The 72089-nt window shown below is 42.1% G+C and overlaps 1 protein-coding gene and 1 long non-coding RNA gene across 2 annotated transcripts; both read left to right on the top strand.

Moving 5' to 3' along the window:
- Positions 1–21067: 21067 nt before the first annotated feature.
- Positions 21068–36396, top strand: LOC134285160 (uncharacterized). Its single transcript, XM_062845352.1, has 2 exons — positions 21068–21339; positions 29492–36396. The coding sequence occupies exon 2, from the start codon at positions 32242–32244 to the stop codon at positions 36394–36396; it is 4155 nt and encodes a 1384-aa protein (XP_062701336.1). The 5' UTR covers positions 21068–21339; positions 29492–32241.
- A 9730-nt stretch (positions 36397–46126) lies between these two features.
- LOC134285161 (uncharacterized) lies at positions 46127–48493 on the top strand. The gene is made up of 3 exons (XR_009996183.1): positions 46127–47007; positions 47069–47131; positions 47192–48493. It is a non-coding gene; the product is annotated as an uncharacterized LOC134285161 (long non-coding RNA).
- Positions 48494–72089: the final 23596 nt, after the last annotated feature.

Raw genomic sequence — 72089 nt, 5'->3', positions numbered from 1 at the left:
AAATCGTCCCTGAGTTCAACTGGTACGCGCCTGAGACTCCCTGGAGCGCCACTGAGACCTCCTAGAGGCCCCTGGAATTCCCGGACGAGCTATTGAAACTCTGTTAAACTCCCCTGAGCTTTCCCGGTACTCTCTGGAACCCCCTTGAAACGCCCCTGAGATCTCCTGGTAAAGGAATCGCTGATTTAGTTTAGAAAAGCTATGTTCTTCTTCTTCTTCTTCTTTGTGGCTCTACGTTCCCACTGGAACTTGGCCTGCCTCTCTTCAACTTAGTGTTCTTTGAGCATTTCCACAGTTATTAATTGAAGGGCTTTCTTTGCCTGCCATTGCATGAATTTGTATATTGTGAGGCAAGCACAATGATACGCTATGCCCAGGGTGTCGAGAAAATTTCCCCGACCGGGACGAGAATCGAACTCGCCGTCTCCGGATTGGCGATCCATAGCCTTAATCACTAGCCTAACTGGAGACCCAGAAAAGCTATGTATGAGAAATAAATTCGAAATGTGTTTTGATTGCTTGCTCTAGCATAAATTCCACTTAAACCCTTTGCGCTACCCCTAAATATCAACCGAAATCGCTCATTTTTGGACGGCACATTTATTTTGACCAAAATCATATCCCGGAGTGATTTTGCAAAATAAGCCCCAACCTACTCACTGAAGGAATCAATGAGATAGCTGCCTGGGGCTAACAGGCATCTTCAGTGTGTGAATGTTGGTGATCTACTATTGATAGGTGACAATAGTGCCTGCTGCGTCAGATTGCAGGTAAATGTGGTGAAGGGGAGGGAAGTGATTATTGCAATTGCTTGTTGCCAAAAGGTGGAACGTCTTCTGTGCCTGCACAAGGTCATGCGGATGTCGGAGCGTTGTTGGAAATGTTTATTTTTGACATACGGGTTCACGCATTGGTGCGCTGATGCCAAGTATAAAGTTGTCAGTTGTATGAGGATTGCTATAAAGCGGCACAGTTCGCTTGATTGCATAACTTGTAGGCGTTATATGATAGATTTACACTGTGCTGTGAAAGTTAAAAGGAAGGGAAACGAATTTTCCAATCCGTTTCTGGTTTTATCCATGGCTAGAAACGAATATACATGATATGTATGTGTAGATAAAAAAGAGAAAGTAGCTTCAAAAATTTAAAAGAAGGAGGAAAGGGACGAGCCAGGGATTGAATCCAGGACTTTCTGCATATGATTCAGAAGCGGTAGTCACTAGACTACCAAGACCGTTCCCTTTTTTGATTTGAGCTCAGTTCCGATTTTGGAATCAAAAAATTAAAATATGTTAGCCATGACAATGATTAAATATATGTGAATTGTTATTGAAGCAAAAAAAAACGCGAGTAAACTCAACTTCTGTTTGTCTGTGATAGTTTTCGTTATCACTCTGTGTTTGAATCCGATAGTGGTTTATCACTTCTTCAGAAAAAAAAATGATTTAATCCTCCACAACGAATAATATCGATTTTAATTATTCATGCTGGTTTCGATCTTTCCGACCGTGTTTTACAGGACGAGTAACGCAGTCGCCCATCCCCACAGACTTCAGAGTTTCGGAAATTGACCTTTATCAAACCACTGATGCAAATTTGGTCCAGAAAAGAAGCGAACACGAATGCACACAGCATCAGCTCGCCAGTATCCAAGTTCCATCTTGAATAATGAATCATAATTTACATTAATGGCATGCATAAGTTAAAAGCTCGGTGACCTCTTTTTCGGTTGAACGCTCGGCCGGAGAAGTTAATCCGAACCGAACCGAACCGAATGTATTTTCGGCTCAGGGTCACTCCGGGCTGGGCTGGGCTGGGCGGCCAGTCGTGGGATTATCGGTTAATTTGGTGTTTTCCGCACCGTTGCTAATTAACCACTTTGACAATCGGAGGGAGGGTTGTTCGACTGACTGCAGGTCGTGGCTAGGGGAAATAATTGGGCAAAACCATGCGCACCAGATATAAGCCGGATTATCGCTCTGTGAGTGGGACCACAGATTCCCGGGAAGCGTGGATGGGCTTAAATTTTTCTACGTATGCTTCTTAATTGCTTTCATCGGAGACGGACCCAATAAATTGGGGGGATAAGTACGCTGGTGGCACAAAAGTTTACTGGCAAGTGTACCTATCACATTTGTGCAGATGTATTCGACTCTAATACGAAAATTTTCATGGTCAGTCAGCTTTTAATTAACGTGAACAATATCGTTTCAGATTGATCAAACATGCTTGTCTCGATATCAGACACGTTTCTCACCAGACCGTAAAATTCGCAAAGAGCGACAGTTATTTTTAGTTACTCCAACCACGTACCGGATATTCGACGATATGGTTTTCATCAAAAGAACCATTCTCTCCCTTTTACACAAAGCTGACGTGGGTTTCCACGCCAGAAACAGCCAGTCACCAGATTAGTTCGACAAAGGCGTAAATTGTCGAAAAAACGAGGCGAACTGTTTTCGACACATGTTCCATGTGATTGGATAAAATATTCCGAAAGGAAATTTTGTTTATCATTCCCAATGCAAGGAAAAAGTAAATATTCGTGATCTTCCCAGTCCTAGTTGTTGACGTCTTCAGTGGGTAAGCGTTTCCAAGCCGAAAGAAGGGTAGCTTTCATCTTTCTGCTTTTTGTCGTTGAGATTTGAGCTCCCAAAAAAAACAACCAACAATCGTTTTCTCTCGGGTTATTTTTTGCAAATTTTCCCCATGAAAACACACGACACAACCATGGGAACCATACAACAATATACCTGGCCGGCAGCCATGGACCAGGACCATTCACCCATGTGCCACGGACATCAACCGGGGCCACCAACCCGTACAATAATAAGTAATGGAGAAGGATCGATCACAGCGGCCAATCAATAAGTATAGGGGATTGCAGACATTAGTTGGTCGTTGGAACCAACTTTATTCTGGTTTGCACATCTGCAATAAATGAAGATATTAAGATGGTACTGTTTCTGATTCGTTTGGACCTCCTGCTTAAAATCCCTGGTTTGTCCCTGACCTCCTACTTTGTATCTTTCGATCTACTTTCTCCTTCTTCTCTAGATATAAAACTCATGTATATACATGATGAATATACATGAATAGTATTCATTGAATACTAGGGGGATTCACTTAACAGCGTAAACTGATTAAACTGATTAAACGTCGTGATCACCAAGGCAATCTTCGATGTTTCATTAGCAAAGTGATGAAACATTTCAAATAAGCAGAAAATCATGGCTTACGCAGCAATTTAATCTGTTTAGTGAGTACCCCTACTGAATTAAACTGCTGTGCCGTTCACAGGAAACACACAAGTTCTACCAGAAGCTCAACGCGTCCCGCAAATGCTACGTGCCGCAAGCCGAAATCTACAGGGATAAGGACGGGAGCCTCCTGACGGACAAACGTGAGGTCATCGAAAGGTGGAAGCAGCACTTCGACGAGCACCTGAATGGCGAAGAGAATGTAGGCACGGAAGACCAAGGCAGCGGAGGAATTGACTATGTTGGTGCAGCAGAGGACGGGAACGAACCAACTCCCACGCTGAGGGAAGTTAAGGATGCCATCCACCAGCTCAAAAACAACATCCCTCCTTCGGATGGGATTAGATGAATATCTAACACATACACTGTTGTGCACATTTGACGTCGGAAGGAGAAAGTGGTGAAGTATGGTAGTAAATAGGTTTTGGGGTGAATGCATTGGGCATGTCAATAAATAACGTAGATTCTACGAGGGGGGAAGGGGGTCTGAGTTTGCCAAAATACAGTTTACGCAGTTTATGGACAGCGCCTTTGTGAAATTTGTTTGGCGCTCACGAATTTTCGTCTCGCTTGAGTTTCGACCTGATATTCCGGGTACAAGACTTCATCGTCGACCGGCAGGCAAATTCACATGCACGTCTGATTCATATAATATATAAAACTTTACTCGAGTGCCAGGGAAGGACTCTAAGCTTAACTGTGCACTATGGTCCTCCGGAAAGTAGGGGGTTGGTGTCAGGCCCTACGAGCCAGCCGTAAAAAACCATTGTAACGGAAAAACAGCAACAGAATAATACGAACCGAGACCAACGGCAACGACCCCAGCGAACAAAAAGGACTTGCGATTGGAAACTCGGTACGTGGAACTGCCGATCTCTCAACTTCATTGGGAGCACCCGCATACTCGCCGATCTACTGAAGGACCGCGGGTTCGGCATCGTAGCGCTGCAGGAGGTGTGTTGGACAGGATCCATGGTGCGATCGTTTAGAGGTAATCATACCATCTACCAGAGCTGCGGCAACACACGCGAGCTGGGAACAGCTTTCATCGTGATGGGTAATATGCAGAGGCGCGTGATCGGTTGGTGGCCGATCGACGAAAGAATGTGCAGATTGAGGATCAAGGCCCGATTCTTCAACTTCAGCACAATAAACGTGCACAGCCCACACTCCAGAAGTACTGATGAGAAGTACTGATGATGACAAGGACGCATTTTACGCGCAGCTCGAACGCGAGTACGACCGCTGCCCAAGCCACGACGTCAAGATCATCATAGGAGATTTGAACGCTCAGGTAGGCCAGGAGGAGGAATTCAGAGCGACGATTGGTAAGTTCAGCGCCCACCAGCAGACGAACGAAAACGGCCTACGACTCATTGATTTCGCCGCCTCCAAAAATATGGCCATCACCTGGAGATCACCACAGCAGACGGACGGCACTTCTCCGACATTATCGACGTCAGGACCTATCGTGGCGCCAACATCGACTCCGACCACTATCTGGTGATGGTCAAGCTGCGCCCAAAACTCTCCGTCATCAACAATGTACGATACCGGCGACCCCCACGGTACAACCTAGAGCGACTGAAGCAACCGGATGTCGCCTCAGCATACGCGCAGAATCTCGAAGCCGCGTTGCCAGACGAGGGCGAGCTCGATGAGGCCCCTCTAGAGGACTGCTGGAGTACAGTGAAAGCAGCCATCAACGACGCAGCCGAGAGCCCCATCGGGTACGTGGAACGGAATCGACGGAACGAATGGTTCGACGAAGAGTGCAGAACGGTTTTGGAGGAGAAGAATGCAGCGAGGGCGGTAATGCTGCAGCAAGGGACTCGACAGAACGTGGAACGTTACAAACAGAAGCGGAAACAGCAGACCCGCCTCTTTCGGGAGAAAAAGCGCCGCCTGGAAGAAGCGGAGTGTGAAGAAATGGAACTGCTGTGCCGTTCCCAAGAAACACGGAAGTTCTATCAGAAGCTCAACGCATCCCGCAACGGCTTCGTGCCACGAGCCGAAATATGCAGGGATAAAGACGGAGGCCTCTTGACGGACGGACGTGAGGTGATCGAAAGGTGGAAGCAGCACTTCGATCAGCACCTGAACGGCGTGGAGAACGTAGGCACGGGAGCCCACGGCAATGGAAGGAACGACGACGCCAGTGCAGCGGAGGACGGAAATGAACCAACTCCCACGCTGAGGGAAGTTAAGGATGCCATTCACCAGCTCAAAAGCAACAAAGCAGCTGGTAAGAATGGTATCGCAGCTGAACTCATCAAGATGGGCCCAGAAAAGTTGGCCACCTGTCTGCATCGGCTGATAGTCAGGATCTGGGAAACCGAACAGCTACCGGAGGAGTGGAAGGAAGGGGTAATCTGCCCCATACACAAGAAAGGCGACCATTTGGAATGTGAGAACTTCAGGGCGATCACTATTTTGAATGCTGCCTAAAAAGTGCTACCCCAGATCATCTTCCGTCGTCTGTCACCTAAAACAAATGAGTTCGTGGGAAGTTATCAAGCCGGCTTCATCGACGGCCGGTCGACAACGGACCAGATCTTTACCGTACGGCAAATCCTCCAGAAATGCCGTGAATACCGGGTCCCAACGCATTACCTGTTCATCGACTTCAAAGCGGCATACGACAGTATCGACCGCGCAGAGCTATGGAGAATCATGGACGAAAACGGCTTTCCTGGGAAGCTGACTAGACTGATTAAAGCAACGATGGACGGTGTGCAAAACTGCGTAAGGGTTTCGAGTGAACTATCCAGTTCATTCGTATCTCGCCGGGGACTGCGACAAAGTGACGGACTCTCCTGTCTACTCTTCAACATCGTGCTGGAAGGTGTGATGCGACGAGCCGGGCTCAACAGCCGGGGAACGATTTTCACAAAATCCGGTCAATTTGTGTGCTTTGCGGACGACATGGACATTATTGCTAGAACATTTGGATCGATGTTAGAACTGTTCACCCGCCTGAAACGCGAAGCAGCAAAGGTCGGACTGGTGGTGAATGCTTCAAAAACAAAGTACATGCTGGTAGGCGGAACCGAAAACGACCGGATCCGTCTGGGTAGTAATGTTACGATAGACGGGGATACTTTCGATGTGGTGGAGGAATTCGTCTACCTCGGATCCTTACTGACGGCTGACAACAACGTGAGCCGTGAAATTCGGAGGCGCATCATCAGCGGAAGTCGGGCCTACTACGGGCTCCAGAAGAAACTGCGGCCGAAAAAGATTCACCCACGAACCAAATGCACCATGTACAAAACGCTAATAAGACCGGTAATCCTCCATGGGCACGAGACATGGACCATGCTCGAGGAGGACCTGCAAGCACTCGGAGTTTTCGAGCGACACGTGCTAAGAACGATCTTCGGCGGTGTGCAGGAGAACGGTGTGTGGCGGAGAAGGATGAACCACGAGCTCGCTGCACTTTACGGCGAACCCAGCATCCAGAAGGTGGCCAAAGCCGGAAGGATACGGTGGGCAGGGCATGTTGCAAGAATGCCGGACAACAACCCTGCAAAGCTGGTGTTTGCAACGGATCCGATTGGCACAAGAAGGCGTGGAGCGCAGAGAGCACGATGAGCGGACCAGGTGGAGCGGCACTTGGCGAGCATTGGGCGCGACCGAGGATGGAGAGCGGCAGCCACAAACCGAGTATTGTGGCGTACTGTTGTTGATTATGTCTTGTCTTAATGATGTTGAACAAATAAATGTATGTATGTATAAAACTTTACTTCTTATACTCCCTATTTGAGTGGTAGGGGCTGTCCATAAACCACGTGGTCATGAGGGGGGGGGGGGGGGGGTTTCAGCCAATGACCATTTTGTATGGACAAATAAAAAAATTTGTATGGACTAATAACCACGCGGGGGGGGGGTTGAAAAGTCCCAAAAAAATGACCACGTGGTTAATGGACAGCCCCTGGGGCTGTCCATAAACCACGTGGTCATGGGTGGGGGGGGGGAGGGTTCGGCCAATGACCATTTTGTATGGACGAATAAAAAAAATTGTATGAACTAATGACCACGCGGGGGGGGGGGGGGGTTGAGAAGTCACAAAAAAATTACCACGTGGTTTATGGACAGCCCCTAAAATGTAATGAGTTTTATTGACGCTTACAAATTCCAAGATGATTGTAGCAATTTGTTTACCATGACAAAGCCCATAACACATCTTCCCTTCCCGTTTCCAAACTCCTCGTATCCAAATTTCTCGTAGTAACGCAGAGAATTCCTCGGTTATTGGCCTAAGCGAGAATCACGTTATTACTTCCTTCCCTATCCTAAATTGATCTGCAATCGGACGCGGCCGGCGCTGGTATTCCTTATTGAAAAGTATTGGGATCACTGGCGTAGCCCCAGGGGGGGGGGGTGGAGGGGGGGTTGGGGGGAGGGGGGTTTAGGGTTAAACCCACCCCCACCCAGAGCCAACATTTTTGGAACAATTTTTCAGTATAAAGCGCTTTGCGACAAAAAAAATTTTCGGCTGTGCCGCTATTTGCAAACTACGAAGACAATTGCTCATTACTGTATCCACAATGAAGGTGACAAATCAAAAAAAGGTATCATTGACCGTTGAAAACCCCTCCCAGAGACAATTTCTTGCTACGCCACTGATTGGAATACCAGGATTTACACACTGAGGATGCTGCTAAAACTTTTACCAAGAGGTTTTATTTCGGATATTCCCATCAAAACTTCGTTTGAATTTCAAACAGAGCTTCATCCATAATTTTCTGCAGATTTGTCCGGAGGTTTGTCTATGAAAGCCTGTTAAGATTTGTCCAGTAGTTCCTCAGGAATCCATTAGAAGTTCCAGGAAAATTCCTTCAGGATTTCTCCAGGAATTCCTCTAGGAATTCTTCTATAAGCTTCTCGGGAATTCTTTCAGTTGTTCATGAAAAATTCCTCCGGGAGTTCCTTGCGAATTTCTCAAGGAGTATACTGAGATTTTTAAGGAGTTTCTCTGGAATTCCTCCTGGAGATCCTCGCAAATTCTTCCAGTAATTGCTCGAGAATTCCTGTATTACTTTCATGAGAATTCTTATCGGGAATTCCTCACGGGTTTACTCGGGAATTTCTCCAGGAGGTCCTCGGAATTTCCTCGGAGTTCCTCGGGAATTTCTCCAGGAGTCTTTCGTGAATTTCTCTACGGGTTTTGCCGATTTTTTTTTTCCAAACTACTTCGGAAATCTGGCGTGGGGAATCTTCGGAGTGCGGGAGTCCTGATTGTTAAGGAAAATACGGTGTACAAAAAGGTTTATTGCGGGGAACTTACATGCCGGTTGCTCAATGGATTGTCGGAGTGGCCGCCGAACAGGTGGCGAGCCAAAGAAGGTTGCGGCACTGGTGGCGAACGACGGATAATCTTGGTGGCCGCCGGGCACGAGGCGGGCTGGAGACGACGGCGGGGCTTGATTAGGGTGCCGCACTGTCGGGGTGGCCTTCGGGCACGTGGCGGGCCGGGGAATACGACGATGGGGCTTGATTCGGGCGGCTCGTAGTTGGTCGGAGAAGGTACCGAAACTTGATTCTGCCGACTGGTTGTCGTGGAGACCGCCAGGCACGTGGCGGGCCGGAGAATGTTATGGAGCTTGATTCTACAGGTGGATTGCCGCCGGGCACGTGGCGAGCTGGAGAAGACCACGGCACTTGATTCCGATGGCAAATAGTCACTGTGGTCGCTTGGCACGTGGGGGGGGGGCGAACACGGCGGCGTTACTGGCTTCAGGTGACGTGAAGAATAACCGCCTTGCTGACGGTGACCGACTTGGTCACTACTTTCAATGGACCCCAGTAGCGGGTCGGAGGTGATCCTGCCAGGTGGCTCAGTGGCGATCGGAAACGATCCCTCGGGAAGAACAAGTAGCGTGTCGGTGGTTATCAGGCTCCACTTTGCAACAGCGGTGGCCGGTCGGTAGGTGGTCGGTAAACGGGCTTCCGTTGTGGTTACCGGTGTCCGCTATGGGCGATTCGGCTGGGGGTGTTGGCTATTCCCAGAAATATTGGCCCAGGAGTCTGGACCTTTAGCACTCCCAGAAAAACACGATCTCAAACTTGGGCACGCCTTAGCACGCAAAAATCGTAGCAGAACTCCTTCGTGTCAACGTATATCTTCGGAGCCCCAGAACATACTGCCTCTCGAGTCACTCGGGCTTCTCGACACCCACTCCCGAACGGTCACCCAGGAAAAGCTTGCGTTTCCCCATTTCCTTCTGAGATGGGAGCTCCAATTCGCCTCCACACTCGCTGTGGCTGCTCATCTGTCAGTAGAGCGTTATGGTTTTTTTCCACGCCCTCCCGCATGATTTGAAACCACCGTTGGCAAATCTAATTTTACAAAGGTGTTCCCTACTAGTCTCGCACTCAAAGCAAACAAAATGTTACCTGACGGTAACAAGGTCCTCCAATTTTTTTTCCAAGTGTTCTTCGAGAATCATCTAAACGATTTCCTCGATAATTCTTCCAGAAGTTTCTCGAAAATCTCTGCAGGAGATTCTCGAGTATACTTCCAGGAGTTATTCGGGAATTCCTGAAGGAGTTCTTTGGAAATTCTTCCAGAAGTAGCTAGAGAATTTATCTCGTATTTCATTGAGAATTCTTCAGTAGTTTAACAGAAATGTGACGGGCTTGGAAGTCCAGTGGCTACTGCTACTGGATTCGTATGCAGAAGGTCATGGGTTCAATCCCTGGCCCGTCCCTTTCATCCTACTTTGTATCTTTCTATCCACTTTCTCTATCTCTCTTCTCTACATATACAACTCATATGTTCATATGTTCATAGCCATCGCTGGAACCAGAAACGAATTGCAAAAGTTCGATTCCTTTCTTTCCAACTACCACAGCGTTGTATATAACGCCTTCAAGTTATGCAACCAAAGCAAACTGTGCCGCTGGTTCTTTATAGTAATCACCACACAATCTATCACCTTACGAACAACCCCAATCCATGGATCGCATCACCGACCCTACGGTGACTCCCAGATCTCTCATCCTTTCCGTCTAACAAATACCTCAGTCCGTGCTGGTTGTGGGGATCGTTGATGATCGAATGGATGTTCCTATGAATACCTACAGGGAATCCTCGGGAATTCCCAGGAAACAGGTAACTGGGGAACCAAGAGGACTTCCTAAGGAACTGGCGAAAAAAAAAACTCGAGGAACTCCGAATGAATTTTCGTGAAATTCTTGGAAGGATTTTCGAGAAAGACTTAGCTCGTGGAGAAATTCCCGAAAGACCCTTGGAGGAATTCCTGAAGGTATTCTCGAGAAACTCTTGAAGGAATTCCTGGAGGGATTCCCGATGACTTCTGGAAGAATTCCTTACGAACTCTAGAACTGGAGGAATTCCCGAGAATCTCCTGAAGGATTTCCCGAGGTACTTCAGGAAGACTTCCCGAGGAAAAACTGGAGGAATTTCCGAGAATTTCCTGGAAGAATTCCTGAGGAACTCCTGGAAGAGTTCTTGAGGATCTACTGGAGGAATGCCCGATGAAGTCCCAGAGGAATTTCTTACAAACGCCTGTAGGAATTATCGAGGAAGTCCTAGCAGAATTTCCGATGAATTTCAGGCAGAATTCCCGAGAAACTGTTGGCAGAATATCCGAGAAAATCCTAATGAAATTATCGGGGAACTACTGAAGAAATTCTCAGGAAACACCTGGAAGAATTCGTTATAAACTTCGGGAGAATTTCCTGAGGAACTCCCGGAAGATTTCTCGGAGTAATTAACACGGAATTCGCGAGGAACTACAGAAGGTATTACCGAGGAACTGCTGGAGGAACTCCCTAATAACTCCTAAAGTATTTCCAACAAAATCTTTAAGGAGTTCTTGAAGGGATCCCCAATGAATTCCTGCTGGAATTCCAGATGAATTCCTGGAGGAATTCCCGAATATCTCCTGAAGGAATTCTCCAGAAACTCTTGGAGAAATTCCCACGATTCCCTGGGAGCTCCAAGATAAACTCTCGTGTTCTTCTGTTTAAATTGCCTAGATACTCGTGCAGGTATTTCCAAAGAACTGATGGAGGAATTCACGAAGATCTCATGAAGAAATTCCCGAAGATCTCCTGGAAGAATTTTTGTGGATTCCTCGAGGATAAAAGGATGATCAAAGGATTCCTTACTCCGGAATTCCTGAAATAAATGTCATGGAAATTCTGAAGCGAATTTTCGGATAATTTACTTATGTAGTTATTCCCCGTCGAATCATGAAGAAATTCCAAGGGAAATCCGGGAGTCATTCTACCACAATTGTTTCAGGAATGCTTCTAAAGGAAGCCCCATGGTATTCGTAGAAAAGGCATGGAGAGATTCCCGGGATACTGCTGGAGAAATTTCCGTGTAGCTCATAAAGGAATCTTTGAAACTCCTGAAGCAATTCCTGGGGCACTTCTGGAGGAATGCCTGAGGTGACCATATGGAGTTTGCGAACATTTTTCCCGTGGCTATGCGGCAATGTTTCAAGCGAAGGATGAAGAAGGATCCGGAGTGGCAATTAAGTGTACAGTATCAGATCAGCGAAGTGACGCAGAAGGAAAGGAGATCTACTGACCCTCGCAGGATGTGGTATTTGCCTTTAGGCGTCGTGAGAAATCCGAAGAAGCCGGGCAAAATAAGGTTCGTTTCGGACGCTGCAGGGAAAGTAGATGGCATTCCTTTCAACTCCATGCTCCTCAAGAGACCAAACTTGCTGATACCTCTTGCTTTGGTGCTCTGCAGATTTCATGAACAGCTGGTAGCTGTTTGCTGGGGCCTAAAGCAAATGTTCTACTAGTTCTGAATTCGCCAAAAAGATGTGCACAGCCAACGGTTCCTCTACAGGGAACATCCAACGAAACCTGACTGGACATTTGTGATGGATGTCGGTACGATTTGGGCTACATGCTCCCCCTGTCAGGCCAAATACATTAAAAATTTAAAGACAGCATAAGCGATCGAAGAGAAGCAATAAGTCGACGGTTACCTTGACAGTTTCGACACAGAAGAGGCAACGTCAATGTCGCACTTGAAGTGAAGGAAGTACACGCTCGTGGAGGTGTCTGTATCCAGAATTGGCACCAGAGGTTTGCTTTAGGTGTCTGGAACCAGGACACAAGTCGTGGGACTGCAAAGGCCCTGACAGGCGCAAACTGTGTAGGCGATGCGGCGCTGAAGGTCATATGGCCCAAAGCTGCACGAGTCCACCCATCTGTATGATCTGTATCGGGAAATCTGTGAACATACATCTGACGGGTGGTCCATGGTGCCCGGCCTTCAAGAAAGTCGCAGTGAACAAATCACAGTGCAGGTAACGCAGCTGAACCTGAACCACTGTGACACGGCTCAGCTTCTGCTTTGTCAGACGGTTTCTGAGTAGGGCCATCATACAGGACCCATACCGAGTACCCGCCAGCAACGGAAATTGGGTCGCGGATGGGTCCAGAAAGATGGTGGCGATATGGACGACGGGTAAATACCGCGTCCAGGAGTTGGTGTCTACTACCTGAGAGGGCCTCGTGATCGCCAAAGTAAACGAGAGGTATTCTTCTACAGCTGTTGGTCAATCGAGCCGTTCAAGCAGATGCTGGACGTGGTTGACAGGGCCAAGGCCGGTGGTAATAGCGGGTGACTTCAATGCCTGGGCCGTGGAATAGGGAAGCCGTTTCACGAACCAGCTAAGTTAGATCCTGCTAGAGACACTAGCCATACTACATGTCAACCTGGCTAATGTCGGTTCCAAAAGTACCTTTAGTTGGAACGGTGCGGAGTCGATTATTGACGTTACTTTTTGTAGTCCTGGCCTCACAAGTGGCTCAAACTGGAGGGTAGACGATGGCTACACTCACAGCGATCACCTTGCTGTTTGCTACAGTATCGACTACAACAACAGCAGGCAAAGGGTATAGGAAGGCGCGGCTAGGTCAAGGCCAAGCCGTTGCAGGAGGAAGACATCATACTTCGATGAAGGGGTATTTAGGGAAGAATGGCTATTTCAGATGCGGTACAAGAAGTGGTCCAAGGGTTCGGAGTCGGCTTCGTAGGTCATGCCGGTGCCCTGCGGTCGAAATCGACCCTTACATTGATTAAGTGGCCGTAGAAAAAACGTCCCGGTAGCTTTGCTATCGTGGCGTCGCGGCGGTCTATTGGGTTGGATCCGAGCCCGCGGTTGGAAGAGGGTCCTCGGCAAGGCCGCATGTCGGCACGTCCTTCTGTGTGCTGGCTGATGAGGCCTTACATGCGGGAAGGTCAAATTCTGCTGTGCAGTGGTAAGAACCACTCGGGAAACTGGCTAAGTGCCAGTGTGCTACCTTGGTGGACTCTCCAAAGCAAGTTATCGATGTTCGTTGCAGCAGGATACACAGCTAACCTTGAGGGTGCGATAGACAATAGCCCCTCTCTGAACCAATAATCCCTTCTTGGTGGTTCCGATGAGACGTAGGGTTTGGTGATCATGGGAAAGTTGTCTAGTGGGTCGAGGAAACAGTAGTCCTGGCTTTCACTTTTTTAATTTTGTTTTTGGGAGAAAACGGTACTTAATCCCACACTACCTGGGCCTTCTGTCCGGGTGTCCGTTGAGCAGATTATCCCCCCATGGTTTAGAAGAGAGAAAAAAGGTAAACACAAGTGATGAGCTTTTTCGGATTGCCTTTAAAAGTCATAACGGAACACCGCACGTGTAACTGTTGACAACCTGACCTTATAATCGGTGTCAAGCGTTTACGACAGGCACAAGCCTTCCATTGCTGACGACCGCCCTGCAGCTAGTCTAGCTGCCTTTTAAATCGAACGAAGACACCAAATGATTCAGCGGTTTTGTTCATGTTTTGTCCCGTGGCTGATCGGTCCGTCGTCGGTTCGTCCACCACCGACAGCGGCATTGTGTGTTTTTTCAATGGATCCCAAGTGTGGTTTTCCACCGCATAGAGAGTAAGCATGAAACACACATCCAGCAACCCCCGAACCGGGATGACGGTGAATGGATAGACCAGACCAGACCAGCAGCCAACAGTAGTGTAAGAAAGACCTATTTGTGCAGAAGAATGTGCAACTCATTGTGAGTTGGTACATGGAGCGGAAGCTGGACGACACGGGCCGACCAAGAACGTCCGTCCGTCCGTCCATCCGCCCGATGTTATAAAAAGGCGCGCGCAAAAGGGATGAAATCGTTCCACGGAACATCCCAATGCTGGAACTGGTGCGCAGTGGTGGTGGGAATGTCGGTTGTTGCGGAGGGAAAAACTTACCTCACTCAAACGTTGTCATCTGGAAAGAAGTGGGAAAAAGGCAAATATTAGAAAATTGACGGAAAAAAGTATATTGAGATTTGCTGTTGTGATTTTTCTGATTTTCCCGGAAGAGTGCTGTTGACTGGCGTTTTGGGACTAATTGACCAATGAAATGATGATTTAGATGTTCTTTTCCATACCGAGTAGGAGATTTTGTCTGTGTGAGGATTGCTGTATGATTAAAGGTCATCCCGACGTTTTTGCCAGCAAGAGAATATGGCTTACTAATATTTTTCTATGCTCCTACCACCTGAAATTTTCTGCTTACTATAACCAGTGTAAGTATTTTAAAGTTCCATCAAGCATTCCAAACAGTTGAATCTCCTACGATACTTTACAGCCCACTTTACGCCCACCGCAGCTTAAACCGCTTCAGCAATATGGACCCGCTTGAGGATAGTAACAGAAATTCGAGAACAACGTTCCCATCCCCTTGGTCAGCGGATCCCTTTTGTTCCCCCGGATAGATCGTGATAAGAATTCTACCGAATTTTCGGCTGCATATTAAATGCCAATACAACCAGCTGAGTTATTATAATCAAGATAGTTGCCTTCTGGGGAAAGCCATAAAGCAACAAGTGAACGTCGTTGTGGACTGGACCTCCCCGAGCGAAGAGCTTTCCCTATTGTTCGATTGTATCCCAGTGCAAAGCGAGGGCGTTCATTACTTATCTTGATTCAATTATTTTTAGCGAAACCAGCTATTCGCACTGGTTGGAATGAAACAATTGTTCATTCCCGTTAGAGCTTACTAATTTTCCATTGAATTAATTTACAGCTTTTGCCTGGTTGGCCACAAACCATTTGATTGAACCACCTCGCTACAAAAACCAAACCGCTTGGTGTTATAATGATAATTGTAAATAATTCTGGCAAACAATAGGACTACCCGGAAACTCACGGCGTCCAATCGCATTGCGGCGGAGCAACAGAAAGTGCGTCATAATATGCGCGCTGCTGCTGCCGATGAATTTTAATCTCATAATTAATTCAACCTCTGTGGTGGAAACCGTGAAATCGTCAGCAACGCACAGTGCAGTGCTAATTTCGAGAATTTTAATGTTGGTACCACTTTTCATCGGCGTGATGTCGCACAATATGGATCAAGGGAAAGCCAGTATACGATGTTTTTTGAATTTAATTCAAGGACGGTGATGTATCGTATGTTATCGTATGATGTATCGTTGTATTTTTTTCTGCGCATTGTAAAGGAGATAAATTTTTCAAAGGCTGAATGTTACATGCAAGTTGGGCCTCCAGGAGAAATTTCGAAGTAAATCACGTAGTAAATCCTGAATCTTAAGGAATCCCTGAAGAAACCCCAGTGTGCTCCAGAAGGAATCCCTAAAGGACCTCATGCGAAAATCCCTGCAAAATATTTCGGGAGGAATTGATTGGAAGAATCCCAGAAGAAGTTCCTGAGTAAATCTCCGAAATAAAATAAACTCATGGAGGAATCACTGCAGAAACTTCAGGAGAAATCACAAGGAACTTCTAGAGGAATCGCTGATCACATGTACCATTTTTTAATCAAATAGTCTAGAAGATAAGACCCTCTTCTAGACTATTTGATTAAAAAATCACAAATGAATCACTATAAAACCAAAACAAATTGTCCCGTAGGAGTCCCTGGAGAAGTTTCTGGAAAAGTCTCGAAACAAATGACAGGAGAAATCTTTCCAGCAAATCCAAGAGAATTTTCTGTAAAGGTATTTCCGTTGGAATCAAAGCAGAAAAATCCACAGATATTCATGAGTTAACTCCAGAAGAAACCTCTGATAAATTTCCAAAAGAAATCTCGGAAAGAAATTCCGAATGAATTCCTGAGGAAATTGCTGGTGAGTTTCGTAGAGAAATTTCGGGAGGAATCCCTGGAAGAGATCACACAGGAATCCCAGAAGGCGTTTCTAAAGGAGTTCTTAAAGGAGTTTCTGGACAAATCAGTCCAGCAATTCCAGAAGAAAACTTCCAACCGAACACCAAAGAAAATTCCCGACGGATTTTCTATAGGGATTCCTGAAAGATGTTGATGATAAATTCCTGGAGAAATCCATGAAAAACTTCATGGATGAATCAATGAACAAACTCCTAGATAATCCTCTGAATGAGTTCCAGGAGAAATACCTTAAGAAAATATAGGATCAAAGCTCAAGGAGCTTCAGGAGAAATCCCTCAAGGAATTTCAGTAGGAAATCTTGAAGGTATTCCTTAAGAAATTCCTGGAGGACTTCCTGGAAAAAATCCATGAAGAGTTCCTGAAGAAATTTTTGGAGAAATTCCTGAAGAAGCTCCAGGACAAAAATCCTGAAGCATTTGCTGGAGAAACTTTCAAGAGAAATCTCTGAAGCTGGAGAAATATGTAAAGGAATTCCTGGAAACATCTTCCCAGCAATTTAACAAGACATTCCAGGAGAAATCTCCGAAGAATTTCTGAAATAATCCCAGAAGGAGTCCCTGAAGGAATTCCTAGAAAAATCTCTGTGGTAACTTGAGGAGCAATAACTCGAAAAACTCCAGAAAAAAAAACTCTAAAGGATTCCAAGTATAAATTCCTGATGGAATCTCTGAAAAAAAAATCCTGGGGTAATCCTTGAAGTGCTTCCTGGTGCATTCTTGAAAAAACTCCAGGAAAACACCCTAAAAGAATACGTGGCGGAGTCCCTAAAAAATGAAGGTATTCAAATCATAAAAGAATTCAAAAAAGAAATATCTGAGGGAGTTCCTTGAAAAAATCCACAAGAAGTTTCTGGAGATATCCCTGAAGGAGGTCCTGGAGAAATAATTGAAGGAGTTGCTAGAGAAACCCTTGGTGTAATTTTAGACGAAAACCATGAAAGAGCTCCTGAAGAAATCTGTCCAACAATCCCAGCAGAAATTTCTCGAAGAATTCTTAGAAAACTCGCTGAAAATTCCTGAGAGAGTTCCTATTGAAAGCACCGAAGGAGCTCCTGGAGGAATCCCTGAAGGAATTCCTTGAGAAATCTCCCAAAAAATCGCTAAAAGAACTCGAAAAAGAATTCCTCAAAGAATTCCGCGAAACGTATCTGAAGGAATTCCTGGAGAAATTCCTAGAGGAATCCCTGAAGCAACTGCTGGAGGAATCTCTGATGAACTTCTTAGAGATCGCAGATTAAATTCTTGAAGGAACTGCTGGAGAAATCTTGGAAGAAAATCCTTAGAGATATCTTCTAGGAATTCTTGAAAGAATTCAGGAAAAAGTACTGGAGGAATCTCTAAAGCATCTCCTACAGGAATCTCTGAATGAACTCAAGAAGAAACATCTGACGAAACTTCTTTATGAATGTCCACAGAAAGTCTCTGAATGAATTCCTGGAAGAATTGCTCTAGAAACTTCTCGAGGAATCCCTGAGAAACTTCTAGAATAAACCGCTGATGGAACTCAAGAGGGAATTGTTAAACAAATTTTCTCGGAGAATTTCTGAATGAACACCAGGCTAAACCTCTGATGGAGCTTTCAAAAGAAATGTTGTTGGAGCTCATGAATGAATCCCTGAAGAAACCCTAGTGAACTTGAAGAAATTCCTGAAGGAGATCCTGAATAAATCCATGAGGGAGTTTCCAGAGAAATCAATGAGGAAGTTCTTGTTGAAATCCCTGAAGGAATTTCAGGAGAAATCACTAAAAGAGTAGCAGGAGGAACAGGAATACTTGAAAGAATTTCCAGAGATTTTTTTAGTTATTTCAAGAGAAGTCGCTTAAGAAATTCCAGGAGGAGTCCCGGAGAATCTCCGAAAGAGTTCTAGGGAAAATATCTGAAGGAGTTCCTGGAGTGCTTGGAGATTTCTTTTTGAGAAATAACAGAAACAATTTCTTCAAGAAACCTAGAAGCATTTTTTGGCGGAATCTCATTAGGAAATCTTGAATAGGTTTTGTATTGAATTCCATAGGGAATCCCAGAAGGAATTCTTGAAGGAATTCTTGTAGGAATATTATTCCTGGAGGAATCCTAGGAAAAAATCCTGTAGAATTTTCATGAGAAGATTATGTAGATACTTCAAATAAAATTTCTGAAGAATTCCCGGAGGGATTTTTGGAGGAATATCAGAAAGAAATTCCTGGAGTAATTCAGGAAGTAATTGCAAGAAGAATAACATCAAATTTAATGGAGGAGTTGCAGTAACATTTCTGAAAGAATCTCAGAAGAGAATCCAAGAGGAAGAAGAAATTTCTAGTGAAATTGGAGAAGAAATTCTGGAAGAATTCCAGAAAGAACTCTGAAGCCATTGCTAGACGCATCTCAGAAGAAACTCTTAAAGCATTCCCCGAAGAAATTCCTGGAAGAACCTCATAACGAAAACCTGAAGAAGAAGGATTTTTGGATAAATCCCTGAAGGAACCAATGCAAACATTATTGGAAGAATGGACAATAATGGTCGAAATCCACGTTTTAGCAGGGAATAAAAATCCCTATCTCTGTTATCGTTAGGCGTTTGGTGTCTCCGTTTGCATTTGTTTGCTGCATCCTTTCCAGAAAAAAATAATAAGGGTGGTTGTCGTAATTCAAATCTGGAATAGAACTTTTCAATTTAGAGTCATATGCGATCGAGTTCTTCAGCAAAGTTGTTGGCAATGCTATTGCGAGCTACTTTGCCGAGGACACCGTTTATCTAGCTCTTAGTTTGACCGTAGTAGGTCAATTTTATGTTTTGACTTATGGTATCCCTCCAAAAATGGTTATTTCACAATAACTTTTTATTTGATTTTTTTTTCGAAGATGTGAGCTTCGGAAGTTGGAGTTGGTATTTAAAAGGTCACATATAATGCCAAACTTGGAGCAAAACTTACGAGAACGTTATTTCAAATTAAAATAAATCGACTACTAAAATCCGCTTAAAAAAATCGAAAAACTTCATTTAACTCATACAATTTTAAAGATAGAGTCAAACTGTCTTCGGAAAAATGTAGGTTTTTACCATACCTACAAGTTTCCCATACAGAAGTTTTTTTTGTAAATCGTAAAACAAAAGCTAGAAATACATAATTTCAATAGAAAGGATTCCTAAATTAAGATCAAAACAAAGTTTGGATAAGATCCTTGGAAGAAACCCAGAAGGATTTCTAGAGGAATTTCTGGAGGAAATCCAGAAAAACTCTTGAGGATTCCATGAAGGAATACCCGAAAAAATCATGTTATAGTCGCTGATACTCTCCTTTTTCTTAGTACCCTAAAATCAGCGATCTTAAGTAATTACCGAGATCATAATTTTTTTTTTTATTTTATTTCACCATCTTCAGCTTATAGCTGTACAGACTGAACAACCTTAAGTTAATTGCCTTATACTATTTTTAAAACTATCTCTACTCTGGTTAAAGTCAAACGTAAAATCTAAACTATTCAGAAGTGTGAAACACTTTTCCATCGGATTATTCTGCCCATATCCAGTGCGATGAAATGCAGTCCAGAACAACGTACGATGTCGTAACCTACGCACCGGAGCCAAAAAGTTCGCCTGTTGCAGGAGGTCCGGGCAGTCAACACGACTACTGAGAATGTCAAAAGCAAACATCCTTCGCAGATATTCTCGCCGCTGTCGCAATGTTTCCAGTCGTATCAGTTGGCAACGGTGTTCATACGGCGGCAATCTTAGCTGATCGTTCCACGGCAATCTTCGGAGTGCAAAACGTACAAAGCAGCGTTGCACTCTTTCTATTCTAGCTACATGTGTTTCGTGATGTGGAGCCCAGATTTGTACGGCGTACTCAAGAATACTACGGACCAACGAACAGTACAAGACCTTCAACGCGTATATATCTCGGAACTCGTTTGCGTTTCGGCGAATGAATCCCAAAACGGCGAAAGCCTTAGCAGTGGTCTTGGTAATGTGTTCCGCGAAGTTCAGTTTGTTGTCGATTGTTACTCCCAAGTCGTTGATTGATGTTACGCGGTCGAGTGTAATGCCATTTACTTTATATGCGAAACTCCGTGGTGTATGACTTTTACAAAAGCTGATCACCTTGCACTTCATCGCATTCATTGTCATTCCATTAGAAACGCACCAGTCCTCTACCGCTTCGATATCTTGCTGTAAAGCAGCACAGTCAACCAAAGAGCTGATGATTCGATAAATTTTCAGATCGTCAGCATACATAAGATTGAATGATGTCAATCGGTGACACAAATCGTTGACGAAAAGTATAAAAATCAGAGGCCCAAGATGGCTACCTTGGGGGACTCCAGATGGCGTGTTGAAAAGACTAGACGAAGCCGGGTTCAACTTCACGTAAGCGGATCTATCTTTCAGATACGAGCGTAGCCATCTGATTAGCCAATTCGGAAATCCCAATCGCTCAAGTTTACACAACGCCAAATCGTGCGGTACTTTGTCGAACGCCTTGGACAAATCCACGTATATACTGTGAACCAACCATAGCCTAATTGATTAATTAATCATTCATTATTCATTAGTTATTTGCTTTCATTAACTGATCAATAACTACTATGGGGGAAAAAAAAAAAAAATAAAAAAAAAAAAAAAAAAAATTGTAATTATATATAAGGTTTAAAATTTGAATAAAATGTTGAGTTGTAGTTTTAACAGGGAAGGTTTTAGTCGTCTTCTTAGTCGGATGACAAATTCGCCTTGACCACTCGGGACAACACGTGCATGTGGTGACAGCGCAAAAGCGCTAAACAAGTGCAGGCACGCCGTTTGTGATTGGAAAGTGAAAAAGAATAAAAACCTATTGAAGTATCTAAGACCCAGCTGGTTACTACAGAAGAAATCGTGTAAGTGTTGCGCAGAAAACTATTAGGCGAAGCGCGAAGAAAATAGTGCAAGTACGCCGTGAAAAAGTGAAAAAAAAGAGGCCCAACTACTAAAAAACTATTAGGTACCAGAATAAAGAAACGGTGCGAATCTTTCAGTTGAGTGGAAGAAAACGTGGCAACCGGCAAAATGGAAAATATTACAACAAGCTGCAATACTGTAAGTACAAACCTTTTTCTCTCTCTTCTTTTGACATGGGATTTTAATAAATTATGCAGTAAGCATGATTTAAAATGAAAACCATTTTTATATCAATTATGTGGTGAAAATTAGTGAAGTGTGGTGAGTGATGGAACGGTCTACCTAATAATCAACATTCAGGGGCATTATTTTATAGCAAATTCTAGTACACATGAATACCCATTGATATGCAAATATTACGATTCTCCTTCACCTTCTCCGTATCGTAACATCCCAGCTGGAACAGAGCCAGCCTCTCAATGAGCATTTCCACAGTTATTTTACTGAACATTTTCGTCGCTAATGACCATTTTACATTTGAATAACAATGTGTGGCAGGCACGAAGACTCTCTATGCTTAAAAGCAATCAAGTAAAATTCTATTACGAAGGGACCCTTGGCAATTTGTTGTAATCCTGTATTTCTGATATACGTTTAAAAAGAGTATATTAAATTGATTTGTTATTAAAAAAAAAAAAAAAAAATACATAACTCCATGTTAAAAAAAAAGTACAATTTTTCACAAAAGATCATCATGAAAAGTCACTAAAACAGGGCCTTCATCTTCTCACACAAAAACTTTGTTTCAAAAAAAAAAATCAAAATAACACTTGGTTCCATTCAATTTGGCAATGTACAATGTAAGGTTCTCAATGTAACAATGTATGTTCTCAAATAAAGAAAAAACAACATTGCTTACCTTATTTTATTCCTCTATGCAGGACTGCAGGTGGTTAAACTCCTACATTAAAGGCATCAACCTAAAACAAACAATCAATTATAATTCAAATAAATTTTATGTATAGAATGATACTTCTCTTTACGTGGGTGGCTACTCCACCACGTCGCATATCATTCACACACTACTAACACTAGATGGTACTGCCGGACAGAAAGCACAGCACACATCATTTTGCTGAAAGGGCAGTTTGGACGCCGCTCGCTCGCGATTGAAAGTTATCGGAACGGTGGAGAGAAGGCAATAAAATTAAAGCAGGGTTTCAAAATGTGCGAATAATGGCAATTCTACACAATACAAAATGTATAGCTGAATATGTTTTTTTATAGTCAATAGTTTCTGACCAACAGTTATTTCATCTGATTTTTTTTGTTGTACCGTAAAACGGGTAACTTTGATAGTTTTTCAGCGAATTTCCTCATTATTTTTCCATGAAACCGAATTTTTCTCAGTTCAATTTAAAAAAAAAAAAACAAGTAATGGGGTATCAATTATCAATTGCAACTGGAGGATCCGATAATTTTAAATGTTTGGGTGACCAACAATTTTGCATATGAGCGAGAATCACATTTTCATTTTGGGGTGATAGTGCCCTGAAAAACACATCGAATCTAAAATATTAGTCACAGATTGAAATCTTAGGAGTATGAACATGATGGAAGAAGCAGTGTGGAACATATCAGATTTATTAAATATCAAAACATGGGTTTTTACAAAATTCTACATATGAAGGTGAGCCTTTGAAGTACTGAGTGAAAAACTCAGTGAATTCAGCCATCAAAAATCATTGTCTATTCAAGAATACATTTTTTTACGGTACTGATAATTTGAAAAAAAAAAAAAATGGCAGCGTTTTCGCAGATAACAGCCCTTCAATGTATTCCACAATTTGATGGGAATCCAGATGAATTGGATGTTTTTATTAGACAAATTGAGTTGTTTGCAGAACAGTTGGAAGGAGAAGATCATACTCCGCTTCTGAATGTGGTTTATTTGAAATTAACAGGCAAAGCGCTAAAGTTGCTTTCAAAAATTGACGCAAATACTTGGCCCGAAGTAAAACGCAATCTAGAGGATGAGTTTAAATTCGAAAAGAGTGCCGCCACTCTTATGAAGGAAATTGAAACCTTACTACAAAAGGAAAATGAATCGTTCGATGATTACAGCATCAGAGTAGAAGATTTACACAAGTGGGTAGCTAACCAGGGAAGATATGCGACGAATTCGTTACGCAAACATTTCTTAGGAGGATTACGCGATCGAAGTTTAGCTAATGCTGGAAAATCGCAAAGAGAAAAAACACTTCCAGAATTACTAACTTGGCTTAAAAAAGAGATCGATGATGGAAATGAAATCGATGAAATCTTTGCAAGAGTAACAACTTTAGAGTTGTTAGAAACGAAGAAAAATAACAAAATCAATGACAACCAAAATAATAAATTTCTACCAGTACAAAACCTCCGTTTGCGAAATAACAGGTATTCTAATGGCTATGTTCAAAGTCCGCATAATAAGATAACATACTCAAAAAACGTGATTCCAGGGGGTTCGTACATGTTGTGCGAACACCCCGCACAAATAATTATAGAGAGCGCAACCATATTAATTCTATCAATGGAAAACAGAATTTATCTCGGAATGCAAATTTTCAGAAGAATAATTTTCACGAACTACCAGAAAGCATTGTAAATGGAATTAAAAATTGTATGCCGGCTCATGAAAGATTGTACATCGAACATTCAGGCAACAATTTATTTTTACTAAATATTGCATCTGTTGCAAAGCCGAAAACAGTGATAAAATATTTACTTGATTCTGGGTCATGCTTCAACTTATTAAGATGGGATACTGCTTTTAGGATTGGAGTAGAAAACATCAACTATAATGATAAGGAGATACTTCGGGGATTTGCTAATTCCCAAACACGATCGATTGGATCAACGTTAGTTAAACTTAAAATAGGAAACTCTCATTATAATATTAAGTTTTATATTATTAAGAACTTATGTGTTCCAGGCATTATTGGAGCTGATTTTCTGAAGCAAAACACATTGTATGTTGGACCACGGTTCAAATATATTGCTTTAAGAAAAACTGATGAATGTACAAAATTATTAAATATGAATGAAAACTCCCCTCATACTATGAATACATATAATATCGATAAACGTTTAATTAAGTCAGAAAAAGAATGTCAAACCGAATCAGTTAACTACAGCAATGCTGTAAGCCAACAACATGGGAAATTAGATTTAGCACACAGGGTGCATGAAAACAATTATAATAACCGCACAAGGATGGTTACAGAAAATAGTGTTTCATTCCAGAATAAATCTCAACAAAGCATAAGAAACGCAACAAATATTTTTAAAGATACCACAATGGGAAATACGAAACATTTTCCACATAACAAGTGCAACGTCGAAGACAAAAGAGATAATGCAAACAACATTAATATAATACATGATCAGAGAACAAATTTTACTGATAAAAATTTCAATGACGACTCCGCAAATTGGGAAGCGAAAGCAGAAGGACAATCTTCAGATCATAATGTTAACAAATATCTCGTAGAAACAACGACGGATATTGATAAAGTTTTCCTCGAAGATTTGGATTCAGACCAAGACCTCAGCTTATTAGATAACAGAAGTCAACCACAAATGGAAGGTAAAAACCGTCTCACAAAATTAGTGGAAACGATTAATTTAACTCATTTAAACAGGGCTAATTTTAACGCAATGGAAGAAATTATGACAAATTACAGTGATGTCTTTTATCTGAAAGGAGATCAGCTAACGATTACAAATGCTGCAGTACATGAAATAGAGACTACAACTAATGTACCGATTAACAAACGACAGTACAGATTTCCGGAGTCCACAAAGAAACAAATTAATGCGGAAATTGAGGAAATGCACAGACAAGGGATTATAAAGCCCAGCAAAAGTCCTTGGAATGCACCGGTTTTGTGCATACCAAAGAAAGATTTAGATTCCGAAGGAAATAAAAAGTATAGAATTGTAGTAGACTTTAGAGCTTTGAATCTAGTCACTAAACCCTTCGTATATCCGATACCCCTTATCAATGACATTCTGGACAGTTTAGGGGATAGTCAATATTTCTCGACAATTGATTTGAAATCAGGTTTTTATCAAGTACCCATTAATCCGAAAGATGCTGCTAAAACAGCATTTTCAACCCCGAAAGGACATTTTGAATTCACAAGAATGCCTATGGGACTCAGAAATAGTCCATCAACTTTCCAGAAGTTAATGAACACAGTGTTGTTCGAAATTAAAGATGTAAAAGCTATCGTTTATTTGGACGATATCATTGTCTTTGGCCGTACAATTGAGGAACACAACGAAAATCTGAAAAAGGTATTGGAGGCTCTTCGTAGGCATAACTTAAAAGTTGAACCTACTAAATGCCAAATTTTGAAAACTGATTTGAAGTTTTTGGGACATGCAGTAGATAAACATGGAATTCGTCCATTAACGGACAACATAAAAGCTATTAAAAATATGCCTGTACCAAAAACAATTAAACAAGTTCGATCATTTTTAGGAACCGTAAATTTTTACGGTAAATTTATTCCAAAGATTGCGGAGATTCGAAAACCTCTTAACGATTTGTTGAGGAAAAACGTAAAATTTAATTGGACAGAAGAATGTAAACATGCATTTGAAAAATTGAAATGTTTTTTAACATCTGACTCTTTATTAGTGAGACCAAATTACAAAGATACATTTGTTCTTACGACTGATGCGAGCGAATATGCTATAGGAGCAGTTCTCTCAAATGAAAAATCAATCGACAAACCAATTGCTTATGCAAGCAGGGGATTAATTGGAGCTGAACGGAAATATCATACGATTGAAAAGGAATTACTAGCAATCGTATGGGCAGTAAATTATTTTAGGCATTACATTTACAATCAAAAGTTCATTGTATATACCGATCATAGGCCATTAATCTCTTTATGGCATCTCAAGGAGACTTCGCCAACTTTGACAAGATTAAGGTTAAAATTACAAGGTTTAGAATGCGATATTCGATACAAACAAGGGAAAGATAATGTAGTAGCTGATTTCTTATCCAGGCTTCAAACAGAAAGCGAACCCGAGGAAAATTCTAATGTTGTTGCTGTCGTGACCACACAACAAAAACGACAACAGCATGATGAAAAGCAAAGGGAGCAAGTAAATTCTAAGACTACAAATGTTGAACGATTCAATACTTCCAAAGACGTAGTAGATAAACATTCAAACCCCAGGCAAAACTCCAACTGGAATCCACAAATGGATGGACTAGATAATATTGATTTTGCTATAGATGAGCACAGGGGGCCATGCAAAACTGTTTCAAGCGATGAATTCAAGAACGCTTTAATCGATCAACTGGATATTAAAAGACTTACATTTTCAAAGAATATAATATCAGAAGAAAGTATAGATGCAACTTTTTTGATTTTGAATAGCAGGTCAGCACATAAAGAGTTAAGTGAATTCGTTGACCTACCGCATGGTTTTAAAGATCACTTGATTGGGAATGTATTTTCAATACCAAATAAAAAGTTATGGGGAATAATTTTGAATGGAAACAAAAGATCTAAAAGTGATACTAAAATTTTATTCAAAGGACTGGTAGATGCATTTACCAATTGTCCTCAATACGCGAAAGATGCGGAAAATATACAAATTATATCATTCAGAAATCTTCATAAACCCCCATATATGGATGTTTTAAGATTTATTGCAGAAAAGTTCAACAAACATTTCACATTGTATGCTCCTGAGAAGGATCGAATGTGGGTAACACCAGAGGAAAGGGAAACTGTCCTACAAGAATTTCATGACAGCCCACTAGGTGGACATGTCGGAAGCAAACGCATGCTAAAGCGCATAAATCCACTTTTCAAATGGGAGAATATGCGCAGAGATATAGAAAACTATGTCAAACAGTGTGACTCATGCCAAAAGAACAAAATTAGTGCTGCAAATAAAATTCCAATGAAGATCACGACCACGTCCACAGAACCTTTTGAAAAGATTTTTATGGATATCGTTGTATTACCCGAATCTAATAGCGGCAATAAATATGGATTGGTCATACAAGATGATTTGACTAGATATCTAACAGTAGCTGCAATGGAAAACCAGGAAAGTCAAACAGTTGCCAAAACATTTGTGAATAGTTTCATTTGCAAGTTTGGCGCACCAAAAGAACTTGTAACTGATAATGGTACAAACTTTGTTAGCCAATTGATGAAAAATGTTTGTAAAATTTTGAAAATTAAAAAGATTACGACTACTGCCTATCATCCACAAGCAAACCTTGTAGAAAGATCTAACAGAGAGTTAAAAATATATTTACGGCAATTCATTGGCGGAGATCCTCAAACATGGGATCAACTTCTTCCGCATTTTACATTTCAATATAATACTACACTCAATTCTTCTACCGGCTTTACGCCATTCGAATTGTTGTATGGCAGAGCCGCAAGAATTCCAAACTCAATCTACAGAATGAGAGATATGGAATTGACCTATTCCGATTATGCCGGCGAACTTAAATCTACCCTAAAGTACTTTCACGATAAAGCACGTGATAATTTGCTCGTATCGAAACAGAAACGCAAGGAGATTTATGATAAACAATCAAAGGAATGGCAACCAATGTGGGGTGACATGGTTCTTGTGAAAGCCAACCCTCAGGTATCAGTAGGTCGGCTCAAGAGGCACGTTCTCCTCCATTTGGGAAATTTGTGCCAGCGATCTTAAGTAATTACCGAGATCATAATTTTTTTTTTTATTTTATTTCACCATCTTCAGCTTATAGCTGTACAGACTGAACAACCTTAAGTTAATTGCCTTATACTATTTTTAAAACTATCTCTACTCTGGTTAAAGTCAAACGTAAAATCTAAACTATTCAGAAGTGTGAAACACTTTTCCATCGGATTATTCTGCCCATATCCAGTGCGATGAAATGCAGTCCAGAACAACGTACGATGTCGTAACCTACGCACCGGAGCCAAAAAGTTCGCCTGTTGCAGGAGGTCCGGGCAGTCAACACGACTACTGAGAATGTCAAAAGCAAACATCCTTCGCAGATATTCTCGCCGCTGTCGCAATGTTTCCAGTCGTATCAGTTGGCAACGGTGTTCATACGGCGGCAATCTTAGCTGATCGTTCCACGGCAATCTTCGGAGTGCAAAACGTACAAAGCAGCGTTGCACTCTTTCTATTCTAGCTACATGTGTTTCGTGATGTGGAGCCCAGATTTGTACGGCGTACTCAAGAATACTACGGACCAACGAACAGTACAAGACCTTCAACGCGTATATATCTCGGAACTCGTTTGCGTTTCGGCGAATGAATCCCAAAACGGCGAAAGCCTTAGCAGTGGTCTTGGTAATGTGTTCCGCGAAGTTCAGTTTGTTGTCGATTGTTACTCCCAAGTCGTTGATTGATGTTACGCGGTCGAGTGTAATGCCATTTACTTTATATGCGAAACTCCGTGGTGTATGACTTTTACAAAAGCTGATCACCTTGCACTTCATCGCATTCATTGTCATTCCATTAGAAACGCACCAGTCCTCTACCGCTTCGATATCTTGCTGTAAAGCAGCACAGTCAACCAAAGAGCTGATGATTCGATAAATTTTCAGATCGTCAGCATACATAAGATTGAATGATGTCAATCGGTGACACAAATCGTTGACGAAAAGTATAAAAATCAGAGGCCCAAGATGGCTACCTTGGGGGACTCCAGATGGCGTGTTGAAAAGACTAGACGAAGCCGGGTTCAACTTCACGTAAGCGGATCTATCTTTCAGATACGAGCGTAGCCATCTGATTAGCCAATTCGGAAATCCCAATCGCTCAAGTTTACACAACGCCAAATCGTGCGGTACTTTGTCGAACGCCTTGGACAAATCCACGTATATACTGTGAACCAACCATAGCCTAATTGATTAATTAATCATTCATTATTCATTAGTTATTTGCTTTCATTAACTGATCAATAACTACTATGGGGGAAAAAAAAAAAAAATAAAAAAAAAAAAAAAAAAAAATTGTAATTATATATAAGGTTTAAAATTTGAATAAAATGTTGAGTTGTAGTTTTAACAGGGAAGGTTTTAGTCGTCTTCTTAGTCGGATGACAAATTCGCCTTGACCACTCGGGACAACACGTGCATGTGGTGACAGCGCAAAAGCGCTAAACAAGTGCAGGCACGCCGTTTGTGATTGGAAAGTGAAAAAGAATAAAAACCTATTGAAGTATCTAAGACCCAGCTGGTTACTACAGAAGAAATCGTGTAAGTGTTGCGCAGAAAACTATTAGGCGAAGCGCGAAGAAAATAGTGCAAGTACGCCGTGAAAAAGTGAAAAAAAAGAGGCCCAACTACTAAAAAACTATTAGGTACCAGAATAAAGAAACGGTGCGAATCTTTCAGTTGAGTGGAAGAAAACGTGGCAACCGGCAAAATGGAAAATATTACAACAAGCTGCAATACTGTAAGTACAAACCTTTTTCTCTCTCTTCTTTTGACATGGGATTTTAATAAATTATGCAGTAAGCATGATTTAAAATGAAAACCATTTTTATATCAATTATGTGGTGAAAATTAGTGAAGTGTGGTGAGTGATGGAACGGTCTACCTAATAATCAACATTCAGGGGCATTATTTTATAGCAAATTCTAGTACACATGAATACCCATTGATATGCAAATATTACGATTCTCCTTCACCTTCTCCGTATCGTAACATCCCAGCTGGAACAGAGCCAGCCTCTCAATGAGCATTTCCACAGTTATTTTACTGAACATTTTCGTCGCTAATGACCATTTTACATTTGAATAACAATGTGTGGCAGGCACGAAGACTCTCTATGCTTAAAAGCAATCAAGTAAAATTCTATTACGAAGGGACCCTTGGCAATTTGTTGTAATCCTGTATTTCTGATATACGTTTAAAAAGAGTATATTAAATTGATTTGTTATTAAAAAAAAAAAAAAAATACATAACTCCATGTTAAAAAAAAAGTACAATTTTTCACAAAAGATCATCATGAAAAGTCACTAAAACAGGGCCTTCATCTTCTCACACAAAAACTTTGTTTCAAAAAAAAAAAATCAAAATAACACTTGGTTCCATTCAATTTGGCAATGTACAATGTAAGGTTCTCAATGTAACAATGTATGTTCTCAAATAAAGAAAAAACAACATTGCTTACCTTATTTTATTCCTCTATGCAGGACTGCAGGTGGTTAAACTCCTACATTAAAGGCATCAACCTAAAACAAACAATCAATTATAATTCAAATAAATTTTATGTATAGAATGATACTTCTCTTTACGTGGGTGGCTACTCCACCACGTCGCATATCATTCACACACTACTAACACTAGATGGTACTGCCGGACAGAAAGCACAGCACACATCATTTTGCTGAAAGGGCAGTTTGGACGCCGCTCGCTCGCGATTGAAAGTTATCGGAACGGTGGAGAGAAGGCAATAAAATTAAAGCAGGGTTTCAAAATGTGCGAATAATGGCAATTCTACACAATACAAAATGTATAGCTGAATATGTTTTTTTATAGTCAATAGTTTCTGACCAACAGTTATTTCATCTGATTTTTTTTGTTGTACCGTAAAACGGGTAACTTTGATAGTTTTTCAGCGAATTTCCTCATTATTTTTCCATGAAACCGAATTTTTCTCAGTTCAATTTAAAAAAAAAAAAAACAAGTAATGGGGTATCAATTATCAATTGCAACTGGAGGATCCGATAATTTTAAATGTTTGGGTGACCAACAATTTTGCATATGAGCGAGAATCACATTTTCATTTTGGGGTGATAGTGCCCTGAAAAACACATCGAATCTAAAATATTAGTCACAGATTGAAATCTTAGGAGTATGAACATGATGGAAGAAGCAGTGTGGAACATATCAGATTTATTAAATATCAAAACATGGGTTTTTACAAAATTCTACATATGAAGGTGAGCCTTTGAAGTACTGAGTGAAAAACTCAGTGAATTCAGCCATCAAAAATCATTGTCTATTCAAGAATACATTTTTTTACGGTACTGATAATTTGAAAAAAAAAAAAATGGCAGCGTTTTCGCAGATAACAGCCCTTCAATGTATTCCACAATTTGATGGGAATCCAGATGAATTGGATGTTTTTATTAGACAAATTGAGTTGTTTGCAGAACAGTTGGAAGGAGAAGATCATACTCCGCTTCTGAATGTGGTTTATTTGAAATTAACAGGCAAAGCGCTAAAGTTGCTTTCAAAAATTGACGCAAATACTTGGCCCGAAGTAAAACGCAATCTAGAGGATGAGTTTAAATTCGAAAAGAGTGCCGCCACTCTTATGAAGGAAATTGAAACCTTACTACAAAAGGAAAATGAATCGTTCGATGATTACAGCATCAGAGTAGAAGATTTACACAAGTGGGTAGCTAACCAGGGAAGATATGCGACGAATTCGTTACGCAAACATTTCTTAGGAGGATTACGCGATCGAAGTTTAGCTAATGCTGGAAAATCGCAAAGAGAAAAAACACTTCCAGAATTACTAACTTGGCTTAAAAAAGAGATCGATGATGGAAATGAAATCGATGAAATCTTTGCAAGAGTAACAACTTTAGAGTTGTTAGAAACGAAGAAAAATAACAAAATCAATGACAACCAAAATAATAAATTTCTACCAGTACAAAACCTCCGTTTGCGAAATAACAGGTATTCTAATGGCTATGTTCAAAGTCCGCATAATAAGATAACATACTCAAAAAACGTGATTCCAGGGGGTTCGTACATGTTGTGCGAACACCCCGCACAAATAATTATAGAGAGCGCAACCATATTAATTCTATCAATGGAAAACAGAATTTATCTCGGAATGCAAATTTTCAGAAGAATAATTTTCACGAACTACCAGAAAGCATTGTAAATGGAATTAAAAATTGTATGCCGGCTCATGAAAGATTGTACATCGAACATTCAGGCAACAATTTATTTTTACTAAATATTGCATCTGTTGCAAAGCCGAAAACAGTGATAAAATATTTACTTGATTCTGGGTCATGCTTCAACTTATTAAGATGGGATACTGCTTTTAGGATTGGAGTAGAAAACATCAACTATAATGATAAGGAGATACTTCGGGGATTTGCTAATTCCCAAACACGATCGATTGGATCAACGTTAGTTAAACTTAAAATAGGAAACTCTCATTATAATATTAAGTTTTATATTATTAAGAACTTATGTGTTCCAGGCATTATTGGAGCTGATTTTCTGAAGCAAAACACATTGTATGTTGGACCACGGTTCAAATATATTGCTTTAAGAAAAACTGATGAATGTACAAAATTATTAAATATGAATGAAAACTCCCCTCATACTATGAATACATATAATATCGATAAACGTTTAATTAAGTCAGAAAAAGAATGTCAAACCGAATCAGTTAACTACAGCAATGCTGTAAGCCAACAACATGGGAAATTAGATTTAGCACACAGGGTGCATGAAAACAATTATAATAACCGCACAAGGATGGTTACAGAAAATAGTGTTTCATTCCAGAATAAATCTCAACAAAGCATAAGAAACGCAACAAATATTTTTAAAGATACCACAATGGGAAATACGAAACATTTTCCACATAACAAGTGCAACGTCGAAGACAAAAGAGATAATGCAAACAACATTAATATAATACATGATCAGAGAACAAATTTTACTGATAAAAATTTCAATGACGACTCCGCAAATTGGGAAGCGAAAGCAGAAGGACAATCTTCAGATCATAATGTTAACAAATATCTCGTAGAAACAACGACGGATATTGATAAAGTTTTCCTCGAAGATTTGGATTCAGACCAAGACCTCAGCTTATTAGATAACAGAAGTCAACCACAAATGGAAGGTAAAAACCGTCTCACAAAATTAGTGGAAACGATTAATTTAACTCATTTAAACAGGGCTAATTTTAACGCAATGGAAGAAATTATGACAAATTACAGTGATGTCTTTTATCTGAAAGGAGATCAGCTAACGATTACAAATGCTGCAGTACATGAAATAGAGACTACAACTAATGTACCGATTAACAAACGACAGTACAGATTTCCGGAGTCCACAAAGAAACAAATTAATGCGGAAATTGAGGAAATGCACAGACAAGGGATTATAAAGCCCAGCAAAAGTCCTTGGAATGCACCGGTTTTGTGCATACCAAAGAAAGATTTAGATTCCGAAGGAAATAAAAAGTATAGAATTGTAGTAGACTTTAGAGCTTTGAATCTAGTCACTAAACCCTTCGTATATCCGATACCCCTTATCAATGACATTCTGGACAGTTTAGGGGATAGTCAATATTTCTCGACAATTGATTTGAAATCAGGTTTTTATCAAGTACCCATTAATCCGAAAGATGCTGCTAAAACAGCATTTTCAACCCCGAAAGGACATTTTGAATTCACAAGAATGCCTATGGGACTCAGAAATAGTCCATCAACTTTCCAGAAGTTAATGAACACAGTGTTGTTCGAAATTAAAGATGTAAAAGCTATCGTTTATTTGGACGATATCATTGTCTTTGGCCGTACAATTGAGGAACACAACGAAAATCTGAAAAAGGTATTGGAGGCTCTTCGTAGGCATAACTTAAAAGTTGAACCTACTAAATGCCAAATTTTGAAAACTGATTTGAAGTTTTTGGGACATGCAGTAGATAAACATGGAATTCGTCCATTAACGGACAACATAAAAGCTATTAAAAATATGCCTGTACCAAAAACAATTAAACAAGTTCGATCATTTTTAGGAACCGTAAATTTTTACGGTAAATTTATTCCAAAGATTGCGGAGATTCGAAAACCTCTTAACGATTTGTTGAGGAAAAACGTAAAATTTAATTGGACAGAAGAATGTAAACATGCATTTGAAAAATTGAAATGTTTTTTAACATCTGACTCTTTATTAGTGAGACCAAATTACAAAGATACATTTGTTCTTACGACTGATGCGAGCGAATATGCTATAGGAGCAGTTCTCTCAAATGAAAAATCAATCGACAAACCAATTGCTTATGCAAGCAGGGGATTAATTGGAGCTGAACGGAAATATCATACGATTGAAAAGGAATTACTAGCAATCGTATGGGCAGTAAATTATTTTAGGCATTACATTTACAATCAAAAGTTCATTGTATATACCGATCATAGGCCATTAATCTCTTTATGGCATCTCAAGGAGACTTCGCCAACTTTGACAAGATTAAGGTTAAAATTACAAGGTTTAGAATGCGATATTCGATACAAACAAGGGAAAGATAATGTAGTAGCTGATTTCTTATCCAGGCTTCAAACAGAAAGCGAACCCGAGGAAAATTCTAATGTTGTTGCTGTCGTGACCACACAACAAAAACGACAACAGCATGATGAAAAGCAAAGGGAGCAAGTAAATTCTAAGACTACAAATGTTGAACGATTCAATACTTCCAAAGACGTAGTAGATAAACATTCAAACCCCAGGCAAAACTCCAACTGGAATCCACAAATGGATGGACTAGATAATATTGATTTTGCTATAGATGAGCACAGGGGGCCATGCAAAACTGTTTCAAGCGATGAATTCAAGAACGCTTTAATCGATCAACTGGATATTAAAAGACTTACATTTTCAAAGAATATAATATCAGAAGAAAGTATAGATGCAACTTTTTTGATTTTGAATAGCAGGTCAGCACATAAAGAGTTAAGTGAATTCGTTGACCTACCGCATGGTTTTAAAGATCACTTGATTGGGAATGTATTTTCAATACCAAATAAAAAGTTATGGGGAATAATTTTGAATGGAAACAAAAGATCTAAAAGTGATACTAAAATTTTATTCAAAGGACTGGTAGATGCATTTACCAATTGTCCTCAATACGCGAAAGATGCGGAAAATATACAAATTATATCATTCAGAAATCTTCATAAACCCCCATATATGGATGTTTTAAGATTTATTGCAGAAAAGTTCAACAAACATTTCACATTGTATGCTCCTGAGAAGGATCGAATGTGGGTAACACCAGAGGAAAGGGAAACTGTCCTACAAGAATTTCATGACAGCCCACTAGGTGGACATGTCGGAAGCAAACGCATGCTAAAGCGCATAAATCCACTTTTCAAATGGGAGAATATGCGCAGAGATATAGAAAACTATGTCAAACAGTGTGACTCATGCCAAAAGAACAAAATTAGTGCTGCAAATAAAATTCCAATGAAGATCACGACCACGTCCACAGAACCTTTTGAAAAGATTTTTATGGATATCGTTGTATTACCCGAATCTAATAGCGGCAATAAATATGGATTGGTCATACAAGATGATTTGACTAGATATCTAACAGTAGCTGCAATGGAAAACCAGGAAAGTCAAACAGTTGCCAAAACATTTGTGAATAGTTTCATTTGCAAGTTTGGCGCACCAAAAGAACTTGTAACTGATAATGGTACAAACTTTGTTAGCCAATTGATGAAAAATGTTTGTAAAATTTTGAAAATTAAAAAGATTACGACTACTGCCTATCATCCACAAGCAAACCTTGTAGAAAGATCTAACAGAGAGTTAAAAATATATTTACGGCAATTCATTGGCGGAGATCCTCAAACATGGGATCAACTTCTTCCGCATTTTACATTTCAATATAATACTACACTCAATTCTTCTACCGGCTTTACGCCATTCGAATTGTTGTATGGCAGAGCCGCAAGAATTCCAAACTCAATCTACAGAATGAGAGATATGGAATTGACCTATTCCGATTATGCCGGCGAACTTAAATCTACCCTAAAGTACTTTCACGATAAAGCACGTGATAATTTGCTCGTATCGAAACAGAAACGCAAGGAGATTTATGATAAACAATCAAAGGAATGGCAACCAATGTGGGGTGACATGGTTCTTGTGAAAGCCAACCCTACAGGTACCGGCCAAAAATTGCAATCATTATGGAGAGGACCTTATGAAGTGGTCAGTTTTCCTAGCGAACAAACAACTATCGTTAAAAACGGAAAAAGACTAGAAAAAGTTCATAATAACAGACTTCGAAAGTATAATGACTGATGAACAGATACAACTGCATGTAAATATCTATATTTTAAAATATATCTAAATGATTAAACAAATATAAATTGTAGCGGACAGGAGATTTTGTAGATATTTTGTAAATAAGTCTGTAAATATTTAAAATAAGATAGATTGTAAGAGAATACAATCTGTCTCAGATAATTCAAATTTGTAAATATCCCTTAGCTTAGGCAAACGAAAAGCATTCATTAACAAACGCTTCCCGAGGTCGAGGCCATTTGTTTTCTGGATAAGGTGGGAAAGGGAAAGCAGCACGACTATCGGTCAAGTTATCCACATAGCGGTGTAGTCACGATTGAACACGAAGGGTTTCGGGAAATGACGTACTTCCGGGTACGTCCGAGATCATTCACTTTCCCTTATCTGAGGCTACCAAGACTCGATCATTTCGTCCGTGATAGCTCAAAGAGTTGGAAGTGTCCGCGTTTGCTTGTTAGTTTTTCGTGTGCCTAGAGTAGGTTTAATGTGATGTTAGATATAGTTAGATAGTTTAATTTCTGTGTTTCGTTCCATAGTAGGCCAAAAGTGTGCGTAGATAACTGTGTGCGATTGTTGAACGATAAGAAGCCTAAGGAAAGGTAAGAAATTGTGCTCGTAAGGTGCTCTTGGTGCCAGTGCTAAGCTCTTTGTCCCGCCAGTACGGGCATTCATCTTCAATCCGCAGATTCTCGCACCCAAACGTGACCGCTTCTCCCCAACGGACGAAAACACCCGGCGACCGTCAACCTGCCGGAAGCGGACGGATCCGTCACCAAATCGGTCCGAGAAGGCCCGGGGACCTTCAGGTGGACGAAGTCCACGAGCTGGTGCGCCAACTGACCAGCAGGGCATCAACCAAGTGCCAGAAACCGCCATCGCATAGCTACCGTCAACCGCCATTGCGATCACGCGGTGACGAGCCGATCAACGACAGCGCCTCAATCAACCAAGCCGCCGGTGAGTCAACGACCCGGCTTACAGGTCATCGACTGCTGAGGTTGAGTAAGCAGAATAGATCGGTGAGTCAACCAATTTCTTTTATTTGCGGAGTGCGGCGTCCGCTGAGGGCGCCGCGGAGGATCTTTTTTGCCAGTCAAAGACTGATGAGATGAAGTGCCATTAGAGCCAATCGACCCTTTTTGAACATCGAAATTCCTTTCGATAGCGTCTTGGGAGCCACCGTCTTTGGTTCCGTGAAAATGCGTGCGTGAGCCCGTCTTAGCCACCACTGCAGGAAGGTCGGATACTAGGAGCGCAGACATAGCCGTAGCTGAGCTTCCGATAAGTGACGTCACGGGAATAGAGCAGTAGAGCACTGAGCACAGATAGGGAGATAGAGAGGGAGTGGCTAGTAATCGCACACCAGCTAGGAGCTTGTAAATAGGGAACGAACACATCCAATGACAGGAATTCGAATTCGATCGTTGCAATAAAAATGTATGTTATCCTAGGTAGTAAGTGAATATATTCGTATCAGTTTCGTCAAACCCCAAATAAATGTGTTATTAGTTTCCATCCTAGCAATATGATTGTTTAATTGTATTTAGCATCACTGCGCGGTTTGCTGTAGTTTCGTGTCCCGTCCTCCACACGTAGAGTTTGATTGGGTTATCTTATGAGTGTCTTCCAGCTCAGTGAGGGATCTGGTGGTGAGAAGAGAGAGTTCTGCCAGTGATGAGAACTTCTCTTTAGTGGGATCGTAGGGGTTCAGGTGAGATCTCTCACCGTCGTCTCTGAGTGTCGTCGTGATTGTGCTGTTATGTTGTGGTAATAGGGATTTCCCGTTTGGCCGTTTTAGATCGTAGCCAGCTGGATCGATCCATAAATCCTTTCCAGGAAATTAAATGGACTCGCCCTTTGGGAGTCTCATCCGGGCAATTTAAAATTGGGCTCGTGGTCTCCTTTCGAGGAGTGGCGCATAAGCCACGTGTTTTATGCTGGATCGCCCAGCAACGGCTACAAATTGGCGCCCAACTAAAGGTTTTCGTAATATTTGAGTAATTTATTGAGTTTCTGATGTAAAATTATGTGAATTTGTGAATTTTGTGGTACTTATGGATAGTTTTAGGTTCATGTATTGATAGTTTTCGAATGATTTAGTGTTTCTTTCGATATTTTTGAGTCTGTGGAAAGTTCTTTGAGTGTTAAAGTAATTTGTTGTGATTATTGAGAATTTAGGAGATATTGAGCTTTGGGAAAGATTGAATTTGTGTAGTGTGACATTATATTTTGTTGTAAAACTATTACGTTGAAAATTATCGTTGAATTTAAACTTCTTTTCTCATATATTCTTTTTTTTGTATTTATAATATTTTGTTAAAATGGCTCTTAGACTCCCTTATGCGGACCATTTGATTAATGAGGAAGTGGATTATGAGTTAACGATTCGGGGAAAAGGTGAAGAGACGAATAATGATGTTGAGGCGAAATATCGGATGTTGAGGTATTTGTTTAAGGAGGATGAAAAGGAAGGAAGGGTATATGAGTCGCCGTTTACTATTGACCAGGAGTACGATATAATTTGCTCTAGGGTTGGAGAGTTGAGGAATAAGTTGGCAAATGGTTTGGATGACAGAACGTTTTCTCGGTTGAAGCATTATTATGGCAGAGTCTATAGAATAATGACTAAGGATGCTGATTCTGAGCGGATGCGGAAAGAGTTACTGCAGGATATTCGGGTGGAGTTAAACAAATTCGAAGGTAGAAAGGAACAAGAGAAGCGACCAGACCCTTTCAACTTCGAAGGGGATGGAAAGTCCAGTGGGAATGGTGCAAAACCAAAGGGACAGGTTGAGCCAAATTTGAATCAGGATTCGAGGACAGAGGCACCAGTAGAACCTAACGGACTACAGGTGCAGCCTAGCGAGAGGGAGAGAGCTTTAGAAGCGCAGGTCAAGGAGTTACAACGGAAAGTGGAGATGCTTTTGAGTCAATCTGAGGGGGCCAAAGGTGGAAACGGAGAAAGTGGTTCGGAGAATGGAAACTTGGCAGGCAGATATGGAAGTAGCGAACGATATGCGGGATCTGAAAGCAGCGGTAAATACCAGAATCGACATGGGAAAACTGAGGCGACAACAAGGCAGTCCCCAAGCAGTCATAGCTCGAGGCAAAAAGATCTAGATAGGAACGTCGCTCTCGGAAATGAAGTGAATGACAGGGACAGACAAAAGCTTGAAAGGTGCGGTTACTATCAACAAGATGATAGGAATCCAGGAATATCAGATGATCGGGTTATGCAGAGGGAGAATCGTTTTTCCCAAGGAAACGAAAGGAATGGGAGTTGGGACAGGCAGCGTAATCGGTTAGATAGTTACAGGACCCGTGATGAGCGAGCGATGCGTCGAAGCGATGGAACTTTCTTCGTCGGGAACAGACAGCTTCAGCGGGAACGGGAACAAGAACAGTATAGAATGAGAGAACCGTGGAGAGATGATATAGCACACGATACAGAAGCGGATATGGGTAGAAACGAGTATCGGGATCAGCGAAGAAGTGAGAGGATGCGTAATGAACGGTGGGGAAATCCGTACGATGGAAACCAGTCCGACAGATCGTGGAGACAGCAGCGAGGCGGGTATAGAGAGGCCGATCAGCGTCGTTCGGGAGAGAATGCAACACGACATTGGAATCGTCGACCAGACGAGTCTCCGAGACCGTTCGCTGGGGGAGAACCGCAGATGGTATTCAGCTCGGATGAATTTTCGGAAGATGAGAGAAGGTGGAACAGGAGAGAACAGGAGCCGGTGCGTAACGTTAGAAGAATCAACGAAGCTGAGATTCGGGACGCAGACCGTAGGATGGAGAAGTGGCACGTGAGCTTCAGTGGCGATGCGCGAAGCAGGTCCCTAGAGGATTTCCTGCTAAAGGTTCGTCGGCTTGCGAAAATGGATAGGATCGCCGACGACGTCCTCATGCAGAGGATACACACCATTCTGCGAGGAGAGGCGTACGACTGGTACCTGTGTTACGCTGACGAGTTCAACGATTGGAAGCAGTTTGAGGAGAGGATCCGGTACATGTATGGTAACCCAAATAAGGATCAAGGGAATCGCCAGAAGATTTACGAAAGGAAGCAGAGTCGAAATGAAACTTTTCTAAGTTTTAAAATGGAAATTGAGCGGCTTAATAAACTTCTTAGCACTCCCTTAGATCCACAGCGAATCTTTGAAGTTATTTGGGATAACATGCGGCCCCATTACCGGTCGAAATTGGCCTGTAAAACTGTTGACAGTTTGCGTAAACTGGAGTACTACGCGTATAGAATCGATGCTAACGATCCGGTTTTTAGAAATGCTCGAGAGGGACCATCTAGAGCAAATGCAGTCCATAATATTGAGGTGGATCAAAAGGAGGACGAATCATATAGCTCAGAATCTGAATCGGAAAACGTGAATGCCATAGGGGGCAAGTTCGATAGAGACAGGAAATACAGGGATCAGCGGACAGGTGGTGTTAGTGGCAGAAGTCAGGAAGCAAAGAATCGGGAATCTTCCGGTTCGTCGCAACTACCGTTGTGCTGGAACTGCAGAAAAAACGGTCATTTGTGGCGAAATTGTCCAGAAGAAAAAAGGCTGTTCTGCTATCTGTGTGGCGCGCAGGGTAAGACGGTAACAACGTGCGAAAACCACGCTGGAGATGGTAGAGCGCAGGCTAAGGAGAACTCGGGAAACTAAGTCAGGAATGCCAGGTAGGGAGCGACAGCATTCCGGTTTCGAGAGTTCCCATAGATGCAGATGTGACTCCGTTCGTAGATCCCTATCAGGACGTGTGTGAGGTGAAGATTCATACGGACATGTGCCCGCACGTGGCCGTCAAAATCTTCAATAAGGACTTCAACGCGCTGTTAGATTCAGGTGCGAGTGTAAGCGTCACGAGTTTGGCAGGTATAGCAGAGGAAAACGGCCTGACGGTGCACCAAAGTCCGATTAAGATTGTAACGGCGGATAAAACCGTGCATAGAAGTTTGGGGTATGTGAATTTACCGATGGAATTCCGCGGTATAACGAAGGTTATCCCTACATTGATTGTGCCACAGGTGGCTAGGAGCTTGATATTAGGTTACAATTTCTGGAAAACCTTCGGGATCCAACCAATGATCAAAGGAACGGATGGGTTCGAGCAGGTAGCGACGGTAGAGATCAGGCCCGACTCCAGTGCAATCGGCGGCCAGCCAGTTCTTCCGATTGAGACCTTGCCGGTAATTAAAGTAGCCGATCCAGACGAAACGTTGGATATTCCGGCTCTGGAGTTGCCAGAACCTTCGACAGCAACCCCGGAGACCGTTGAAACCGAGCATGACCTAACGCAAGAACAGAGAAAGGAGTTGGCAGCAGCTATCAAGGCGTTTCCGTGTACAACGGAGAATCGACTGGGAAGGACGTCAGTGATCCAGCACGAGATCGTTTTGAATGAGGAGGCGAAACCGAGGCGTCAGCCGCTGTATCGGTGCTCACCGGCTATACAAGCAGAGATGGACGCGGAGCTTGAGCGGTATAAGCGGATGGATGCCATTGAGGAATGCGCCAGTGAGTGGGCTAGTGCACTAGTTCCCGTTCGGAAATCAAACGGAAAACTACGTGTATGCCTAGATTCGCGCAGAATAAACGCACTCACCAAAAAGGACTCTTATCCAATGAGGAATATGGGAGAGATATTCCATCGTTTGGGTAAGGCGAAGTACTACTCGGTGGTGGATCTGAAAGATGCTTATTTTCAGATCCCTCTGAAGGAGGACTGCAGAGACTTCACGGCATTCAGGACACCCAAGGGCTTGTACCGTTTCAAGGTGTGTCCCTTTGGATTGACAAACGCACCCTTCACTATGTGTCGGCTTATGGATAAAGTCATAGGGTTCGACCTCGAACCCTATGTATTTGTATACTTAGACGACATTGTGATCGCCACAAAGTCGTTCAGTGAGCATGTCCGACTGTTACGCATCGTAGGGGAGAGGTTGGCTAAGGCAAATTTGACGATATCATTGGACAAAAGTCGGTTCTGTAGAAAGAAAGTGTCCTATCTGGGGTACTTACTCACGGATGAAGGAGTTTCGATAGACAACTCACGAATTGCTCCGATTTTAGACTACGCTCGACCGAAAAATGTTAAGGACGTGAGACGATTGTTGGGACTTGCTGGTTTCTATCAGCGTTTCATCGGAGATTACAGTCGAATAGTAGCGCCGATGTCAGATCTCCTGAAGAAATCAAAACAGAAGTTTGTCTGGACAGAGGCAGCGGAAACGGCATTTGGAGACTTGAAAGCGGCGTTGATAGCAGCTCCGATCCTTGGAAATCCAGATTTCAACCAGCCGTTCTGCATAGAGTCGGATGCGTCAGACCTTGCTGTAGGAGCCGCGCTGACCCAACAGCAAGAAGGCCAGTCTCGAGTAATCGCGTATTTTAGCAAAAAATTGAGTAGTACGCAGCGGAAGTACTCCAGCGTAGAGAAAGAGTGTCTTGGGGTGTTACTGGCGATTCAGCATTTCCGCCATTTCGTAGAGGGCACCCGTTTTCGCGTGATAACCGATGCGCGTAGTCTCTTATGGCTTTTCACGATCGGCGTAGAATCAGGCAATGCAAAACTGTTGAGGTGGGCCCTGAAGATACAGTCATACGACATTGAGCTGGAGTATAGGAAGGGCAAGAATAACATCGTGGCAGATTGCCTATCGCGATCGGTGGAGGCGTTACTGGCAATGGGAACAGACAAGGAATACCAGAAACTAGCGTCTGAGATCGAAGATAATCCCACCGATTACTGCAATTTTCGTGTGGTTGATGGAGAGATCTTACGATACTGCAAATCGGCAGATACGATCGAGGACGGTCGTTTTAGATGGAAGAAATATCCTCCGAAAGCAGATAGGGTGGAAATCGTCCGGAAAATTCACGAGGAAGCGCATTTAGGTCCAGAAAAGACGCTGGCGGCAGTACGTCAAAGGTTTTGGTGGCCGAAAATGGGAGTTCAGGTCAAGCGGCAGTGCCAAGCGTGTATGAGGTGCCAACAAAGCAAAGCGTCCAACCAGAACACAACGCCGCCAATGATGGATCAGAAGAAGGTCGTAGAGCACCCGTGGCAGTTCCTGGCCATGGATTACGTTGGCCCGCTACCATCATCGGGAAAAGGGAGATGCACCTGCTTGTTGGTAGTAACTGACCTTTTCAGCAAGTTTGTCATGGTGCAGCCATTCAGAGAAGCGACGGCTGAAACGCTGACTCAGTTCGTAGAGAATTCCATTTTTCTGCTGTTTGGAGTTCCGGAAGTGGTTTTAACCGACAACGGAACCCAGTTCACATCGAAGACGTTTGGAGACTTGCTAGATCGATACCACGTGTCGCACTGGAAGACTCCGAACTATCACCCTCAGGTGAATGACTCGGAAAGGGTGGACAGAGTAATCACCACTGCTATCCGTGCCACTATTAAGAACAACCACAAAGAGTGGGCGAACAATCTGCAGCGGATTGCGAACGCCATTCGAAACACGGTCCACAGTACGACAAAGTATTCTCCATATTTCCTTGTATTCGGAAGGAACCAAGTCTCCGATGGCAGGGAGTATCGGCAGATGCGCGATACGAATGCAGCTGACCATGCCGACCTTAAACCGGAGGAGAAGGAGAAGCTACTTCAAGAAGTGCGGGATAATCTGAAAGCTGCTTATCAGAAACATTCGTCGTATTACAACTTGAGATCCAATGCCAATTGTCCAACTTATTCGGTAGGAGAATCGGTGTTGAAGAAGAACACCATACTTTCGGACAAAGGGAAGGGCGTGTCGGCTAAGCTGGCTCCAAAGTATATACCAGCGGTTGTCAAGCGAGTAGTTGGTAGTCATTGCTACGATTTAGAGGGTTTGGATGGAAAAAGACTTGGCATTTTCCATTGCAAGTTTCTCAAGAAGCTTGCCAAGCCAAACCCTCCATAATTTGACTGGAATTGGTTTTTTAAAGCTATGTAACTGTCTTGGGCAGCAACGAAGAACCAGTGCTTTGCCTGGTCTCGCAAAAATACTTGAAGAGAGCTTTTCTTTTCCAGCTATGAACTCTTGGGTACGCCCCAAGAGTTACGATTACTCCGTTGAGCAGTGCTCCGGGTAACGAAAATACTAGTTCGCCACTGCAAAGCTTAGCGCTGATCCTTGGATCAGCTGCTGCCCCTACAAAACCATTCACTTACTAGGGGCATCCTTGGACTGTTCAACAGTCCAAGAAGAAGCTTTGTAGTGAGCTGAAGAAAGGAATTGGTTCATTCAAAGTAGATCCATCAAGTAGAAGAAGTTGTGCTATACGCGATCCCCTCGACCAGAAGTCAGAGAGAGCCCTGGAAGAATTCCCGGGCGATGATCTCGTAAACAGAAGCTCAGAGCCGTTGGGTGATGACGAGCAGTACCATTCATGGGAAGTCAAAATCGCGAGTCTGATATTGGGGATTGTCAGATGATGACCGAAAAACAAGACTCAGAAGTTTCTCATTGAAGAATACGATGTTGAGCAACCCGAGTCAATCGAGCGATAGCAACAACATCTTCTAAAACTGGCTCTAATTTGAAAGGATCAAATGTACTGCCCGAATGTGGGTAGGGTGAGATCAAACCTCAAGGTCAATTGAAAACATTCATTCATAAGACGTGGGAATTTCCCGAAATTTGTGAATAATATTAGTTTTGTAGTTCACAAAGGTAGTCTTAAAGTTAAATTAGTACTTAAAATAATTTCTTTATTTAAAAACATGTAAATAAAAGTTCGCTTAAATGTAATTAGTCTAGTAGCCGCATGTGTCCGTCCCACGTCAGTGTTCATCCGTCTCGTGTACCTAAAACCAAATACAAAGCATTAAAATCTGATAAATCGGTTATAAACAATTGGAGCAATACTTTCCTTAAACATGGCCATCCTAAAACACCTCCATTCGGCCGGCCAAGGGTCTTCAAAGCAGGTCGTCCATCGATCAGTCGTCCGGTCCTGTACGAATCCTGTGCGCCGTGCCTCCGTCAGTCATTCGTTATCGCCTCCGACGTCATCTCGATTCTCGTCGTATATGAACCTAAACCACAAATAAACAAAGAAAAAATCATTACCTACTGTTCAATACACACTTCCGTTTGTTTTTCCAATAGTTTGATCCATTTTCCGTCCGTATTTCGCTGCAAAATTACCTTAAAACTTTCACAAATTTTCGTCGCACTGCACTTTTCAATGTTTACATTTTACTTTGACGTTTCTCTGAGTAGGTGGGTGTTTCAGTATATGAGTGTCGTGAGTGTCCGAAGAGAATTTTCTCTGAGTGACGTAATAGAGTTGGTCTTGTGTATTTCTCATTTATTAATGTTTCGTGAGAGCCGGGATAGAGCATCGGCATTTGGAACATTTTTGAATGTTTGTTTGGGAGAATTGTAGGGAGAATTCACGTTTCATACACATCTATTGACGAGAGCCGGGGTGTACTCTGGTGTGTCAATACATGTTGTGTGTAGATGATTGTGGTTGTATTGCGTTTTATCATACACAGAGGCGCAAATCCAAGTAACAGGCTTGGAGGGTTTCTGTGAGATGAAACAGTTGCGGAGAATTCAGATGCGGAGCGTAGTACCAACGATGAGGATTGGTGTGCTTCGAGTCTGGATGATCCTGTTTATTGATGTTATGTGCGGTTGTATCGGAGAGAGGCAGTTAATCGACAGCAAGGTTCGATGTTTGTTTCTCTCCATGTGTACCTGTTATATGTAAGTTAACGTTCATTGAGATGTTCGAGAAACGATCTCAATGGTGTGTTGTTATGGTTGGCTTCTGCTGAGACTGTGAGGTGTCTGCAGTAATGCCGTTTTAAGATTTGTTATGGTTTGAGAATTTGTTGGTGTCTGTACTCACACTTGCTCAGAGAACGTTGAATGGCTCGTAGAAATCTTCTTTGGGATGAACCTATATTTTGTAAATATTATTTTGTAAATATTTTGTGTATGATGTATACATTTATAATTTTTGCAATATTTTTGAATTTAATATATGTTGAATAGGTTAGGAACCCGGATGAATACTAAAAAAAAATTGGAAATTAATTGAATTTATAGGGGATTAAGTAAAAAAAAAACAAAAAGAAAATGAATTTGTATATAGCAGTCACATTGCAAAATTTACCACTACGAAAATTTGGTTTAAGTCCTTAAACCAAATTTTCGTAAAATAGCCGTGGTGCAATGTAGCGGACAGGAGATTTTGTAGATATTTTGTAAATAAGTCTGTAAATATTTAAAATAAGATAGATTGTAAGAGAATACAATCTGTCTCAGATAATTCAAATTTGTAAATATCCCTTAGCTTAGGCAAACGAAAAGCATTCATTAACAAACGCTTCCCGAGGTCGAGGCCATTTGTTTTCTGGATAAGGTGGGAAAGGGAAAGCAGCACGACTATCGGTCAAGTTATCCACATAGCGGTGTAGTCACGATTGAACACGAAGGGTTTCGGGAAATGACGTACTTCCGGGTACGTCCGAGATCATTCACTTTCCCTTATCTGAGGCTACCAAGACTCGATCATTTCGTCCGTGATAGCTCAAAGAGTTGGAAGTGTCCGCGTTTGCTTGTTAGTTTTTCGTGTGCCTAGAGTAGGTTTAATGTGATGTTAGATATAGTTAGATAGTTTAATTTCTGTGTTTCGTTCCATAGTAGGCCAAAAGTGTGCGTAGATAACTGTGTGCGATTGTTGAACGATAAGAAGCCTAAGGAAAGGTAAGAAATTGTGCTCGTAAGGTGCTCTTGGTGCCAGTGCTAAGCTCTTTGTCCCGCCAGTACGGGCATTCATCTTCAATCCGCAGATTCTCGCACCCAAACGTGACCGCTTCTCCCCAACGGACGAAAACACCCGGCGACCGTCAACCTGCCGGAAGCGGACGGATCCGTCACCAAATCGGTCCGAGAAGGCCCGGGGACCTTCAGGTGGACGAAGTCCACGAGCTGGTGCGCCAACTGACCAGCAGGGCATCAACCAAGTGCCAGAAACCGCCATCGCATAGCTACCGTCAACCGCCATTGCGATCACGCGGTGACGAGCCGATCAACGACAGCGCCTCAATCAACCAAGCCGCCGGTGAGTCAACGACCCGGCTTACAGGTCATCGACTGCTGAGGTTGAGTAAGCAGAATAGATCGGTGAGTCAACCAATTTCTTTTATTTGCGGAGTGCGGCGTCCGCTGAGGGCGCCGCGGAGGATCTTTTTTGCCAGTCAAAGACTGATGAGATGAAGTGCCATTAGAGCCAATCGACCCTTTTTGAACATCGAAATTCCTTTCGATAGCGTCTTGGGAGCCACCGTCTTTGGTTCCGTGAAAATGCGTGCGTGAGCCCGTCTTAGCCACCACTGCAGGAAGGTCGGATACTAGGAGCGCAGACATAGCCGTAGCTGAGCTTCCGATAAGTGACGTCACGGGAATAGAGCAGTAGAGCACTGAGCACAGATAGGGAGATAGAGAGGGAGTGGCTAGTAATCGCACACCAGCTAGGAGCTTGTAAATAGGGAACGAACACATCCAATGACAGGAATTCGAATTCGATCGTTGCAATAAAAATGTATGTTATCCTAGGTAGTAAGTGAATATATTCGTATCAGTTTCGTCAAACCCCAAATAAATGTGTTATTAGTTTCCATCCTAGCAATATGATTGTTTAATTGTATTTAGCATCACTGCGCGGTTTGCTGTAGTTTCGTGTCCCGTCCTCCACACGTAGAGTTTGATTGGGTTATCTTATGAGTGTCTTCCAGCTCAGTGAGGGATCTGGTGGTGAGAAGAGAGAGTTCTGCCAGTGATGAGAACTTCTCTTTAGTGGGATCGTAGGGGTTCAGGTGAGATCTCTCACCGTCGTCTCTGAGTGTCGTCGTGATTGTGCTGTTATGTTGTGGTAATAGGGATTTCCCGTTTGGCCGTTTTAGATCGTAGCCAGCTGGATCGATCCATAAATCCTTTCCAGGAAATTAAATGGACTCGCCCTTTGGGAGTCTCATCCGGGCAATTTAAAATTGGGCTCGTGGTCTCCTTTCGAGGAGTGGCGCATAAGCCACGTGTTTTATGCTGGATCGCCCAGCAACGGCTACAAAATGTAAACATATATATACATAAATATCTTTTATTTTGACAGAAGTTTGGTCAAACTATACGGTTTCACATATTCTTTTTCAAGTAATTCAATATATTATCCATGAAGACTATTAACCAAATTATGTTTAATCCTATGTACATTATATAATATTCTTTAGATTATGATTAATGCTATTTTTAAGTTAATATACAATAATTACAATTAATTCAATTTAGCGTGTAAAATTAATAGTAGTGTAAATTAAGAATTAACACTTACATAACTAATTACTTTTAAGAACAAATAAGCTATGCTAGAATAAGACATAAAAAAATTTATAATAGTTTAAATATATAAATCAATACTTCGATAAGTTTTTACCTAATTAACAATTAAATATACTACAGTATGATACTATAATAGTGTTAAATAAGTAATCTACCCAAATATTTAAGCTTAATACCTAGTTAATAAAATGAGAGTTTCCTAAATAAAAAATAAAAATATATATAGAATAGAATACCTTAAGTAATATTTAACGATTTTTATATACTAGTTTAATAACATTGCAGTAAATGCATATACTTGTGTTCATATAATATTTATTAATAATTTAATTGATTATATTTCAATTAACCAAAACATTAAAAGGATAGCGCAAACCAAGGCGCAAACGCAATGAAATATAAAACGAATATTTTTTTTTTTACAAAATCTCAATTATAATCAAGCAGAGACTTTAACAATAAGACCGAGCAACGGTAATGGGAAAAATAATATACAAATGGGGAGCATAATATATTTTTGGGAACTATAATTTCTTTGGAAAGATCCAATTACAAAATATGGGATAAACACAATTGAGAGGATAAAGCTAACACAAGAGATAAAATGAAAAGAAAATTTATACAATCAATTAAACTCTAATATTTACAGGATATACTTGGAGAAATGTGGACTATGGAAGTTCATTACTTAGGACATAATGATCCTTCAGATTTTTGTTATGAACAAATACATTATACATTGAAAGTTAACAATATGACTTAAACGATTATGTGATGAATATATTTTTTTAAAACAAATTATTGAATTTCTGAGAAAACAATGAAACATGGGCCCATATACAAAATCGTATGCATATACAAAACACTATATTAACAGACACAACACACTACAAAACAATGACAATAAAATGTTCGAGTGCAGATTAGTGTTGGTAAACTTATGAAAAACTAACTTATGATGAAATATCACTCACACTCAATTAATACATAAAAATTTCATGTAGAACCACGCAAAATATTAAAAAAAAAAAAAATTGAATGAATAAATAAAAGTAAATACAAATTATTATAACAATCTTTTGAGTCTTGCCAACACTAGTGCTGAAGAGAGTATGATTGGACAAGGGGATCGCGACCCCGGAATGTATTTGTATGTATGCGAAAGAATGTATAACTCACTGACAATACACACACGACAAACTTAACAAATGAATTAGCTTTTAAATATAAAGGAAAAAAGATAAACAATAATAATTTTCAAGAACGATATTTATCTATGCAGTTCACCAATGAAATTCAAACTTGTAAGACCGATAAGGGAAGTTTGGGGAAATCGGCAGCAAAATTCAAAAACAAATACAAAATGGCATGTAAGCCCAGTGCGAAAAGGGGATACTGGCAATAACCATAAAAAGAAAATAAATGGGGTAATTCAAGCATAATACACTATGTCAATAAAAAAATACGCAGATTATTTTAATACTGTCAAAATAATAATAATAATTATAATAATAATTAAACGTTTTGAAAAACGAGTGAAAATTTGTAGTGTATTCCTTAATGGAAAATTTGAAACATAAATAATGTATTAAATACAAGATCTAAGTCTCATTACAGGATTAAATCATAGTTGGAGAATTGAGAAGCTACAGCATGGAAAGACGATTGGAAGACAGAAAATGATGAAAGCAAGAAATTGTCTTACAGGCTTAGACAATGGATATCCTACACCACCCATGAAAAAGCTGTGGAAAAGGGGGAGTATCCATCCAGATAAGCCCGATAAAACCGAAAAAGTGTAAGTATAATTCTAACGGAAAAGATGCATTTCTATTTTGGACGAGAAATATTACATTCCATTGGAATTTCATTTTTTGGAAATCGGGAATACCACTCGAAATTGAATCAAAATTTCTTTACAAATGTACATTTTGTACATATTTGAAACTCAAACATAATTTAAACGCATTTCAAAATAGTGAAACAATAATCGATAAGGGTCAATATCCCAACTAGAATGATTGAATCTTTAAGAGATTAGTAGACACATAAAATTCATTTTCACTTTCTTTTTGCGAGAGTCATAATGAATGACAATAACTACTATGGGGATGAATAATCAGGGGAAAATATTTTTACATTACAAACGCGATCAATAAAGAAAAGAAAGAGTTAGGTTTTACCGCTAAAAGTGACATAACACATACCTTGAGAGCTAGAGACATCATCATATCTTGAGTGAAGACATCATCATTCGCGACCGGCATACCGCGGGATCGGAGGCAAGCAACATATCAGTCAATTACATGATCATATAAAAGAGCAGTCTTCGGAAGGTAGAGGGTATTGGATATTCTTTGGTAGAACGAGACCATCACACACGAGAAGGTGCACATATGGAAAGCGAGTCAAAACAATATTCATTATTCAAAAAATCATATCGTCAAAAGACGTTTATTGAAGCCAAATTATGTGCTTAAAGAGAATTAAGGAAGTTCTCAAACCATAGCGGAAATTTTCTGCACTGTAGGTCATTCGATCTATCATTTTTTTTTTTGGAAAGCATTCTACGATTAAAAACCACGAACCTGTTTCACGAACGATTTTGAAACAAAAAGTTTTTTTAACAAGAAAACAATATTTGCATCAGAAAATTCAATTTTCATGACCAACTGGGAGAAGTGAACGAGAGATGAGCGGGAAATACTCAGAAGAAGGCAACACCTGGAAAGTCGCGATGGATCAGCAGGAATGGAGTAACAGTAAAACTCATTTTTCGAGTAGAGCGGAAGTACATCTTACCCAACTGAGGAACGATTGCAGCATTGATATCGCGACGAAGGAAGTCCATACCTAACACCCAACGTAAGATATTCTATCTGACTGGACAAGTTTAAGTATGTGAACGTGATAAGCAGAACTGTGATGGAAACTTGAGGAACGAGAGGATGACCAATGAGGCGAAGGCGAAGGACAACATGCTCTCAAGCGTATCATACAACATGAATGGTAGAAAGGAAATTGTTTCAAAGTAAATTCCTAGTAAATTTGCAGAATTATTATTTCAGGAGTACATTGGTTACGATAAATTAATCAGGAAAATTGCGTCGAGGATAAAATACTACCAACTTTGTTAAGAAGAATTGTCTCCAAAGATATACATATTTCATTTCATTTTATAACCAATATCATTTTATAAATTCATGAATAATAATAACCAACGCTAACCGTTTGTATCTTCAATTAAAGATATCAAACAGCTAATTAACGAAGGGGATATTGAACCAACCATAGCCTAATTGATTAATTAATCATTCATTATTCATTAGTTATTTGCTTTCATTAACTGATCATTTGCATCATCATGAGCAAGACTCAAGCTAGGATGGTAGCTACCTACATACGGTACATTTAAATTATTGCATCATCATATGTGACATGCGCGAAAGCGAAATAAACAAATCATACGCGGTAGTTGGTCAGCGGGTGACCTAGTTTGCTTCAGCAGGTCTCTACCTGTTCTAGTTGGCATACGGTAAGCCAAAAAGAATGCATAACTACCGGAGTATAACATAATAAAACATGTGACTCATATAAGGAAGCATTCTAGCCGCTTCCAATTAGATACTAAGTAAGAGACGCGAGCTTTCTCTCTCGCGCTTTTCGAAGTACTAGAATGTTGGTACTTTAGTAAAGAGAGCGAGAGCGGAGTATGTGACGCTAGGCGCTTAAGTTAAGTTAAGTGGGGGGAGAAAAAAATAACCAAAAAAATTGTAATTATGTAACGAAATATTGTTCCACCCTAATATTCAGCCGTTTTAGTTCGAAAATGCACAACCTGAGCTTTCGGTAAGCTGGTGCTGCCATCTAACGAATACTAGGAAAACTCTGATAGCTTAAATTTCGTGCACTTTTATCGAGTTCCACTCACATTCGTTCATTCATCTACTCGATCGTGCGATAGCACACGATTTTGAAGTTCATTCGATTGTGCTCGAACAATATGGGTTGTGTGGAGCGATCGAATGCGATTATTTGAATTTTCAAAGGAAACTTTTCATGCCTGGGAAACCCGAGTAGTTTTCCACTCCGGATTGAAAATCAATACCTTGTTGGGTACAATAGGTCTTTTGATTGGACTAATGCGCCATTTGAGCAGAGTGCTTAGTTAAAGACAGACGTACTATTGTGAGTTTTAAAAGATAAGTGAAGCCACTACATATTGTACTTCAAACTATATTGCAACGAAAATCGTTTGTAAAGTTGTGAAACTAAGTAAGTGATAATATCAATAGTGCCGTTAAACCATTTGTTAATGCCCAATATCGTATTTGCAATAGATTCGAGAGTTAGCATTGAAGCACATGTTAGAGCCCAGTAAAGCGTAGTTGTGAGTAAGATCAGGGCAGGCTTAGGTAAGCATAAAGCATTACTCATAATGTTCAAATTGGCTGAAAATATCCCGTTGAACAGGATTCCCTACTCAACGTGGGGTGTGGGTGTAGGCTCAACTTTTGGTGACCACGTGCTCCTCCGTCAACCAGTTTGGGCACAGTTCGACGAGCATTCAACGTTGTCTCGACGATAACGACACGGTAGCTAATCACGTGCTTAATCCCAATTGCCCCTCTGTGAATCAGTGCTCGAATTTCAACGTTTCGGCTGCCCACTGGCGGGTTCATTTCAAGCTATACGCATACGCAGCCCGGCCACTCAAGGAAATCTGCTCGATTGAAAGGCGTCATCAATCTGCCTTTCGTGGCGTTCATTGGCACAGCATCGAAACCTTCGAGCACCGGGGAGTTTGGGTCGAGATGTTTTCCTAGTGAATGCGGCGTCGAGGTTTGAAAAGCTGATGCTGCCCGAGCACGTTGATCCACCCACCGGAAACATTGTTATGCGATCGCCAACGAGCTGTTTCTACCGACACGTGCAACGCTTCGAGGGAGCTCCCGTCAGCCAGGTATAGGGAAGAAGATCAGGTAGGAGTAGATTACCTAAAACGGCCCCTTTACGAATGTATCCCCTAAAATAGAAAGCAAAAATTAATATAAAGCTGATTTTTTGGGTTAGTCTTTACATAATTTCCCAGTTCTAATGGTATCATTAGTCCTAGTTTTTTTTTTAATTTTCGTTTGTGCGGTTTGTTGATGAGTAATTTCCAGTTGGGTTTTGAAAGGCTTCGCTACATAACGTGCTTCGTGATTTGGGTGTAGCCAGTGAACGAGAGTGTTTGAACCACTTTAACCCGCCTTAAGATTGGAGTCTCAGCCGGACTCAGACGCACGTCGGCAGTCTTCCTAGTTCGGGAAGTGGCGCTTAAGCTGCCGAACGGTTGTGAGTACATACGACTTCGTTACAATTATATATAAGGTTTAAAATTTGAATAAAATGTTGAGTTGTAGTTTTAACAGGGAAGGTTTTAGTCGTCTTCTTAGTCGGATGACAAATTCGCCTTGACCACTCGGGACAACACGTGCAACTGTCGACTTGGCCGTTTTTTTCCAAGCTGGAATTTAACTTGCTAACATAGACCATGGGGTTTGATGTTGTAGAGCGGTTCTTCACGAAGCCATGCTGTGACTGCGAAATAATTGGCTTTGCAGCAAAATACATTTTGTCGTGAATTAAAATTTCAAAAGCTTTAGCTAGACAGCATAGTATAGAAATTGGTCGATAGTTCTCAACATGACGAACGTTACCAGCTTTATGGATAGGAGTGATGGCAGCCACTTTCCATGCTTCCGGGAAGACGGCTTCCGATAGCGAGAGATTGAATATCTTACAAACAGGTGGTCCTAGCACTGCAGCACATCGGTGAACAAATACGGGAGGCAATTTATCAGAGCCAGGTCCCTTTGACAGAGTTCAACACGTTGGTGACGTCGGCGACAGAGAAAGTCGGGCGCGGAAATCGGATGTCATATGATGGCAAACTATTCAACACAGCCGGGGAAACCGTGGGGGGATTGGAATCATAAACAGTTTGGAAGAAATCTGCAAAAAGTTCTACCGAACCTCTGACATCGTGACTCGTTTTGTCTCCAAATGACATTTCTGGAGGAACAGATTGCGCATTTTTTCTGCCTTTGAAGTGACGCCAGAAGGAGGATGGGTCGGTTTTGACTTCCTCTTGGATACGAAAAACATACTCACGGAAAGAAGCCGATACACAATCATCGTACTCAGCTTCGAGCCTTCGTAGAACGCATCTGTTCTCTTCGGTACGGCATCGTTGAAAACGGCGGCGGGCTTTACGGAGAACGTTACGTCGGTGTCGAAGATCAGCATTCCACCAGGGATGTTTATCCAAACGACGAGGATGTATTCGGCGTAGAGGAGTGTGCCTTCCAATCGACCTGAACACAGTGTCGTAGAAGGTGGTGACCATATCATTAACACTGGCGCCTCGAAACAGCTCGTCCCAGTCCAACAGTCGTAACTCATCGATAACAGCATCGTAGTCGCATCGGTTGAAGTCAAAGTTGAAGTCAGCAGTAGTCCTGTCGAAATTGTTCGTTGCAGTTCCTGTGGTCAAGCGTAAAACTAGCGGCTTATGGTGACGGTCAGTGGGTAACATAGCAGAAGGTACTTCGAACAATTCTACTTCGCTGCTGTTGTTAACGAAGGCCAAGTCTAGAAGCCTTCCGTTGGAGTTACGCACATCACAAATCTGTTGGAGTCCGCTAGCGATCATATTCTCTGTAAACACAAGCTCCTGCTCTGAGGAGGCGTTTGTCGGCAAGTACGAACCCACGTCATCGTCATACGACCAGAGAAGACGAGGCAAGTTATAGTCGCCAACAATTATTACAGAGTCTGTGCCGGTTGCTTTGAGTATAATACTAGCTGATGGCACGGTAAAGGCGGGGTAATTCACGCAATGCAGATCCCATTGAGATCACTAGCCTCTGCCCAGCAACTCCTATCCATACCTCCGCGAGGTACCGGCCGAAAACTACGAGCAACCTTAGGGAAGATCGGGTAATCAACCCCGGTGGGAACTTTGGCCGTACTGTCAACCTATATGGGGGGCCGGGGGTTTGCTTCTGCAAATCTGAGCGTCTGTTCTCCAGGAGAAGCGGCTCACAACAGCATTTGATCCCCATGCTAGTGTCGGCTGATCAATGTCCGAGTACTAGGAAAGAACTCTAAGCTCAACTGTGCACTATGATCCTCCAGCAAATAGGAAGTTGGTGTCAGGCCTTACGAAAAAACCGTAAAAAAACATAGTAACCTATTGTAACGGAAAAATCAGCAACAGAATAAAACGAACCAAGACCAACGGCAGTCACCCCAGCGAACAGGACTTGCATTTGGAAACTCGGTACGTAGAACTACGGATCTCTCAACTTCATTGGGAGCACCCGTATACTCGCCCATCTACTGAAGGACCACATGTTCGGCATCGTAGCGCTGCAGGAGGTGTGTTGGACAGGATCCATGGTAATAATACTATCTACCAGAGTTGTGGAAACACACGTAAGCTGGGAACAGCTTTTAGCGCGACTGAAGCAACCCGATGCCGCCTCAGCCTACGCGCGGAATCTCGAGGCAACGTTGCCAGACGAGAGCTAGATCGATGTGGCCCCTCTATAGGACTGCTGGAGAACAGTAAAATCAGCCATCAACGACACAGCTGAGAGCACCATCGGGTACGTAGAAAGGAGTCGGTGAAACGAATGGTTCGACAAGGAATGCAGAGTGATTTTGGAGAAGAACGCAGCACGGGCGGTAATGGAACACGGCAGAACGTGGAACGTTACAAACAGAAGCCAAACCGTCTCTTTCGGGAGAACCGTTTCTTTCGGCGGGAAAGCGTCACCTGAAAGGGGCGGAGTGCGTTGAAATGGAACTACTGTGCCGTTCCCATTTAACACGGAAGTTCTACGAGAAGCTCAACACATGCCGCAACGGCTTCGTGCCGTGAGCCGGAATATGCAGGGATAAGGATGGAGGCCTCTTGACGGACGGACGTGAGGTGATCGATAGGTGGAAGCAGCACTTGGATGAGCACTTGAATGGCGTGAGGACGTAGGCACAGGAAAACAAGACAACGGGGAGAACGAATACACCAATGCAGCAGAGGACTGAAATGAGCCAGCTCCCACGCTGAGGGAAAGTAAGGATGCAATTCACCAGCTCAAAATCAACAAAGCAGCTGGTATAGTAGTATCACAGGGGCATAGAAGAGTTGGCCTCCTGTCTGCGTGGGTTGATAGTATCTGGTAAACCTGACAGCTACCGGAGGAGTCAAAGGAAGGGGTAATCTGTCCCATTCACAAGAAAGGCAACAATTTCACTGTTTTGAATGCCACCTACAAAGTGATAACTCAGAACATCTTACGGTTCTGTCACCTAAAACAAATAAGTTCGTGGGAAGTTACCCAGTAAACCACGTATCGTATAAGGATGTGCATACTACATCACATATTCATTCATCAGAAATCAAAATCATATAAAATGCCAGATCTTGCTGAAAAATTGTTAAAACTTGTTGTATATGAATCATTTTTGAGATTCGTTTACGACTACATAAACCATGAGTAAAACAAGTTGTAAATAACGCAACTCAGACTCGCTCCAATTTATACTGACCGATAGATCATATACCGTGTCAGAATAGCGTCGAACGTAATCGCAAAGACTTAGTGCACAAAAGTCACTATTAACAATCAGCACTTCGTATAGCCCATGAAAACACTATTTTAAAGCACAAAAGATAAAATTATTAATAAAATTCGATCCACACTTGCCGACTTCGTGCAAATTGTCGGGTAAATTTAAAAGTCCATCGGCTACTCATAGATTTCACTTCACTTGCACACATTCTGAAAGCACACTGAACCTTCCCCATTCACCCAATGCATCAATTCTCCGTATCAATTCCACTACCTTAGTATGGCTGGAACAAAATTTTATTTGATCACTCTTTTTGGGTATTTATTGCTAACAGCTCCAAATCGACGGTGAGGGTAAGCATCTGGGCGCGGTGCGGGATGCTTCGGGTTGATACTTACCGATGTTTGCCTTGATGATCGATTCCAAATCTGCATCGCGCTCACCTGTTGGTTTTCCCGGTGGGGATGCTGCTGATGAACAAATTACTGCACAGCTGAATTATTTTATCACCGAATTTCCGCGGATTTGACCAATATTTTTGCGCGACGACGACGGCGGATGGCGACGACCCGCACGCAACGCGAATGTTTTGATGTAAACAAAACAGTGCTTTATATATCGCAACTCAAATTCGCTACAAGTTGTATAAATTGACAGATCAAAATTTGGTATGGTGGAAATATGTCAGCAGAGTTGCAGACAGCATCGCAATGACTTTGGCAAAATTTTCACCCAATCAACCCATCAGCATTAATTGAAAACCAACAAGGCAGCAGCACGGATTTCAAAGCTTAAGTTTATCTTGGTTCAAATTCACCCTCTTTTCAGAAAGAGTTGGCTGGTACAGTGGTAGAGTGTCGAACTTAGAATCTCGAGGTCGTATGTTCGACTCTTGATGTCAGATTATTTTTATTTATTTTTTTTTCGATCGATACGGGATGTCGTAGTGCTTTCCATGAGAAGTCATTTTTATTGTAATTTACGACATCGTATTATTGGTCAGATGAAGTTGAGCAAAGTCGTCAGAAGTATGTATATGGCCTCCACTTTGGTACGTATATAGCAGTTTTCTGCATTTTATGCGGTTGAATTGGTTTTTATATGGAGATGTATAGCGAAAATTATACAGACCAAAATGTTTACTGGGTACAAAGCTGGTCTCATCGGCGACCGGTCGACAACGGACCAGATCTCCACTGCACGGCAAATACTCCAAAAACTGTCGTGAATACGAGGTCCTTATGTATCACCTGTTCATCGATTTCAAGGCTGGATACGACACACTGTCCTATGAAAAATCGTGGATAAAACAGCTTTCCTAGGAAGCTAAGTAGACTGATGAACGGTGTGTAAAGCTTCGTAAGGGTTTCGAGTCAATTATTCAGTTCATTCGGATCTCGTCGAGGACTGCAACAAGGTGACGAATTTACATGCCCACTATTAATTTTCTCGTGCAATAGCTGACGCTCATCCCGCTGACGTAGTGAACGCTTCGTACGGCTGTCTAGGTCATAATGATCTCAATGCATGACAAGGGTTAAAATCCAAACAAAAATCTCTCTACATAAACGCTAAACATTCTGAAAAAATGAGGGAACATTCAAGGGGAACATTGCACTGGATCGAAGAAGTTTGATTTCTTTCTTACGCTCGGCACTAGAATAATAGCTATGCCCACTAGTATGGGACACGCTTGTATGGAAAAAATAAATCCTCGCTCCAGTCGACTTTTTAGCTCGCATTTGGGTCCCATATGAACTGTACAAAATTTCAGCGCAATCGGTGGAACTATAATTTAGCGCAAGCGATTCAAAGTTTTCATAGGATTTACTATGGGAAAAGTTACACTTTCAATCAAAAAATCCCAGAGGTCGCCCTTTGTCTCCTTTATTCAAATCGATCAACGTATCTTGTAGAAAAATCATTTGTGAAACTTTCCTTCGAAAACCGCAAAACGATTGGATGCTTGTGGAAAAAGTTATTGATTTATTACCGATTAGTGATCCAACGAGCGGCTTTTTGTTTTGTTTTATCAGCAGCACTGCTGCTGCCGTTGTTGCATGGGGTGGCGGGAGGCATCACCACCCCCAGAAACAGCAGCAGCCAAGGCAGCAGTTACAGTGCTGCTGATAAAACAAAACAAAAAGCCGTTCGTTGGATCACTAATTGGTAATAAATCAATAACTTTTTCCACAAGCATCCAATCGTTTTGCGGTTTTCGAAGGAAAGTTTCACAAATGATTTTTCTACAAGAAACGTTGATCGATTTGAATTGAGGAGACAAAGGGTGACCTCTGGGATTTTTTGATTGAAAGTGTAACTATTCTTATAGTAAATCCTATGAAAACTTTGAACCGCTTGCGCTAAATTATAGTTTCACCGATTGCGCTGAAATTTTGCACAGTTCATATGGGACCTAAATGGAATCAAAAAAGTTGACTGGAGCGAGAATTTGATGTTTGTCCCATACTAATGTCCACTGTAGTCATCAGATACGTACTTCAAAGTCAGCTGTAAAGTTCAGGATACCTATGCGTAAATTGCCGTTAATTGTAAACTATGTTCGTATGAATTTACAAGCTGCTTTAAACAACTAGCAATAACTCCAGATCTATCCAGAGGTGGAAGGATAATAATGCATTTGATTATGCAAAAGCGAACAATTATGGAACATGTTGCTATTACAGTTTCGCTTTGTATTGTGTGTGCTTTAGAACTCACTTTCGTTGTATGGATATATACCCTCACCATGTTAACATTGCCATGCAAAACAGATAATGTCTTAGCCGTAAGCTACCGGCAAATAGGATGTTTGAGCAACAGTAACGTTATCACAATTGATTATTATTATTACTACATACCGGAGCAACAAACAGTACCAGTAGACCAATACCCGACACACCGAGCGGTTTATTTGCTCTTATATGAGATCCGCAAGCGGGCTCCCACTTAGTATCGATTGACTTGGGATGTTTGTATACAAACTAGTGCCCATATACCGATGGATATCACAGCGTAGCAAAAAATAACTTTTGGTCTGTCTCAAAAGCAAACTTATGAGTCTCTGACAGATTTTGTACCGCTGAATCCGAATCCGGGCTGAGATTTGCTCCAGCTATCTAAACTTTGAATAATATCTCAATTAATAGGGCAAAATTTGCGATTTTGGACTTTTTTGACTGCAAGCCATTAAGCATGGAAATATTTTTTTAAGCAACCAATTTACCGGTCAATCAATATCTGAATTAACGACTCATACAAAATATTTCGTTTTATCAAATCGAATTTGATAGTTTTAAGCGATTTATGTTAGGTACGATACTTCCCATACAAGTCACCCTCCAAAAGTTGCATGCAAGTTTACTTACTTACATAAAATGCTTAAATCTACCAAATTTGATATGGCACAACGAAATATTTTGCTTGAGTCGTTAATTTAGATGATAATTGACCAGTTAACCCTTTGATTACTTAAAAAATAATGACTTGCAGACTCAGGTGGGCTCTTGGGACAAAAAAATGTTGCGCTGTATATTCAGTGAGTTGGCGGTACCTACAGCCACAACGGAAAAGGTTAGGGTATTCAGCAATACCATGCTGAGAGTGACGGGTTCAATTCCTACCACCAGCTTATTTTCGTAATGTTTTTTTTGCTTTCCTTGACACGAAGTATCTTCGTGCCAGTGATACGAATGCAAGAATTGGGAATTGGCAAATAAGTTGATAAGTATGGAAGTGCAGAACACTGAACCGAAAAGCAGCGTTTCAGTCTCATTCCACGTTACTTCCCTAACCCTAGATGTTGAGCTCCTCACTCCATCTTCCTGATGATGAACGAGCTTACTTTCCAGTTAAACTGTCATTACCCTAATGCATTACTGGCCTAACGACCTTTGCCTGTGTAGTAATCCGGGTCATCCCGTAGCTTGCGTTGCTCATCTCGTGCATAATTCAACCATGCCCAGGCCAAAGTAAAAATTAGAACGCACCACATCCGGCCGTCCAGCAACGCAGTAATCCCAGTTGAGAAGGTTTCGAAGCGCACCTAGCCAGGGGATGAAAATATTACGAATTTAAAACCTAATTTTGATAATGTCTTGCTGGGAAGGTTGCGCTACTGTGTGATCCACAATGCTGCCTGAAACCCTTTCACGGGGAGCTTTGACCGACACAGACGACGGTGCGATGCGATGGTGCCGATGTGCCTTACAGTAAATAAAGTCGCCCCACCCCTGCGATCGGTAATGTTCTCAAACTACCTGCCCTTTTTGCTCCGCACGTTAAGGCTGACCTTTCGTTCGTTCGGTCGGGGCTTTGGCGGAGAACAAAACCGTGAAAAATTGCCGCCGTCGGGTGCGGCCGTTGTTGTTGGCCTACGGGAGCAAGCAACCACCTTCCCAAGTCCCAGGTCGGTCACCGTAAACTAATTTCGGTCCGTGAGGAAAAAGTCTGAAAGGCACACAGCAGTAAGTCTAATGCCACCACTAGGTCACAGGTAGGAAGATGGATGGGGTGCCATTAATCAGTCTCACAAAGTGGGAATGTAAATTTCATCGGGCACATGTAGCTAAGGGGATTGCTATTGGTGAAGATTGATCAATATTTGACTGAATTTTTGGTGGAATGAAATTACGGTCAGATGCATGTTTGACTCTACATGTATGTGTTGTTTGAGTTACGGGATTTGTGCTATAGGTACAAGGTCACCATGATAACAATCATATGTATTTGGATTACTTGCATCATCATCATCATATTTTTTGGAAACAATGCGTAAAATCAAATGCAAAGCAGCATTTTTATTCTTGTTATAAAGACTGGAGTAGCAAAAAGTATCCAAAATAATGTGGTATGTCCAATACAAGGGTGGCACTATGACTCAAGAGCCCCTAATAACTGTGGAAGTGCTTATGGTGGCAAGTTAGTATGATTAGAGTGAGTTAATTATAGAGAATCGGTTTTTCTGCTGGGTTTGTGGAATGAGGCCAAGCGAGTTTCCTGGGGGTTAATAAGGTTCCAGGAGATTTCAGAGGTGTTTTGGGGGGCTTCAGTGAAGTTCAAAAGGGAGTTGGGTGGCTTCCAGGAGTTCTAGATGCACTTAACAGGCATTCCAGAGGGATATCAGTGGGCTTCATGGTGGTTTGAGATTCGTTTTTGAGGGATAAAAGTCTTTTCACACACAGGCGTTTCAAGAGGTTTGGAAAGGGATGCAGAGAGCTCCAGAGCCGTCCCTGAAATCTCCTGAATCGCTAAAACTTGGTTGGAACCCCCTAAATCTCCTGGAACTCTCCTAAACAAATATCCCCCGTGGGAGCGGACCTAGTGTGATGGTTAAAGCGCATGCCTTTCACGCCGAGGACCTGGGATCGAATCCCACTCCCGATAAACTCACAAAATGTAAGTTCTTCCTTCGGAAGGGAAGCAAAGCGTGGGTCCCGAGATGAACTAGCCAATGGCTAAAAATCTCGTTAATACATATAAAAAAAATATATATATATCCCCCGTCTCCACCGAATCTCCCAACACAACCTTTCAGCACGCGCGTTTATTTAATCCTTAACGACGAGCGAGATTTCTTGGTGGTGTTGTACTTTGTTCAACAACGCGCGTCCTGAAGGGTTAAATACCCCCGAGGCCTCCAACAACTCCTCTGAGGCCCCTATAAACGTCCCGGAGATCCTATGGGACAAACCGGAGCAATCCCAAGATCCCCCAGAAATGCACCTAAGAGCCTCTGGAGTTCTCCTAAAACCCCCCACTGCCCTTTGGAATCTCCGGAGAACTCCTAAAAAGCCCTGAGAACCCAAGAACTCTATTGAAACCATCTTTTTTCCTTCCAAAACATGTGAAGACAACTGACACATGAACAGGGAGGTGCAGATAATGAGGCCTTAAGAAGCGTCTTCTACAAAAAAAAAGTAAAAGCCAGGACTACTCATTCTTCGACCCACTAAACAACATTCCTATGGTCACCAAACCCCTCGTCTCTGCGAAATCACCAAGAAGACATTACTTCAAAGAGGAGCTAGTGCATATCGCACCTTCAAAGTTGATGATTCGCTGTGGGGAGTCCACCAAGGTAGCTGAGTGGTCCTTACCACTTCCTTTGGGTCGACACCGTACCTGCTTCCAACTGCACAGCAAGTATCATAAACTGATACCGCATGCACAGCCATTTGAACTTCCCGTAAGTAACGCTCAATCAGTCAGCACACATAAGGACGTGCCGAAATAGGGCTTCCACCTGTCCCGACCTTCAGAAGGTCGGCTCTTGATGCACGTTCTCCTCCGTTTGGGAAGTTTGTGCCCCGACTTTGCTGAAAATCCCTTTCCAACCGCGGACTAGGATTCAGGCGTATTGAGGGGTTTCGGAGTGTCTCAAAGCTTGTAGGAAACCTTGAACAGAAACAACCCACCCTCTCTCATCGCTCCCCTCTGAGCACGCCCTAAGTCCCCTTGAAGTCCACTCCTTACTCCTTGCTCCACTCACTACTTATTTTCCGTAAACCAACCTTATCCCAAAAACTCCAACTGCTCTGAACACAATCGTAACGTTACCTAAATGGAGGGGCCTAAATAGATTTAACCTAAATGGGTTCTCCGAATGACCTGAGAATAATGGTCAAAATGCGTGTAATGAAGAATGGCCTTCACCGCCACATCGCCTGCACAGCCTGCTCCTGTATCTTGGTGTAGGCCGTAAAGCGCGTGTATTTAGTAGAACCGAAGCTCTCTTGAGTGATCCTATCCTAGTAGTCGATATCCAAGACTGCTGAAATATGCAGGAAATCCTGCATAGGAACCGCCCGCACCACAAACTAGAGTTCAAGTGTTTTCTTGGTCGCGGAGAGTCAATCACACATACCAACCCTGAGGCAGTGAAGAAGAAGGTGTCATTGATGACGGATAGGGGGCTGTCCCATTTTTATTTTTTTGCTTTTATGTTTGAGATTTTAATCGCTAAATCGAGTAAAACGACATAAACTATCACAGTTTGCAAAAAGACATCATCAAAATAAGTTTTATACTTTCTATCAGACTTTGCTTGGGTACCAAGGCCTAACGCATCACCTATTCTTTGGACTGTAGTATACCCCACTGTGTACACTACTTTAGATGTACAATAAATGTACAATAGAAAGTGGGTGACAACTCAGCATACACTCGGCGAAGTAAACTATCGAAATTTATCGAAATATCTTATGAAATTTTGCCATAATTGTAAAGTATGGATGCCATAAGAATACCTAGTGAAAATTGACCATTTTTATTATAACATAATTACATAAGATAAACTTATGAAGAGGGTAGAAAAATCACAAAATGATGCAGACTGGATTCGATCTATGAACATCGAGATCACTGAGCTCGTGCCCAACCCACACGGCTATCGACGCTTGAGAGTATCGTGTTTTTAAGTAGGGTCTTGTACCATTTGGGCAGGTGTACCTATTTTGGGCCCTTTCCGCTATAACTAAGTCAATTTCAAACCGATTGATTTGAAATTTTGTATAGAGTTGGATACTGTACGTGCCTAACAATACAAAATTTCAAATCAATCCGTTTGAAATTGACTTAGTTATAACGGAAAGTGCCCAATATAGGCACACCTGCCCAAATGGTACAAGACCCTATATAAAAGCAAAACTCTGAGTCGATTCTGCGTCATAAAGGGTCCTACTGGAATTCATTTAAATCGTTATGAATTATTTAAAGGCCATTTCATAAGTTAGACCTTTTGATAATCATAGGTTTATTTGGCTGGGGGTACATAATGTATATTACCGAAAGAAATATATTTCAGTTTTGTTCTCACTGTTAACCGAGTCAAGCGTGTCTACAGATGCCTGCCGAATCCGAAAACCTTTGCATATTACATGGACCTCTGTTTGTTATAAATTCAAACATTTAATCCAATCAGCAACATCGTTCATATTATCTCAGTGTAAAAAGAGTACATTTTTGATTCACCGAACAGCCATTCTTACAGGCAACCTTGCATGTTCTATAAACTCGCTAATTTTGAAGCATTCGATTAAAATTCGTCAAACCCATTGCTTTCGCAAAACAAATGATAGAATTTCATAGGAACCTTGTTTGCACTCCCCCACGACTAAACATAAGTAGATTCGCAATCCCCTCAAAAACAAACCATTCCCACGAAGATTGAAGATTAATCTTGATACGCCGCAGCTAAATCTGATAACCAAACCAGACAGACGCGCAAAAACGCTGCTCTCATTCCATCACTTCAGTTTTTGACTACCGAAACGCGGCCACTGCTATCACCCTCGAAAAAACCGTCGACTGATTTTTCTTCTGTTCAGCTCTGCGGCCGTCGTCCTCATCGTCGTCGTCGTCGTCGTTGTTGTCCAGAAGATAATTAACATGGTAATTGATTTTAATATTAAAACGTGCACATTTAAGGATTTGCACGAGAAAAGCACTGACCCGTCGCATCGTCGTCACCTAATCCGATGGACGCACATTTAGGGTATAGAGAGAGGTAGATGTGGTTGCGCGGTGTTATCTTTTGCGTTGGGAAGTTTTGATCATGGTTCAGCGAACAAGAGAATAAAGATGCACGGCCATAGAGCTAGAGGGGAAGTTGTTATCGAGATCGTTAGTGATAATGCTTTAGAAATTAGCCAACTTGTGGAAAGAGCTTTGGTTAGAATGGCACTTTTATGCACTCGGCACGACGGCATCGCATTGCTTCGATAGGAGTTCGGTCGTTTCGATGCTTGGGAAGTGAATGTGATTCGATTAAAACTTCTCCAGTGTTCTGCAAACGCGCGGGTATTGAGAATGCTGGTCCATTGCTGGAATTGAGCAATGAACAAATGAGATTCTGGAAAAGTACCAATAAACTAGTGGTAAAACAAGTGTTTATGTACGTTTTAATGTGTTTTAGACTTCCGATTATTACACTTTCAAAATTGGGGATTCAGCGAGTTGGGTGGAAGCTAGGGATTTTTTCCTACGCGAAAACCATTCCCTCATCCTTGTTGATTACCACCTTTTGCTCTTCTTCCGAGAAGTGCCCGAGTTTTTGGTTTCCAAACAGCTCAAGCAGAGGGTGCCTAAGATTTTGCGTGAATTCCACATTGGGCTCTGTTAGATCTCCATAATTTCACATATCTCCAAGCAAGTCCATACAAGTGACCTGATACCGCATCCAAAGTACCTCAGCTCATAGACCCGGAGTACCGATCGCCTGATGGATGCGAGTAAAATCTTAATTATAGTATAGCGCACTGGCAAGTCAAACGACAACGGACTACGCAATAAGTATTGGATGGCGACGATGGGCTGACATTCTTGCTATCCCTGAGTCAAGAAGGGTGACACCAACTTGAAACGGCGAGTGCGCTAATGGTACGTCTGCCTCCGTCTCCGTTCCAGTCAAACCTTGGCAGGCTTCCGGAGACGTTTGTTTATCATCCAACAAGCTGATTAATACTAAGTTCGGATGTAACATTCCCTACTTACGTTGATCTAGCTCTGGACACGAACTCCATGAAGGAATATGTTCAATTTTCGCTTGGCCGGAGATCACGAAATCGACTTGGTTCAACGGATGGTCATAGCGGTGCGGAGGGCGGACCCAATAGAATGGAGACTAAGTATGACATCGCATTTGAAGAGAATGCAGATGCGTTCCGTAGAAGGGGAATGATTATTTTTGACCAGTGACACCGCTGTGAAAACGGGTAATACACTGAAATCTCTCTTTATGCACCTTTTTTATGCCCTGCATAGAAAAGGGAGAGCTACTCAGAATCAATATTGTGTATAAGAAAATGTAATGACGGTAACAATGGCATCGGCCGTCCTCAAGCCGCCTAGAGGAGAGCAAAGGGAGGTTACAGGGGCATTTCAGGGAGTCACAATGGGACCAGGAGGTCTCAGAGGCGTTTCAAGCGATCCCAGGGAGTTTCAGAGGGATACTTTGAGGCGAGGCCGTGCGCAGAGGGGTGTTTAAGATGCTTTCAGAGGCATTCAAGAGGATTCGATAGAGTTTTAGGGGCACTTCAGGAGGTCTCAGGGGTTCCAAGGGAGCGTCTCAGGGGCGTTTCAGGAGCATTTCGAAGGTGCTTCAGAGGGGGTAACAAATGATTCAAGGGCAATTCAAGCGAGTCTCAGGGGGCACCATGAGGTCTCAGGGCCTTTTCAAGGGGGTCTCAGAGGCGTTTCAGGGAGTAACAGGGGATCCCAAGAGATCTCAGAGTCGTTTCAAATGGTCCCAAGTGCCCCCCCCCCTCTGAAATGCCTCTGAGACGAACTTGAGACCGCTTTGAATGTCGCTGAGACCTCATGATACTCCCTGAAACCCCCAGGGACCTCCTTGAAACCTCCCTGAGATCTCTTGGTACCCCATGACACCCCCTGGCACCCTGTTAAAACGTCCCTGAGATCTCCTGGTATCCCCCAAAACCCATTGGGCTCCCATTTAAACGTTTCTGAGATCTCTTGATACCCCGGAAACCCCCCACCCTCAAGCAACACACATGGTCACAAAACAGTCACGATAGTGTAGGTAATGGTTGCACAGAAGTCACTGTTTTTGTGCAACCCTTACATGCGCTGCGGTGACTGTAACCATGTGTGTGGGTTGGGGCTCTTGGTAATCCCTGTAACTCCCTGAGATCCCCTGAAATGCCTCTTAAACGACTCTGAGACCCCCTTGGAACGCCCCTGAGATCTCCTCGTATGCCCCTGAAACCCATAGAGTCCACCTTTAAACGCCCTTGAGATGTCTTGGTACCCCCTGCAACTTCCTGAAACTCCTTGAAACACCCCTGACAGGACTCTGAGATGCTCCTTTGAAACCCCTGAGAACCCTTTGTCACGCCCCTGCTATCTCCTGGAACCCTCTGAAACGCCCGTGCAGCTTCCTTTTGATATCTATCTTGTATATCTATATATATAAAAATGAAATTCTGTCTGTCTGTCTGACCCCTTATGCATTCGGAAACTACTGAACCGATCGGTGTGAAATTTTGTATGTGAATATTTTTGGGACCGGGAAGGTTCCTAGCTTAGTGTGAGACCTCTCCGGTCTCTGGAACGGGGGGTTCCCATACAGCTTCACTGGGGACGTCCCTATAGAGCTGTATATCAAAAAAACACAGTAGGCAGGCAGTACGACGTTTGCCGGGACAGCTAGTCTCCTATAAACGTTCCCTGGCCGCCGATGGCGTGGTTACCGTCATTACCACGTAATTCTGTCGAAACGCCCTTAAAAGCCTCCTGAAATCCCCTAACAAGCCTTTGAAGGCCATCTAAATCCTTTTTTTTTGCTCTCTGGGAACTTCCTGGAAACCCCCTTGTCCCCATCACAAAAAAGGAAGACCTGCTCTCACAAACTAATTTTCCACATTAATGCACTTACCTAAAATATGCACAAAATTCCCTTTTTTCTGATTTTTTTTATTATGCTAATTTTTTTATGCACCCCCAGCCATGTCATAAAAAATGCGAGCCTCAAGGAAATCAGCGATAGCTAGCGTTCATAAATCAGCAAGTGCTCATATCAAACTCGACAAGCAGTACTGCTCAAGAGTTGTGCTTAGTCGAGGCGGGGCGAGCTCTACGAGCTTGTCAAACACAAACACAATGTCCACCTGATGATCTAGCGACTGGTGACGAGCCATTTCAGTTGAGGAACACGAATAGAAGGCTCTCAGAATGAGAGGCGAAACAGGCGAGAAGTCTCTGGTGGAAGTCACGGAACGAGCCCGGTTCAACATTTGGAGACGCCGAAGAGCCACCGAAGTACTCGCACGGAGAAAAGGGGCAGTGACACGCATGGTGACTAGGCAGTTCCGAAGAAACAGAAGAACGAACAGGAGTATGCTGACAGCAATCGCATAGAGGATGGATGGCGCACTATGGATAGCCATCAGGCTGAAGAAGTGACAGGAAAATGAAAGATAAAAGGTGAAACAGAAGAACAGAGAAAATCGTCGGAGAGGATGCATTGATCATCGTGACGAACGACAAGACGACGTATTTACACTGCGCCACTTCTCAGGAGAGTGAGAGACGTCCCGGTGCTGAATGAGATGGGCGTTAACGTGCTGAAGTCCAGACGCACACAAAATGGAAGGACATTCTGTTCAAGCTTAAAAAGGGATCCTTCGGTTAAGAGCTCAAAGTACAGGCAGCTAATTACGAAATCCTTGGGCAGCGAAGCCACCGTGAGAACTCTTTCGCAGGAGGCAGTGGTCGAGGTCAAAGATCTGGGCGACTGAGGAAGAGCTGAGGGACGCATTGACTGTCCCAATAAGCAAATCGTATGGGGGCACTCAGACGGCGGCAATCAGACTGCCAGTAGGTGCTTCCAACAAGCTGATGGAAATCGAAAAGGTCAAAGTTAGATGGTTGATGTACTCGCTGCAACAGGCTTCCAGGAGTTTGGTTAGTGCGATGATGCGATCATTACAGAGCCATATTGAGTTCCTGCCAAGAATTGAGTGGCGGATGTAGCAGGAATGACAGCAATACAAGTTGTGGGGGAGACTCCCCATTCAGGCACTCATACGAAGGATTCGTGATCGCCAAAATTGACGGTGCCTTTGCATCTAGCTACTAGATTGACAGCTCCATCTAATCTAAGATGAACAGAGGATCAATTCAACCGGATGATGCTAGATGATCTTACGGTCATGCTGATAGGACGTAGGCCAGAAGACATCGGTGATGATGCCACGGCCATTGAGTGGGGTAGTTGGCAAACAAATGCAAGGGATGCTTTGGCGCAGCAAAGACACAAAGAAGGTCGTGAGTCCCTCATCGATATGACGATCACTAACGCCCATCGTTGATGAAAAGCATAAACGGGAGAGCTCCCACGACGTTACGGAGAGCTACGACTCATGAACAGTAGTGGAAGACAAAGGACTTCGACAAGGAGACTTTTATCGAGTCACTACGGCCACCATGCACGAATTATAATTATGTACCTCAGGCATCTTGTAATGCAGACCTGCAGCCGTTGAATGTTCCCCAAGCAACACACATGGTTACAAAATAGTGACGGCAGCGTATGTAAGGGCTGCGCGCGCAGTAAGTTACATTGACGTTTTGTGACCATGTGTGTTGCTTGGGTCTCCACTGATACATACCAAGTTTCACTAGCGTACAGCAGCACAGATTTCACGTTTGAGTTAAAAATTCAGATTTTAATGCGTCGACTTAACTGATTGTTTTTCTATACATTTCCGGTCGCAAAGGTAACCCTCGCCTTCTTGATCCGTGCACCTATTTCGATCTTGGTGCCACCATCAGCCACCATTAGGCTTCCAAGGTATTGGAAGCTTTCAATATTCTCCACTGTATGCCCATCTACCGTGAAATGCAACGATTTAGTCTAGTTGACGTTGTTTTTGAGATCTACTGCCGAGGCGCGATCGGCAAGATCGTCGAGCTTTCTCTGCATATCAGAGCGCCGTTGAGCTAAAAGAGCAACGTCATCAGCCAGTTCGAAGTCTTTTAGGTGCTCCATGGTAATGAGCTGTCACAGCAACCCACGATTTGGTTAGCACCTACCAAAATCTCGTCGATTACGATAAAGAGCGGTGATTGGATACATCCTTGCCTCACTCCAGCTACGACCCGGATAGGATCAGACAAGATGCCGTTGTGCAGTACTCTGCACGAAAATGCCCTGTACTGTGCTTCAATGACGCTGATGATTTTCTCAGGGACACCCTGAGGGCTCCCCTCATGTTTTCGTGATTGAGACGGTCGAAAGCTTTTCGTAATCACTGAACACCAGGTAGAGAGATTCTTGTAATTCATTGATTTGCTCCAAGATGATGCGGAGCGTGACAAAATGGTCCACACAGAATCGTCTGGCACGGAATCCTGCTTGTTCCGCCAGAGTGTTGCATTAATTTTCTCATGTATCAATTTGCAGAACGATATACAGTAACATGATGCTCCGCAAATTATCGCATACAGTCGGGTCACCCTTTATGGGTACCTTTCCCGATCAGAAAGGCATAACAAAAATGTAACAGAATTATATCAGCGGTTGATAGAAATATCAACGTTTGTTATATTTAGACATATTTGACAAAAATGATTTGAAAACCTGATTTAATTATATCAGAATCATAACAAGGTCAGTTATAAAACAAAAAAAAAATATTTTGATCGTCTTTATATGAACATTATAACAAACTCAGTTATAATTTTAAAAATGCAGTTTATGTGAAATGAATATTTTACAGGTGGTGTTTGGTACGCAATTACGCCGCTGTGTGGTGCTACTGCGCTTGTGAAATACAGGATTTTTGACAAGTTCGAATCATGATCCAGACCTTTAAGAAAATTCAGGTTATTCATTAAATTTATTTATTGACATACTTGTATTTGGTCGGCGTTAAGTCAGAGAGGACCATGTGTCTTTAACCGTATTTCTAGAAAAACGACTTTAAAGTTTGCAACTCTATAAGTTTCGAGTTTTTCAACAAATGTTCTTGAATTTTTGCCATAAACCTTAATAACTATTCATAAAAGCATCACTCTGTATTGATCGTGAAAACATGTAAAATAAAGCTTGAAACCGAGAAGTTGCTAAGTAATTGATTGTACTTAGTCCAGTCTGAGTGAACGATTTTTGGAAAATCTACAACCAACTACAGTTTGCACTCCAGTTTTCACATATTTGATGAAAAAATGATGCACAAGTAGG

Source organism: Aedes albopictus, chromosome 1, assembly GCF_035046485.1.
Source record: "Aedes albopictus strain Foshan chromosome 1, AalbF5, whole genome shotgun sequence".
Taxonomy (NCBI): domain Eukaryota; kingdom Metazoa; phylum Arthropoda; class Insecta; order Diptera; family Culicidae; genus Aedes; species Aedes albopictus.
Note: the sequence above shows the minus strand (reverse complement) of the source record. Positions and strands in the feature narration are given on the sequence as shown.

Bases quoted from the DNA above. Each gene is read 5' to 3' on its own strand.
- LOC134285160 (XM_062845352.1), top strand. From the start codon at position 32,242: ATGCCGGCTCATGAAAGATTGTACATCGAACATTCAGGCAACAATTTA.